Genomic DNA, 60,948 nt, shown 5'->3' with positions numbered 1-60,948 from the left:
GATTAGCACTTGAGAGTTTTATGGGACAGACTGTAACTTCCATTCACATTCTGCTAGCCAGGATTCAGTCACCTCTCCATAAGAGAGGCTGGAAACTGTGGGTACTGGTGAGAATCAATAGTTTATGACACACTAAATGGGTCATTAGTGACATTTAAGGTAGAATTTTTAGGGGAGTGATGTAGAGGCCAAATTGTAAAAAGTTAATAAATGAATAAGTGACGAGGGAATAGTAGCTACTCTTTAATACGAGTAGTTAATAACAGAAAAAAAGATAAACCTGAAGCTAGAGGGAAGTAGCCAAACACACAGTTGTTTCTGTTGTTGGTTTTTTTGTTTAGTTTTGCTTTTTAGTTGATAGAGGAGAATTGAGCATGTATTTGTGGTCTCAGTGAACAGGAAGAGAGAGAGGACGTGAGTGGAGGGCTGGCCACGGACAGAAGGAGGCCCACATCTTTAAAATGAGGGGAAATGATAGATACAAATAGAGAGAAATTAGGAGGTAAACAGGAGGGAAACTGACAGTCAAGCTGGATAGTTTGGGTTTCTATAAAGTGACAAGCAGCAAGGAAAGGTTTAGGGGTTGCAAGACACCCAGTTGAGGTGGGACAAGAATCTTACTGGAAACAGTATGTCCAGTTTTGTGATTTTTGTTCCACAGCCAAGGGGCAAGAGGGGAGGAAACCCACAATGTGGTTCATTCCAAGGTAGGGCTTAAGAAATCCAGAACTTTGGCACCAAGGGCATGGTTGGATGGCCTCTGGCATGTGTAACAATTAGTGATCCCTGGGGTGACCCCACTGCCCTTCTACTCCATAGTGTGTGTTCCAACTTCCTTCCTTACTCTATCCTATCCTAGTCTGTAGCTCTCTCTTTTCCTATACTTCTCTTTAGGTTTCCAGTGACCCCAGTGTGGTGGACAGACCCTAAGGTGAGCCTCAGTGATTCCTGCCTCCTAGTATTTACACCTTTGTGTGATCCTCTCCTCTTGTGTTCAAGTGGGACCTGTGACTTTCTTCTAAACTACAGAATATGGTGATGGTGTTACACATATAACAAGTTACCATATATAGAATGCTGGAGCTAGAGACTCTCCCTGTGGGCTTGATGAAGTAAGCAGCCATGTTGGAAAAGCCCACATGGCAAGGAACTGTGGTGACCTCAAGGAGCTGCAGATGGCCTCTGGAACCTCAGGGAGGCCTCCAGCTGACAGCCAGCAAAAATCCCAGGCCCTCAGTAAGATAGTCACAAGGAAGTAAGTTCTGCCAATAAAACCTGAGTGGGCTTGCAGGTGAATTCTTCCCCAGTTGGGTCTTCAGACAAGCATGCAGCCTTGCTAAAACCTTGATTGCAGCCTTCTGAAACTAAGCAAAGAACCCAGCTAAGCTGTGCAGCAGCTCCTGACCTGGAACCTGTGTGATATAATGTGTGTTGTTTTAAGCCACTAAATTTGTGATAATTTGTTATACAGCAATAAAAAACTAATACACCCAGAATTTCTGAAAAACACTGGGGCCCTATGGCTTCAGCCCTGAACTAGGTGATAGGAAACCTGGGTCTGGGGCCAGATCACAGAGCTGGGTGAGGGAGGACAGAGGATGTGCCACACATACCCCTTGGGCACTTAGAGCTTCAAGACAATAGTTAACAGGCCCTTGGCTGTCAAAGCAGATTGTGTTCCCATTCCTACCCCTGCCTGCCCCCCCCCCCGATGCCTGTCCATTAAGTCATCAGAGATGGGTGAAGACTGGAAATACAGATTGCCAGAAGTAGATCGCGAAGTCCGCCTCTCAAATCTCGGCGCTTGGCACGGTGCCCCGGATACAGGGGACGCCCAGCAAACGGTTTGATTGCAAAAGAACTGAAAGAGTCGTGGAGCGCGCATCTGCTGCCGCGTCATTGTGCAGAAGCGACCGGGGCTGCAGGGGACTGGTCAAGGCCCTTCAGCGGGTCAGGACCCTGCAGCGGGTCAGGACCGGGCCGTGGGGCCGGAGCGCCATCCCGGGCCCAGGCGGAGGGGGCGCTGCGGCGGGAGGCCGCGCGGCGCGGGGCGGGGCGGCGGTGGGGCCGCCCCTGCGAGCGAGCGCCGCGCGCGCGTCGCAGCCGCCGCCGCCGCCGCCACCGCCACCACCTCCTCAGCTCGGCCCTGGTCCCGGTGCGGCCCGGCCCGCCCGCGGGGCGCGGAGCCGAGGTCCGCGGCCGGCCGTATGAAGGACTGCGAGTACCAGCAGATCAGCCCCGGGGCCGCCCCGCCGCCCGCCTCCCCCGGGGCACGCCGCCTCGGCCCCGACGCGCACCCCGGCCCGGGCCCCGGGCCGCCGCAGCCCGCCGCCGAGCCGCGCTGGAGCAGCAGCGGCAGTGGCAGCGGGAGCATCCGCCGCCGCCCACGGCGCAAGTGGGAGGTGTTCCCTGGCCGCAACCGCTTCTACTGCGGCGGCCGCCTCATGCTGGCCGGCCACGGCGGCGTCTTCGCACTCACGCTGCTGCTCATCCTCACCACCACCGTCCTCTTCTTCGTCTTCGAGTGAGTTTGGCGACGCCTCCCTTCCCTGCCCACTGAGGCGCCCTATTCCCTCCGATCCCCTTTGCCCCCTGCCGCGCACCACCCCCCACCTCCTTCCCCAGCCCTTGATGGGCAGGCACTTCAGCCCCTCTAATCCCCTACTGGGCTCCCCGTCCTCTCCTATCACCCTGGACACTCCACCCTTCCTAGCACCTGCCAAGCACCCTCCCCTCCCTGCTCCTCCTTGGCGGGCATCCTCCCTGTGCCTCTCAGAATCTGCCCTCAGGCCTCTCCAGTCTCCTTGCTTGTCTCCTATCTGTCCTTCCTGGTCCCCTCCAACTCTCCCAGACTCTACATCCTCCCTTGCCAATTTGGATCACCATCTAAGCTTGTGCCCTCCACCTCTGTCAGCCAATCCATCCCTTCTGGCCCCTCCCTAGCACCCCCATCTTCCCCTGTCACCCTGCCTTTGCCAGCCTCTGCCAGGAACACCACCCTCCCATATCCCTCCAGGACTCTCATCCTCTCTGCCCTCTCAGAATCTGCCCCAGGCCTCCTCAGCTCCTTGGATAGATTCCCTCCCCTCACTATCCCCTGGACCATCTCTTGCCTAACCTCCAGGTTCTTTCTGACCCCTTGAGACATCTTTTCTTTAAATCCCTTCCAGAAACCTGAATTTATTCCTTGTCCTTTGGCTACATGCTCCCACCTCAGATTCCCTGTCCATCTTCTGGATTCCCTTCAGGGTCCCTCTAGGGTCTGGACTAGGTCCCCTAGTCATCTCTCTACGCTCAGACCCTCCCCAGGCTTTCCCCTCAGTCGTTCTCACCCTAGGTCCTCTCATGCCTTCCTTTTCCTCTCCAGCACCTTCCTTAGTTTCTCCAGAGCTTCCTGTCCTTCCCTCCATCTCCTCCTGTCCCCCCAGACATCTCCCAGGCCCCTGTCCCCATCCTCCTGACCTTCTGGCTTGCTTTCCCTTCCCAGCATTCCAGAACACCCTCTGACCTGTTCCACGGCAGGAACAGCTGCAATGCCTTGTTATTTTTCAAGAGTCCAGAGTATTTTCATGTGACAAGTCATATTTGCCCCCATGGGTTTTTGACCTCTTCATATCCCCAGTGACCCAGTATTGACCCATACAGTAGTCTCCATTTCATGGATGGAGGAGGGGATGCCTGTCACTTTACCAGGGTCACATATTTGTATCAGAAGTTTTCCACTCTACCCTTGGTCTCCAGCTTGAGCCACCTGCTTTGTGATTCCTTGCACACACACACTCATAGGTGCACACAAATGCACACCCACCCCATGCTGCATGAGCCCCACCTACCCACCCTTTGTGATCTTACTGAATTATACAGATGGTTAAGAACTCCATCTCTGTAGCCAGCAGAGCTGGTTCAGATCACAGCTCCACCAAGAAATAAGTGTGTGACTTCAGGGCAGTCACTCTACTTCTGAGAACCCCTGTCTCCTTATCTATAAAATGGAGTTTATAATACTACCTGCCTCCTCAGGTTGTCGTGAGGATGACGTGAAGTCATTCATGGAAGTTATTAACTGGTAATAAGCATTTAATGCTGGATGTTGCTGTTACTTGTTGTCCATCACCAAAAAATCCTTCCCAAGGGCCATGGTAAAGCTGCCACAAAGACACTGGCCCCCAGGTACCCTTTCTAGCTGCCAGACTATATATCTGCAACCTTGGGTTTCCCCTTGAAGCAAGGTGAGGACTTCCTACGAATTAGCTTCTCCCTTTCACCCTTCCTTTCTGACTCAGGGTGGATAAAAAGTTCCGGGGTAATTTAACAAGCAGAGCCCCCAGCCTCCAGCATGACTGTTGGGCTGAGTTTCAGATCCACCTTGCTGGGCTGACCAATGTGGGTTTTTTTAAAATGCCTTTTCCAGGATCCCTGAGCTCCCTCAGTCCTCCCAGACAGGGCTGCAGCCACGGCAGGAGGAAGTGGTGCTTGCCACAGTTGGCCCCTGTGACCCCACAGTGTGGGATTCAGTCAGTTCAGAAGCAAAACCTTCTCTGGCTGAGGGGATATCTTTACTGGTGATAGATTTGTCCCCAGAGAGGGAGGAAGTGAGGACTTCTGGGTTCTGGGAGAGCTTGTGAATCATCTCATATTTTTCTCTGCTCCTCCTCACTTGGGTTGGTAGCATTGGCAAGAGAGTTTGGGTTTGGGTTTGGGCTGAAAGCCCATCTGGGTCTGGACTGGGGTGAAACCTCAGTAGGAACCTGGCAGATGGGAGCTCTGGTGATGAGGGCCTGGAGGGTGAGAGGCTCTCGCACTCTCCCACGGCTCTGGGGAAAGGTAAACGCAGCCCTAGGCCTTTTCTGCTGTGAAGGGTCTTCTCCACTGTTTGATTAGGTACATTATTGCACAGGCCTCCCAGCAGGGCTCCCAGCTTCTGCCCTGCTTCCCATCCCCACACAGCAGCCTGAGTGCCCCTTTAATTCCAAGTCAGATCTGAATATTCCCTGGCTCTCTGGTTAAGAGCCAGACCCCTGGTGTTGGCTCCCTCTCTGTCCCCATCTCCCACTCTCTCCTGTGCATTCCCTCCCAGGCACACTGGCCTCTCTGTGCACACTCCTACCTCAGGGCCTTTGCACTGTTTGGAATACTCTTCACATAGCTTCATGGCTCACTCCCTCACTTTCTCCTGTCCTTCCCTGACCATCCCTATACGTAGCAAACCACTTCCTTTCCTCCTATCCCCTCTGTCCTGACTTGTTCTCCAAAGCACTTGCCACCATCTGACATACTATACTTACGCTTTTTGTTAGTTTCTTGCCCATCTCTCCGTGAGAACAGGCACTTATTCTCACTGTTGCATCCACAGTGTCTAGAACAGGGCCTGGAATGTATTAGGCACTCAAGACAGTATATACATTAAAGTGTCATATAGCAGATACATTTATTTGTTGAAATGTTCCAGCATTTGCTGGAAGCCTGCAGACCCCAATTCTATCATTGCCTGCCTAAGTGACCTTGGATCTGGCTGTGGGCTTTGGAGTTCCCCTTTGTAAAACCAGAGGGCTAGGACTTGGTGTTTCTGGGGGCTCTACATGTCTCAGACTTCAAGTCTCCTCCATCTCCCAAGAAGTCTGGTTGTACATGAACTGGTTGAGTTGCTAGATGGGTGACACGGAGGGCCCAGCTCTGTTTGAGGCTCAGATCTGGGGACCACTAAGATGTTTGGAGCACAGCATAGCCCACTCAGAGCCCTTGGTTTTGGCAGTCTCTGCTCCTCGAGGGAAGGGCCTCTCTGGTAGCCAGTAACTCCAACAATGGAGACTCTGGAAACAGCCTGTATTTACCCACAGGTTTGCTCCTGCTACAAGCCAGCTCCTGGAACCTTGGCTGATTCAGGCTTCCCGGCGTCTGTCATCCCCAAATAGTAGTTCCTGACCCCATCAAGTGCCACTCTGGCTCTGGGAGGGAAGGCTGCATAGGACAGTGGTTAATTATATGGGTGGACCTCGAAGTCAGACCCACGCATAGGCTGTTGGAACTCACTAGGGTCAGGAGGGTGAGGCCAGCCCTGGGGTGACAGTGGCAGTGGCTGGATCATTTTCTCCCCCAAACCCCCTTCACCTGGCTAACCCTACGCATTCTTCAGGTTTTAGCTTAGGCGTTGTCTCCTTCAGCCAGTCTTTCCTAACTCTTCTACTGCTTTTCCCTTCCCCATTCTAACATGCAAAGCCCTGTGTGGCAATTCTCTGTTTACATGTCTGTTTCCCCCGCTAGGCCATAAGCCTCATTGAGGGAAGGAGCGAGGGGACTCTTGTATAATTCACTGCCGTTATCCCTGCTGCGTGTTAAAGGTATTGCCCTTAACATGGAGAAGACCTCAGTAAATGTTTGTGGAGTGACCAAAGGAATGAGTGAACAGCTGTCATGGATGGTTCATCTCAAGTGACAGTCCAGTTCATTGGTAGTGGCCACCTGAAACTGTGTTTAGAAGGATTCTGAGACTGCGGCCACGTGCAGAAGTTGGGTGCTGGGATCTGTTGATTACATCTGCCAAGGGCTTAGGGAGAAAGCACAAGGATCAATTACTGGTGTCTGCTCTAGACACTGAAGGGTGGCAAGTGGCTGTACCTCACCTAGGGGCCGTACCTCTGCCTCTGGGAAAGGCTCTGTTCAGGACTGTGGTGATATTTGCCTGGTGCTGCAGCCCTGTGCCCCAGGGAGCCCTTGGGTGTCTGCTCATTCCTCTCTTCCTCTCTTTTTCTAGCTGTCCCTTCCTGGCCCGCCAGCTGACCCTCGCCATCCCCATCATCGCTGCCATCCTCTTCTTCTTCGTCATGAGCTGCCTGCTGCAGACAAGTTTCACCGACCCCGGGATCCTACCCCGGGCCACCGTCTGTGAGGCAGCCGCCCTGGAGAAACAGATCGGTGAGGCTCCTACTCCAGCCACAGCCATGTCTCCCAGCTCTGCAGTCCTTGATTCCAGAGGAGGCCCAATTTTTTCTTCCCACACTGTGCTGGGAACTGGGGGTACAGGAGTGAGCAGGGCAGGCTGGAGGTGACACTGGAGTGGAGAAAACAGAGGGTAAACAAGTGAGCAAATAAGCGAGAAATGCTAGCACGTGAGGGCTGGTGCTGACAGCAGGCAGTACTGAGTGCACACTGCAGGCCAGCACTGTGCTCGCCTCTCTGTGCTTGATCTTGTGTGATCCCCCAGTGATCCTGTGAGATAGGTGCTGATGGTATTCTCCTTTACTGAGTAAGTTGAGTCTCACGAGGTTAAGTAAATCGTCGAAGATCACATAGGAAGTGGAAAAGCTGAGATGAGATCCCGGGTACTCTGACCAGCACCCCTGCTTTTAAACATTCACATACACTTATTCATTCACTCATCAAACACTTACTCAGCCCCTACTGTGCACCAGGCACTTTTCTAGATGCTAGCGTGACAGCAGCAAACAAATCCGATGGTAATCCCTATCCTCTTGGAGCTGACATTCCAGTGGGAGGAGAAAGACAGTTAACAATTAAATGTCTAGGATGGCACACAGAGAAAAGCGGGGAGGCAGAGTGAGGGCTGGCGGAGGGTGTGTGATTGTAAATGGGGCGGGGCAGGGAAGGCCTGTGAAGGAGATGACCTCTGAGCAAAGAAGCAAAAACCTGCTGAGATGAGAAGTTAAGCCGCTTGGGTTATCTGGAGGAGAGCACAGTGGTGTGGAGAGTGGGCTAGATTAGGTGGTCAGGCAGGGCCCTTGGGAGGAGGTAGCATTTGAAATGAGCCCTGAATGGCCCAATGGAGCCAGTAACCGGCAACCCAGACACAGTAAAAGCAAAAGCCTGGAGTGGCAAGCAGACGGATGTGTTTGAGGAATGGCAGGAAGGCCAGTGTGGCCATTAAGGACCTGTGCTCCCAGCACCCCAGTTGGCCCTTTGTGCCTACCAGAACACTGCATGGGTGCCCCGGATGACTGGGCACCAAGGCCAGGCCCTTAATCTCAGCTTGCTCCACCCCAGCTCCTTCCTGCTGAGAAGTGACGTGGTTATTTGCACACCTTGGGGGTTTCCGGTCCTTGGTTGGCTACTTCCGCTAACAGGGTGGCTTTCAGACAGGCTTTTAAATCCCCAGTTGACTCTGAAGAGACCTGGCAGCCTGTGCATGTCAGAGCCCTGCTGCGTCCATCCTGGAAGTCATCCTGCTAATTCTCTGGAGCAGCTCAGGACGACAGGCAGGAGGGGAGAGGATGTTCTCTGACTCCTGTCTGTTCTTTGTCTCGTTCCTCTGCCCCGGCCTATTCTCAGCCACGCCCTTGGTTGCTGTCTTCCTCTGCCTGCATCCAGCTTCCTTCCTCCTCTCAGTCCCGGGCCTGGCTGCTCAGCCTCCAGGGTTTCTGCTCCTTCAAAATCCTTCAGTCTGACCTGGCAGCTGGGGAGGCTCTGTGGCAGCCCCACTTCTCCCTCCAGGTGGGGGCAGGATTATTGTCCAGCTCAGCCCCGTCTCAGGTCTGGCTGCCTGGAATCCTCTGGCCTCCTGTGAGCTGTTTGGGTCATATTGACAACAGTAATCCCCCATGTTTGGGGAGACCTTGACTATGGGCTGAGTGTCTTCCCTCCGTTATCCCCGCAAATCCTCACCACAGCCTGGCTGTGCCGATGTGGAAACTGAGGCAGGAGATCCCACGGCTGGGAGCAGAGGTGCAGAGCCTTGACTCCCAGTCCCCTTGCTTTTTCTTCAGAGATGGCAGCAGGGACATGTCCCCAGTCTCCCATAGCCACAGTCCTGTCATCCTTAGGTCCCAATTCAAGTGTCTCCGACCCTGGGAAGCTTTGTGACCCCAGTTGGGCCACACCTTCATGACACAGTCCCAGAGCACCTTGTCCTTTTGCCTTGGCTTGTGCTGCGTGCTGGCCATGACGGAATTGTCAATTGTCAGGGAGGCCCGGGAGCCTTTCCTGGATGGTGTCTTGTTCACCTTGTCTGCTGTGTGAAGGGCTTAGCGATGTCGGCCGAATGGACGAGCCTCTGTGGAGGCCCTCCTTGCTGTCCACGGGTGGCTGGTGGAGAGAGTTGAAATTTCTCCCAGTTAGGCATTATGGGTTTGATCATTTATGTGTTAATTCTATATGCTACTCCTGACTGCAGGAGGAGGGGGTATCTGATGTGAACCTTGCCCTCTGGTGGTTTCCAGGCCAGCTCAGTCCAAGGTGGAAGGCCTGACTGGCTGCCACAGGTAAGACTAGCTTTGGAATAAGAGCAAAGAAACCAGGACTATCTTCTGCCTGGAAGATACAGAGAGGCTTCATGGAGAGGTGCCTTGAGCCATACCTGTGAAGTTTGAGTGGAGTTCAAGCACAGGAAGATTTGTGAAGGGAGCCCCCACAGTGTGCAAATGGGGGAGGAAAGGACAGAGGGAAGGAGAGGGGACAAATGTACCCGAGCAGGCCATATTGGCTGGACACAAGGAGTGCTTCAGAGAATTTGGGGGATTACGTTTGGAAGATGGGATGGAGTCAGTCTTGTGGGCCCCCGAATGTTGGGGTCAGAAGCATTCCTTTGAGAACAGTTCCTAAGCCTGGAAAGTGGCATTTTTGGGGCCTTTGAATTCTAAACTTGAACTGGAGACTTCTAGTTAGGGTGAAACATATTTTCTTGAAAAGGACTAAGGTCACAACCTTTTTGAGAGGTTGGAGGTCGGCTCTGAGTTGGGTGGTGCCGGTCATATAAACGTGAGCTGATTACCAGGGCCTGAGCCCATGTAGACAGTGTGAGCTTCTCACTTTGGCCCCAGAGGCTAGCAACTCCAGCCCCACAGGATCTGGCCCAGGACTCCCACACTGCAAGGACCTTCAGAAGTGGGGTGACCAGCTCTTCCCAGTTTGCAGTTTGTCCCTGTTTTAGTGCTGAAAGTCTCCTGACTTGGGAAACCCCAAAGTTGCAGGCAAACCAGGCTGGTTGGTCACCCTGGTCTGAGATCTTGACTTGTCGGTTGGCGAGCTATGCAGCTAGATCCCCCTGAGGGGCCACGTGCTCTGGGCAGTTGGAAAAGACTCAGGAGGTGGGAACATTGTCCCCAAGAAGCACTTGGTCTGATGAGAGATGATATGAATCTGAGTGACAGACACCTGGCTGCAGGTACAGCTCACGCGACAGAAGCAGAGGTGACCTCCCCCTCTGCCACCTCACAGCAGGTCACAGACCGCGTCTTGTCTGCCTCCAGGTTGTCTCCTCAAGTCCTGAAGCCCACTGCCCTGGCGCAGACACACCTCACTTTCCACCTGGATTGCCTCAGGGCTTTACTGACCAGACTGCCCTCTCCCCTCTATCACAGTTGTCTCTCCAAGACCCAGACTTGACCCTGACCCTGCCTGGCCTAGAATTTGGGTGATTTCCTAGTACTCTCAGCAGCATTTCCTGAAGATTGGTCATGGGAGTACATACAACCTTTGTGGTTTTTACCCTTTCTGCATCTCACCTTGTACTTTCCTTTCTTTAGTATTTTCCTGTAAATGGCTCACTTTTAAATGTATTTTATAAGGAAAATTTATATCACCCCTGTTAGCAGAAGCCACTTTAAATAGAAGATAATCATAAAAACAAAACATAACAATGTTACAGAATTCCTTTTTTGTTTTTTTGTTTTGTTCTATGAGGGGGAGGTAATTGGATTTATTTATTTTTATATTTGGAGGAGGTACTGGGGATTGAACTCAGAACCTCGTGCATGCTAAGCATGTGCTCTGCCATTTGAGCTATACTCCCCCTGTTACAGAATTCTTAGTGGTTACAGTTGCCTGAGGAAATCAATCACTTTGAGGCCTGTGAAGATCACAGGTATTAAGTATTAAAAACTGAGACTTTCCCCTGGAATGAGTCAAAGCTTGAAAGAGAATTGAAGGAGAATGACTTTCTCATCATGTGACTCAGTGTTGCTTAGTGTCATGTCCAGGAAACAAACCATCTCCCACTTTCCTGGAAACAGCAGATCACTTCCCACCTTCCTGAAAGCTCGCCCTATGTGGCGCACTTGCCTACAGGATCAAGGCAGGCTCCGGCCCACCCTCCCTCCTCATCTCCTTCTACTCCCAGGGCCACAGCCATGCTGCACATTAATGCCTGTGTGCCTTGGCCCTGGCCCACGGGGTCCCCTCTACTGCCATGTGCTCTTCCCCCATGGGCCTGAGGTCTCACTCTTTCTGATCCAGCTGCATTGCTGCTTCATCTCCTGTTGCTTTCCTGAACACTGCCTCCTGTCCTGACCCCACATACTCTGCCCTGTGTTCTCGCGGTATTAAGTATAGACACCCATAACACCATTGATTGATCAGCTGTGGGTTAGACCTTTCCATCTCTATCTTTTAAATGTATTTTATAAGGAAAATTTATATCACCCCTGTTAGCAGAAACCACTTGCTCTAAATAGAAAATCTCTATCATCATCTTACAGGGTTGATATTATTACCCAGCGAGGACACTGAGGCTCAAGAGACCTTGAGCAACTTCCTCAAACACAAGCTGACAAAGGGTCAGGCCAGGTTTCACAATGAGATCATGCTTGCCCCAGAGTCATCACACTTGACTCACAGTGCCTCTTTATTTATTTTTTTTCAATTGGAGTGTAGTTGATTTACAATGTTGTGTTAGTTTCTGGTGTACAACATAGTGATTCAGTTATACATGTATGTATGGTCTTTTTCATTATAGGTTATTTCAAGATATTGAATGTAGTTCCCTGTGCTATACATTAGGACCTTGTTGTTTATCTATTTTATATATAATAGTTTGTGTCTGCAAATCCCAGACTTCTAATTTATTCCCTACCCCTCTCCTTTCCCCTTTGGTAACTATAAATTTGTTTTCCATGTCTGTGAGTCTCTTTCTATGTTTTATAAGTGAGTTTATTTGTATCATCTTTTTAAGATTCCCCATATAAATGATATGTGATATTGGTCTCTGTCTGACTTTCTTCACTTAGTATGATGATCTCTAAGTCCATCCATGTTGCTGCAAATGGCATTATTTTATTCTTTTTCATGATTGAGTAGTATTCCATTGTATATGCATCACGTCTTTATCCAATCATTTATCAATGGACTTTAGGTTGGTTCCATGTCTTGGCTGTTGTATATAGTGCTGCTATGAACACTGGGGTGCATGTATCCTTTCAAATTAGAGTTTTCTCTGGATATATGCCCAGGAGTGGGATTGCGGGATCAAATGGTAACTCTATTTTTAGTTTTTTAAGGAACTTCCATACTGTTTTCCATGGTGGCTGCACCAAATTACATTCCCATGAACAGTGTAGGCGGGTTCCCTTTTCTCCACACCCTCTCCAGCATTTATCATTTGTGGACTTTTTAATGATGGCTATTGTACAATGAGTTGATACCTCATTTTAGTTTTGATTTGCATTTCTCTGATAATGAGTGATATTGAGCATCTTTTCATGTGCTTATTGGCCATCTGTATGTCTTCTTTGGAGAAATGTCTATTTAGGTCTTCTGCTGATTTTTTGATTAAGTTGTTGGTTTTTTGTTATTGAGTTGTATGAACTATTTGTATATTCTGGAAATTAAGCCCTTGTCAGTCGCTTTGTTTACAGATATTTTCTCCCATTCCATAGCTTGTCTTTTTGTTTTGTTAATGGTTTCCTTTGCTGTGCAAAAGCTTATAAGTTTAATTGGGTCCCATTTGTTTATTTTTGCTTTTATTTCTATTGTCTTGGGAGACTGACCTAGGAGAACATTGCTACGATTTATGTCAGAGAAGTTTTTTGCCTATGTTCTCTTTTAGGAGGTTTATGGTATTCTGTCTTGTGTTTAAGTCTTTAAGCCATTTTGAGTTTATTTTTTTGTATGGAGTGAGGCAGTGTTCTAACTTCATTGATTTACATGCTGCTGTCCAGCTTTCCCAACACCACTTGCCGAAGAGACTGTCTTTTCTGTATTATATATTCTTGCCTTCTTTGTCGAAGATTAATGGACTGTAGGTGTGTGGTTTTATTTCTGGGCTCTCTAGTCTGTTGCATTAATCCATATGTCTGTTTTTGTGCCAACACCATGCTGTTTTGATTACTGTAGCTTTGTAGCATTGTCTGAAGTCTGGGAGGATTTTGCTTCCAGCTTCGTTCTTTTTCCTAAGTATTGCTTTGGCAGTTCTAGGTCTTTTGTGATTCCATGTAAATTTTAGGATTATTTGTTCTAGTTCTCACACTGCCTCTTGCACTGACTCTGTTCTCTCTCCTGCTCACTCTGCCCTCAGGGTGAACTCTTCCCGTATCCCAGGCCTGCTAGTAAGCCTGTATGTGGTAGGGGCTTCATAAAACCCTGGAATGAGGGGGAGGGTGTAGCTCAGTGGTGGAGTGCATGCCTAGCATACACAAGGTCCTGGGTTCAATCCCCAGTACCATCATTAAAAATAAGTGAATAAATAAACCTAATCACCTCCCCTCCAAATTAAAAAAAAAAAAGTAAAAAAGTAAACCCTGGAATGAGTTGAAATGATTGGGTGGGGATTACAGTGACCCAGTGCTCACAGCCTGGGCACTGTGGCTGACCTCCCGCTGGCCTGGAAGCTGGGGGACTGCAGCCATGCTGCTGTTTCCTCCGTGGGTAGGAACAGCAGAAAGGTATCAGTCAGGGCCCCGCAGGGCAGGTAGAGATCCCCTGCCTTCCCTCACTAAAGCTTTCTCAGTGGCTCATGGCCAGCCCACGGGGGCTTCCCTCCAGCCACTGGACTTCAGTCACAGCCCCAGCCAGTCAAGCTCAGACTGCAGAATGCCTGCCTGCTCCTCTCTGGGGCTGTGGTTGGGTGAAGAGACCCATAGCAGGCCCCTTGGTCAGGAGGAAGGCGTGAGAGAGTCATTGTTTCTCCCAGCCCTTCAGTGAGAAGGAGCCTCTCCTTCCTCTTTACCATGTCCAGTCCCAGGGTCTTTACTCTCCCACGTGGAGGGCAGCAGGCGGGCCTCGCTAGCAAGAGGGGAAGAGCCTGAAGCAGAAAGAGCCCTGGAGTGGATCTTAGTTTCCCTCAGGGCAGGAATAGCATCTCTTATCACTCCTTCCTTCGTTTCTTCAACAAGTATTTTCTGAACTGGGTGGACAAAGCAACCATATTCGACTCATCTCTGTGTACTTGCCCCCTACTTCCCTCACCTGCCACCTTGAGTCTTGTACAATTTCTTGACGTAGTAGGTGCTAGTGTTAGAAAGAATGGACAAACGAATGGATGACAGGGGTTCTGATTTCAGCCCCATGTTATACTATTGGAGTGAAGTTGGTAAAATGTGGGCACACGTCCCCTTGCCTAGCCCAGTGCATTTTTTGTGCAAGTGAGACAGGGAATGTCAGGGCACTTTGAAGATGGTTTTTCTCTGTTGAGATTTAAGAGGCTTGAGCCTTGTGGTCAGGAATGGCAAGTGGGCTTGCTCTGGGTGCTAACAAGCTACCACTGGTAATGGCTGCTGGGAGGAGTGTATTGAGGAGGAGTCTGAGGCCAAGTCCAGGGCAGTGATTTGTCAGTGTCGTCTGGCCTGAGAAAAAGCAGCGGGAGAGCTGCTTGTCTTCCCCACCCCGTGGCTGGGGGCTCAGCCCCCATAGTAGCATCCCCACAAAGCTTCTGTCCTGCTTCATTTAGGGCCCTGCAGTTGGTGAGTTTACTCAGCATCTTGGTAGCACCTTCTCCTCTCTTCCCCCTCCAGCTCGTGGCAGCCCGAGGAAGCTGGGTGTGCAGAGCTTCACTTCCTCTTTCTCAGAGTTCTGGAGAGGAGGAAGCCCGACCCTGGAGGCCAGAACATACTGGTTGGAGTTCCCTTCTCGCCTTGGGGAAGGGCCTGTGGGAATCCAGTGAAGATTCCAGTAACTGTTCTCTTAGTCCTGAAGCATGTGTGTGGCTGCCCTTCACTCACAGATGGGTTGTGTTCTGAAGTTTCTTCATGAATCAGTTGTTTGGAATATAGTGTTTCATAAAAACAACAATAATAATGGCTAATATTTATTAAGCTCTTGCCAGATGCTAGATACTTTGCTAAACCCAGTTGATGAATTTTCGCCCGATCCTCCTCACAGCACTAGGAAGTAGGTTTAGTTCCCATTTTCTTTTTTAGCAGGTGAGGGCACAGAGAAGTTAAGCGACTTGACACACATCACACAGCTAGTAAATGATTGAGCTGAGAGTCATACCCACATGTCTGTCTTGCTCCAAAGCCTGTGTTCAAGCCTGGGAGGCAGCAGTGGGCAGGGGCAGGTGCAGGGACCCGGGCCCATGGGGCAGGATTAGGGGTTGTGTTTGGAGTAGTCTCAACAGCTTTGGAAAGAGGGATTTCTACACCTGGGGGTTTCACAGCCCGAGTGTTTGTTGGGACTGAGGCGCCTATGAATCCAGCACTGTGCTCAGGGCTGTCCATGCAGCATCTCATTCGGCCCTCAACACAGCCCTGTGAGATTGAGACCCTCTTGTCTCCATTTTATGGTTGAGGAAACTGAGGCTCAGAGAGGTGAAGGGACTTCCTAAAGTAGCAAGTGGGTAGCAAAACTAGGATTCCAACCCAATGTTTCAGACTCCAGAGCCTGTGCCTTGCTGCCTCTCATAAAAACAGCTACTAGTAGGTACTCACCGACTTTCACTTCCTTTACGGATACTGTTCCTGATTCATCCAACCCTTCAAGGTAGTTGTTGTTATTTGGCTACTTTTTTTTAATTTTTAAAACATTTTGGGGGCAGGGTAGGTAATTAGATTTGTTTGTTTGTTTGTTTATTTCAATGGAGAGACTGGGGATTGAACCCAGGACCTCGTGCATGCTAAGCACACACTCTACCACTGAGCTGTTCCCTCCCCACCATTTATCTGCTTTTACAGATGCAACAGCAGGTTCACAGAGGTTAAGCAACTTCCTCAAGGGTACCAGCTCATAAACGGAAGGGTCAGGATTTGTACTCCAGGCCTGCCTGCATCCAGAAGATGTTTTTTCTCCTCTTTGCCTGCTGCCTCATAGTTTATAGGCCCAGGACTGCCTGTTTATTCCACTGTCCCTGCTCTCAAGGGATGTAGGGCCCAGCTGGGGAGACAGTTTACACACACAGTTGTCCTGTCACAACTCAGCATGGAGCAGTGAGTGTGTCAGGTGCCGTGTACAAGGCCTCACAGCCCCCGAGGCTGCCTTGGTCAAAGAGGCTGCTGACAGGGCCCGGGCGAGTCCTGGTGAGCAGAGAGAAGGGAGGGCCGGGGCTCGGGAACAGGGGCAGAAAGCTGGGGAAGGGTAGTGGGAGGAAGGCTGGAAATGATGCTTGGGCCTAAATGTGGAGGGCCCTAACATCAGGACGAGAAGTCTGTCCTTTATCTTGTTTTTTAGAGGTCAGTGAAGAGTTTTTGAGCTGAGACGTGACTTGAAAGGGCTTATTTAGAGGAATATGACAGTGTGTGCAAGAGGGGCTGAAAGGCAGAGGGTCTGGGAGCAGGGAGTCTTCTGGGGAAGCTGTTCGGTGACACAGACCTGGTCTGGGTTAGGGTGTTGGGACTGGAAGAGTGACAGGTTATGAGGGAAGAACCTGACCAAACCCAGCAACTAGCCAGGCAGGGATGAGGGAGAAGGGTTAGTCTGCAAAGAGACTCCAAACTGGATTCCCCTGCCTCTGCCACTCACTGGCCGTGTGACCTTGGGCAAATCCCGTTCTCTCTGGGCCTTTTTTCATTTGAAACTGAAGGAGTTACAACAGAGGCAGTCAGTGAAGGGACGTTTACCATGTATCGGCTACTTGCCAGGGGCTGTGTTACATGCTCTTTGAGGTTCTTTCCAGCCCTTGGATTATGCCATCAGCAGAAAGAAGGAACCAAGCGGGGAAAAATAACACTCATTATGACACTGTAAAATTTACGGAAAGACCTCACACTCAGGCTTTGGGAACTTGGCTTCACATCCTGATTCTGCCAGTTATTAGCTGTGTGGCCTTGGGTAAGTCACTTAACCTCCCTGAAAAGTCTCCTTAACTGTAACCTGGAGATGATGGTGATAATCTTACCTCCAGGGATGTGATCAGGGTTCAAGGGGAGAATGTATGCAGAGTGCTCAGCATATAGTAGCACTCAGTGACTGTTCTCTTTCCCTCCTTTTGCTCAGTAATTCTATGAGCTGATCCTAACAGTGCACACTTCTTAAGCACTTACTTTGTGCTGCTTCACATGTGTCAATTCATTTAATCCTCACAACAGCCCTATGAGGTGGATTCTCCTCTTATCACCATTTCAGTGGTTGAGGAAACAGAAGCACAGAGGGTTTAAATAATTTGCCTTGCCACACATCTAGCAAGTGATATCATCAGGAGAAACCCAACTAGTAAGAAGAGCCAGAATTCATGTTCCACTCTACCTGTTATTCCTATTTTACAGATGAGAAAACTGAAGATCAGAAAAGTTTATTTGACTGCAGTCTCACACACAACCAGTTAGTGGCAAAACCAGGTTTCAGAGTGTGTCCATTGGCCTCAAACCCCCTGCCTTGACCATGCTGCCATTGCCAAGGAAGAGATGCTCAGATGCTTAGTTCCAGTTTAAACACGCCCTGGTTGAGGTGGTGGTGAAACAGCCTAGCACAAGTCTCTTTGGTAGCTAGGATTGTGAGACGTGAGTCAGCCTCACTGGTATATGCCAAGTGCCCAGAAGAGGGCCTGGCACATTGTGGGCACACAGTAAGTAATCATTGAGGGCAAGAGGCCAAACTGGAGATACTATGTGGGGAGTTGATCCAGTGGAAGTGAAGACTGGGAACATAGCTAAGGGCTGGGGATCACAGGCAGCCCCATGCAACTCTCAGGATTCTGTCTAGTAAGGAGCCACTGCTCTTGGGAACATTGGTCCTCTGTGGCCTGGGATACCAAGAGGCTCAGTGGATAGAATTGTGGGCTTTGCATATGGCGGACCTGGGTTCAGATTCCTGCTCTGACAGCATACCTACCTTGTGACTTCAGATTAGTTACTTCTGTTTTGTTCTTTTTCCTTTTTTTTTCTTAGGTTTTTACTGAAATACAACAGGCTTACCAGAAGTGTACAAATCATAAATGTTCTGTTTGTTGAGGGTTCACAGTTGGAACACACACATAATCAGTACCCAGATCAAGAAACAGGGGTGTCCCAGGAATACCCCCTTTCTCATCTCTGTCACCCCTCCAAGGATAACCACAGTTCTGACTTTTAACACCATAGATTACTTCTGCCTGATTGTGAACATTTTGTGCTCTTACATCTGCAGTGGTTTTTTTTTCCCCACTTCACAAAACGTCTGTAAGATTCATTCATGTTGCTGTGTGTAGTCGAGGGTCACTAGTTCTCATTGCTGTATAAAGTGCCATTGTGTGACTATACTGTAATTTTTTATCTACTCTACTGTTGATGGGCATTTGGGTAGTTCCAGATTCTGGGTGTTTTGAGAATTGTTGCTATGAACATTCTTGCGCGTGGCTTTAGGTGCACGTCAATCCATGCACTTTCCTCCTGATAAGATACCTAGGAGTGCAGTTGCTGGGATCGGTGTGCTGAGCTTTGGTAGTTAGTGCCAAGCAGTTGTCCATAGTGGTCATATGAGGGTTCTAGTTGCTTTACATTTTTGCCAACACTTGAGATTATATCTATCTCTATCTCTATCTATGTATCTATAGATATATAGATATATCTTTTTTCCATTTTAGCCATTCTGGTGCATATGTGTTGGTAGCATATTGTGGTTTTAATTTGCATTTCCTTGATGACTAATGAATACGAGCACCTTTTCATGTGTCTGTTAGCCATTTGAACAGCTTCTTTTATGAAATGCCTGTTTGAGTCTTTTGTCCAGATACAGACACGTATGTATATAGTTCTTATTAAACCATTTTACAGTAAATTATACACATCATAGATACTTTACCCATAAATACTTCAGCATGTTTCTTCAAAATTTAAGACTAGCCTCCTACATAATGACAATTCCATTATCACATCAAGGAAAATTAGTATCTCCCAAATTTCTAATCTGTAGTCATTTTTACCCCCATTGCCCTCCAAATCGTTTTTGTTGCTGTGTTTTGTTTTTTTAATTTTTTTTTAAGGGAGGTACTGGGAATTGAACCCAGGATCTCATACATGCTAAGCACACACTCTACCACTGAGCTGTACCTTCCCCCCTTAAATCTCTTTTAATTTAGAACCATCTTCTCTCTCCTTTTGTAAGTGACATTGACTTAAAAAATTTTTTTTTAATTGAAGTATAATTGATGTACAATATTGACACTGACTTTTGTTAGAGAGCAGGCCAGTGGTCTTGCAGACTTTCCACATTCTGGATCTGATTGTCTCCTCATAGCTTTACTCTCACTGTTTACTTTGTCCCTCTGTCTCCTCAACCTTCTGGAGACTGGAACTTAAATCTCGGCTTGTTTAGATGCAGATAAACTTCACTAAGCCTTCTGGATCTCCTTCTCCAATTTAGAGCGATGTGTGAGCAGGTGTTAAGCCTTAGCACAGTGCTTGACACATAGCAGGTCTCAGTAGGTGGTGGTAGCAGCTCTTGAGATTTGTCCCCACCTTCAGCAGGCATTTTGCTGCAATGTTTCCCAGAAACAGCTTCCCTGAGGCTTCTCTTGTCCCAGCCAGGCAGCACTGGCTTCTCCTGGCTGGGGCTCCTCGCTCTGGGCTTGGCCATCCCCCATCTATCTCTCCTCCCACTCTCAGACAACACAGGCAGTTCCACGTACCGGCCACCCCCTCGGACCCGGGAGGTGATGATCAACGGACAGGTGGTGAAATTGAAGTACTGCTTCACCTGCAAGATGTTTCGGCCACCCCGGACCTCACACTGCAGTGTCTGTGACAACTGTGTGGGTAAGTAGGAGGCAGCAGGGAGGGATGGGGGGAATCCTGAGAGAGACAGAGCCCTGGAGACAGGGGAGTCACTCATGGCGGGCAGGAAGGTGTCTGAAATATCCAGGACTGACTAAGAAGTCTGGCTCACCGATTTGCTCTGACTATGGAGGGGCTGTGGGGAGGGGCTCTCAGTGTGACCAGTGGTGTCTTGGCTTCAGCCCAGGATTGGTGTATTTCCACCCCATAGCTCTAGTAGAGGGTGGACACAGAGACACCCAGAACCTTTCTCCCAGGCCTCAGCCTGGTCCTCAGTAGGGCCACATTCCCAGGAACCAGAGACTGGAACAGTGACATTCCAGATATGTTTGATTTATGATCCAGTGGCCCAAGGCCAGCTATACTGAAAGACTTTGATCTATTTCCCAGGATTTGGAGGGATGAGAATCTGGGAACAGAGGAGTTTAAGCTGGTGAGGTGGAGAGGATGTAGCCAGGATTGGAAGCTAAGCTCCTGACCCACAACTGCAGTGGTTGCTGGGGAACCAGAGGCTGTTTTGTCCCCTCTCCCTGCTCTCCAGAGACCAGGCAGCTCTGATGGGGACCGAGGGTGTGTCCCCGGGAGGGTGTCATAAGGGAAAGGCTATGGGAGAGGACTCAGGTGAGCTGAGCCACAGTGACTGTGCACAGTCCCCAAGGCGGTGAGCTCATCACGCTAGCTCAGCGCTCCCTGAGCAAGAGAACAGTGGGGAACACCCTGGGATGGCAGGCAGTGAAGTGGGTGACTCAGTGGGCGTCATTCATCCCTGAGAATCTGCCCCACCCACCCCCTGTGAAGGGCGCTGCCCTGCAGCGGGCTTATAACCCACATTCCCACAGGGGACTTTCCTCACCTGTCTGGGTGTGGCTCCACCCTCTGGGGACATAGTGCTGGTGTGAGCTCAGCCCTCTGCCCGGGCCTCTGATGTCGGTTCTCCAGAAGTTACATAGCGGCCCAGCCCCTCTCTGGCCCTCTAGTTCTAGAGCAAAAGGCAGGGGTCATTGGTTGTTGGCATGTGGCCGGAATGGTAGGCCAGGCAGCAGCAACTTTTTATGGATCTTCTTTATACCAGGCACTGCCAAACCCTGGGATTCAGCTCAGGCCTTCTCATGGAGCTTACAATTGAGCAAGGGTAACTGGCCAGCTCACTAATTGTAAAGAAGTATGTAACTTATGTGAATATGTGGGCAAAGTGCTGCAAAGGATAAGTGCCAGGGCAGCAGGGCCAATAAGAGGGGCCTCGCCTTGTCTGGAGTTGGTCTTGCAGCCGAGACATGAAGGAAGAATAACCCTGAACCAGGTCGAGAGACGGGGAAGAATGTGTGAGGCAGTGGGAACCCATGCGCAAAGGACCAGAGGCTGGGAGTGTCGAGGAACTGAGAGTTGGTGGGTGTGGAGAGGGTTGTGGGGGGCGCCCCAGCTGTGGCAAGAGGCCTCTAAACACCTGTGCTAGTTGCAGGCCAGGCCGGCCTTAACGCAACTCCCCTGACTCTTCTAGAGAGATTTGACCATCACTGCCCCTGGGTAGGCAATTGTGTGGGGAGACGGAACTACCGCTTCTTCTACGCGTTTATCCTCTCCCTCTCGTTCCTGACGGCCTTCATCTTTGCCTGCGTGGTCACCCACCTGACGCTGCGTGAGTTGGGGTGGAGTGGGGGTGGGGTCGGGGCAAGCGGGAGGAGAAGCGGGCAAGCTCAGCTGTGGGTCACCGGGGCTGTGGTCACTCTTGTTTCTTCCTCCCTAGGCTCTCAGGGAAGCAACTTCCTCTCCACTCTGAAGGAGACACCAGCGAGATATCCTTTGTCAGCTAGGGGGAGCCCTGGTGGGACCTGGTGGGACCCCCTTAGCTGAGGCGAGTCCCCACACCTGTAAACAGAAGGGATGATGTAGAGCCAATTCTGAATGGGCTGTGGTGGGGCTGGGATGGCCGAGAACCCTCAGGAGCCACAGCCCCTGTCCTCCCTTAAGGCCAGGCTCCCTGGACCACGCCATGTCCACAGCTCTTGGTACTTGGAATCCTCAGTTCCCTCTACTGTCTGTCACCCTGGGCTCATCCTGCTCTTGGGGGGCCTCCCCAACCCTCCTTGGGGCCCAGGAAGTGATCTGCTGAGAAGTGGTGACTGGGCCACAGGAAGTAACTCCACAGAAGGACAGGTGGGAAAGACTGGGCGAGGCAAGCTCCCAGGCGCAGGGGAGGCTCTGAGCCCTGGTCTCTGTGTGAGTCCTTGACTGTCCTGCTCACCGTGCTGGAGTTGGTGATCTGCTTTTTCTCCATCTGGTCCATCCTGGGCCTCTCAGGGTTTCACACTTACCTCGTCGCCTCCAACCTGACGACTAATGAAGATGTGAGTAAGGCTGGAACTGGGCTGGATCGTGGGAAGGAGGCAGGGCTGAGGGAGCTTGGAGTGGCTGCAGTGGGCCCTGACTATCACATTGCCAGGAAAACGTGGGCAGAGATGTGAGGCAGCCAGACACCTCCTTCCAGTGCTCACAGCTGGGCCCTGGGAGACCCAGTGCAGGCTCCCAAGGCCCCCACATGCCTCAACTCTCATGCAGGCTCCCAGGGTCCTGAGGTTCCTTTCTCCCTGTCCCTGTAAGAGCAGCACTCACACCATAACCAGCTTACATTTGGCTGGCTTATTACCATTTTTAGAGTTTTTTGAGTTTCCATCATCTCTTTGGGTCCTTTTGCCAACTCTGAAGCAGAAGGAACAGGGATGCTTTTTCTCCATTTGATGGCTGAGTGACTTGCCCCAAGGTTACACAGCTGGAAATAGATAGAGCAGAAATGGTCCAGAAGCCATGGTCATGCTCTCAGGGCCCCACCACCCTGCACAAGTTCTCAGGGTGTCTCACAGCAGAGATGTGACGGTTTCAGGGTGTCCTGGGGCTCTCTGAGGCATCCTTAGTGAGGGGGGCGGCCTGGATAGAAGCGTGGGACTCTATCAACCCTCTTGACCTGCCTTATAGATCACTACCAGCAAGCGTTTGAGCACCCACTGTGTGTTCAACCCTGGGCCAGATGTACCTCCCCTTCCTGTCCTCCCAAACAGTAAAGAAAAGGAAATAAGAGCATCTGTTCCAGGGCCACCATAGGATACTGCTCAGAGGCCCATCGTCCAACAAAAAATACATTTCTTGACCTCAGCCTGCCATTCAGGGGAGCAAAACTTAACATGCATGATAGGGTATCATGTGCTAGGTAATTGGCACAGAGCAGAAATGATATCAGCCAGCATGTTCCAAGGTGGTTTCCTGGTGCTGGTTCTGCAGGATATTGCTAGGAGTTAAGCAAAAAAGGGTGTCATGGCCAAGTAAGTTTGGAAAACTCTGGGTTAAAGTCATACAGGTATCCTTTTCTGCTAATCTCCTCAGTGCCTTTGATAGCTGGCTTCACTGAGCTAGAGGTGGGCAGGATTTCATCTGATTCTCCCAGAGTGTTGTCAGAGATTCCCCTATTTTTCAAATGAGGATTGAGACTCAGAGAAGTGGTGATCTGTCCAGGGTCATGCATTGAGTCTGTGGCAGAGCCAGAGTTCACAGTCAGGTCAGCCTGAGCCCTGTACTATTCTCCTTCTTAGGTGGCAGGCCATAGAAGGAAGGATGCACCCAAAAAACTTCTTTTGGAAGCTTCTGTTTGGCTCTGCTCTGTCTTCTGTTTTGGTTAGGGCCTCTTCTGGGTGCCCCTCAACACCCAACAATCCTCCACATTCACTAAGTGGCCTGGGTTAAAGCATGTTCCCTCCAGTAGTCTAGCCAGAATTGGTTTCAGAATTCACCAATTTTCCCCACCATCCAGAAAAAATGAAATGAAGGGAGATACCTGACCTAGAGACTTCCTTCCTGCTTGTAGATCAAAGGCTCGTGGTCCAACAAGAGAGGCGGTGAGGCCTCTGTCAACCCCTACAGCCATAAAAGTGTTATCACCAACTGCTGTGCTGTGCTCTGCGGCCCCCTACCTCCCAGGTAAGCCAGGAGCTGCAGGCGAGAGGTCACGGGTCCTGGCCTGGCCAGTGGAGGGTGGCCCTGTGAGTCCACTCCTCTCAAAGAGGTTCTGAAATCAACAGATCTCTCCCCGCACCACAGACACCCTCTGTCTACCATCCCCTGCTGAATGCACTCGGGATGCTTGTCACATAAAGGGATTCTGTAGAGAGCCGTAATTTGTAATCACTTGCTCATTGTAGAAGAAAATTAAGTACAAAATGTTAAAAAGAGGAGTATTAGATATCACATGTAATCTTACTCCCCAGGGATATCCACAATTAATGTTTTCGCCATGCTTGAGCGACACTGCCCTTCTGGTGGTGATGGCTGGGCTGGGTTCAGCCTCCGTCTCCCTTCTGGCAGAAGAGAGCCCTGGAGGCTCAGCCCTGCTGGGAAGTGCCCGATCTTTCCTGACACCAGGGGGTGCCAGAGTGCCAGATCAGGAGTTAAAGTGCAGTGGACACTGTGACTAAGACTTCCCCACACCATCCCACTTCCTCCCACCCAATATGCCTGTCACCCATTCTGCCCTGGGGGAAGGGACAGTAGGAATCTCACTATCTCCCATTGTCCTTTCATCCTTGCTTTTCCTCTTACCCACCGCCTGGGAGCCCGACAGAAAGCTGGACAATTTGAATTAACAGTGGATAAATTCTGTGGCCAAAAGCCAGGTGTTCAGAGTACAGAGAGGGCTTTTCCAGAAAGGAAGGGTCTTGAGCTCCCAACTGGAGAGCAGCTCTCCTTTCTTTAGCCTTTCTAGGGCTGGGTCTTTCCTGGACTCTGCCTTCCAGCACCCAGCCTGGAGCCCTGGCGTCAGGCAGGGCCCTCATGTGTCCCCTCTTGTATTTTGGAAGCCTGATTGACCGGAGGGGATTTGTGCAGTCCGACACTGTGTTGCCATCACCCATCAGAAGCAATGAGCCAGCCTGTGGAGCCAAGCCCGACGCCAGCATGGTAGGAGGCCACCCCTGAACTGGGCTCAGTACTTGCCACCCGCTGGCCTGTCTGCCCCTCTGCACTCACCTGCCGCCCTCCACACCTGCCAGGACCCTCCCCATTCCACTCGAGGGAAGCAGAGCCGCCAAAGACTTTCTGAGTCTTTTCGTATTTATTTCCTACCCCGCGTGGCTTTCCCCACACTGTGCCGTGGCTGTACCCTCTGCTCCCCAAACTGGGTTCCCATGGCCTTCGGCCCTAGATTCCCCCACCTGATCAGTGGCAGGAGTGGCAGGAGGGAGGCCAGGGCCCCTGAGGTGCCCCGGGGGCCACGCCGAGTCTCTGCCGTGCCTGGGCGAGCTCTGTGTGAGTGAGGGTGTGGACTGTGTGTGACGCCTCCCAGGTGGGGAGCTGGTGGGCTCTGCTGAGCCGAGGTCTGGGGGGTGAAGCAGGACCAGGGAGCAGTGCACTCTGGACAGCAGGCCATGGGAGAGCACGTCTCCTTGGGCTGCTTTGGTTTGTGGGCTCCTTCATTCTTTTTGTGATGACCGTTGTTCTTTCTTCCGTTTTTCTTTTTATTTTTGTATGGAGTTGGCCAATAGGCTAGAGCTGGGGCTCCAGATAGGGCAGAGTTGGGGTGGGTAGGGGGGAGCCTGTGTCAGAGGAAACCAGACCAGCCAGCCAGGCACCCAAGACCTCAGCTCCTGCATAATTCCTGGGCAGCACACTAGGAAGTGGGGGCCTTGTCCCCTCCCTGCCCATGGAGGGTTTTCCAAGGGCCCAGCCTGGCCCCCCCACCTCTCCCAAGTCAGGTCTGGGGATGGTCAGGTTATATTCATGCTGGCAATACTTGAAACGGGTTTATTAATGCTGGGTATTTTGCACAATTTTATAGACCTCTTTTCTATATAGCATTTTTTAAATGGAAGAAGAAACAAGTCAGCCACATTGCTATCTGTGTAGTACCAGATTAAGGATTATCAGAAGGCAACTTGCTTTTAATAGGTTTATTACAAGAGACCTTCTGGCTGTGAGTGAGTGAGTGTGTGTGTGTGATCACGCGTGCCCTCGTATGAATGTGGCTGGCTCCCACTCCCCCACATCCCCTGGGTTGCCCCACTCCTTGCCATCCCTCTCGGGTGTAAGCCTGCGGTGGCAGCAGCAAAAGCAGCCTGAGCCATAGGGACAGGGAATGTGTGCATTGGTAACAAGCGACCCCTGGGCTCCCTCTGCAATTCAGCCCCATCCTCCTATTTTTCCCTCCTCCGCAGACTTCAGACAAACTGTGGCTGGGACTCAGCCACCCAGCCCCCAGGTCAGGCTTCCAGCTGGGACCTGCCCAGACAGGCTGAGGCCTGGTCAGGTGGATGGGGTAGTGGCTGTGGGGAGTGTCTGCCATCCTACACGCCACACCCCTTTCTCCAGCGTCTGAGTGTGAGGCCCAGCGTTGGGGGGGGGGGTGGCTAGAGCATGGGAGCATCGGAGGCCTCCCTCCGGAGAATAGGAAGGAAGGAAGGAACAAGGTGGGCCAAGAGACAAGTGCAGGTTGGCTTAAATCTAGGCCAGAAACTTAGAGGATGTCCCTCTTCTGCTGGGAGCCATAGTTTCTTGTCAAAATAGATAGAAAATTGCCCCTCTGTCCCCTTTCTTGGCCCTTCAGGTGGGCTGAAGCCCTTGGAAAGTGACATAGGAAGTCCCCGCATCTTGTCTTTCCTTGCTCCAGAGGCTAGTGGGTCACAGGCAGAAGTGGCAGCCACAGAGGGTCCCCTCCAGGAGAATGAGCTTCATCCTAGCCTCAGGGCCCTGGGCCACGCTGCAGTGGCCTTGGGAGGTGGGGAGGAAGCTGGCTAGAGGAGGGGCTCCTACCTGCCTTTTATTTAAGCCAGTATCCTTTGTTCCTGCTTGTAATAAAATTTTTGTTTTTAAGAATTGATTTGCTTTGGTTTGGTTTTTGTTTGCTCTTCCTTTGCTGAGGCCCCAGCTGGCAGCCCTCTATTCTTTCAGCCAGACTTGTCTTTCCTGGGGAGACGGAGAGAAGGGCCGGCAGCCCAGTGATCTGGCTACCATTCTCCTCTCCTGGCTGGAGTGTGTCTGCTGGAGGCTAAGCAGAGGGGGCTGCCGCTTGGTCCCCACAGGCGTGTAAGAAAAGGCCATCCTGTCCCCTCTTCCTCCTGTCTACCTCCCCTTGCTTCAGGGGCTTGAAAACCCCTAAGTTCTTCCTTGTTGCCTTTTCACTCTGATTCCCGGTGACTACTCAGTTAAGAAAATGTTTATAAGACAGTAGATTCCAGGTTGAGAGCCAGAGACTCCCTTGCCCCCACCCCTACGAGGGCAGCAGAGCCCAGCCAGACAACGCATAACACTGGCCCACCTCTCTGGTATCTCCCCCAGGAGGACACCTGTCAGGATTTTGCCATCTCCTGCACAGCCTGAGGGGAGCTAACAGGCCTCTTTGCAGAGGGTTAGCTGGTAAGACCGTATCTCCCCCGTCAGCCAGCACTGCCCGCTCCCCTCACACACCATCTCATCCTCATCGCATGCCTCACCAACCCCATGGAGCCCATTCATCTGTCTGGTGTGTGGTGTGGTGTGTGTGCTGGCGCCGGTAGGGCCCCCAGGGTTCCCCCTAAGCAGAAGGAGCGGGGCATGGGGGCAGAGCTAAGAGCCCAGCCCCACTCTGGACTGAGGAAGCAGCTTCGTGCAAAGCAGCTGTCCAGCTGGAGCAGGAGGTGAAGGGTGAGGTCGGGGAGAGGATGGTGCACCTGCTCGGAGGTGCTGGGGCCTGTTCTGGTGGTGTCCTGGTGTGTAGGGGCCCTCGATCACTAACACTTGTGTCCTGGCTTTCTGTCCCTGCTGAGCTTTCTCTCACCTGCCCGTTTTCTCTCCTGCTTCGTTGCCTGCTGCCCAAGCCTTGGCCCTTCTGTGGGGAAGAGGCAACACCTCTCCCCACCGGCACCCCTACAGGCTTCCTCCCTCCTCCCAGTCTTGCTAACCCTCTCTCTTCTCCTTCTTTGCTGTCCTGCCCGGGATCTCCAGTATGTGCGGGGGCTTAAGGACCTCCTGAGGACCGCTGCTCTCTGCCTCTCCAGGAGCGGCCTGGGGGGAGCCAGGCACCCGGCACCTCCACCTGCCTAACCTGTGGCCCATCTGCCACCGTCTGTGCCTACAGGGTCTGCCCCACTGTGTGCTCTCTAGGGCCCCCCATAGGAGGCAGGGGCTGGCCTCTTTGCCCTGACCCCTACTCCATGCCAGCCAGAGTGTAGAAAGCCATAAAGCAGCTGTCAGCACAATGATGTAATACTATGCTGAAACTCGCCCTCCCCTCCTCCACTTTCCTTCCCCTTCCCCAGATTTGTAAGTTGTCAAGACTCTAGGAATCCTGCCTTACAGCCTGCCCACCCCCAGAATCAAGCATAGCCTTAGTCAAGCCGAGCAGGTTTCTTCAGGAGCCGTCTGGGGTGTTGATGACGCTGTTGAACAAGTTTGGTGACTGTTCTAAGCACAGCTGGTTTGACACTGTTCCCACGGCACCCTCACCCCCACCCCCCAAAGCAGGTAGGATGTAAGGAGGGTGCTTGTACCCTTTGCTCAAGGCACCGAGGGACTGACCTAGCCCTAAAAGTCCCATGTTCTTCAGAGGAACAAAAGGAAATGGGGCCAGGCCTAGGAAATCTGTTGAGCCCATGGCTGGGGGCTGCTTGTCTGCTGTCCTGTACCTTTTTTAACCAAAATAAAGATCTCCCTCTTCTTGCCATAACCTTGGCTGTCTGGTGCCACCTTTACTTTGGGGTCCAAGGGGTGGGGCCTGTGCTGAGTGTGCAGGAGAACACCTGGCTTACCCTCACCTCTAGCTTTGTCAGCTGGTCCTTGCTGTTCTGGAGGTTTTTAAAAAGTAGAGCAGTGAAACCAGAATGACACAGTCAGAGTGGCTAGTGTCATCTTTACTCTGTTCTTCCAGAACTTCTGGACTCAGTTCTACAGACCTTCAAGCCTTGGCTGACTTCTGAACTCAGAATGGCCCCAGCCCAGGCTGGGACAGAGGGTTTAACTCCACACCCCTGAACTAAGCCCAGCCCAGAGTAACAGTCTCATGGACCTTTCCCTCTCTGCAGCTGTTCCCACATTGGGATACGTGCTGTGTGCTAAGAGCTAAAAAATAATTACAGCGGCCACTTAGCACAGGTTTGCCAAATGCCAGCCTCGTTCTTTTCCTTAAACCTATGAAGAAGGCGATGTCAGCCTTTTTACAGATGAGGGCACTGAGGCTCAAGAAAGGCACAAGAGTTGCCCAGGGTCTCCCAGCTGATAAATCCAGAATTTGAGCCTGATCTCTGCCCCGACCTCTGTCCCTTCTGCACCACACAGGAATGAATGGGGAGGAGGAGCTCTCAGAGGGAGGAACCCTGAAATTAGAGAACGTTGTTCAGAGCTAGCAGGGGGCTTAGAGGTGATCTGTGCTGGCCTCTTCTTACTAATGAGGAAACTGAGGCCAAAAGGCAGGAAGGGACCTGCTCAAGGCCTTATAACAGAGCTGGGATGCAGTCCCACACGCAGACCTTATTCCATTCTCTTTCCAATAATACCATACTTTGTCCTAGACTGGACGGGTCTAGGACATATAGGATACTTGAAACAGCAGTGCCTTGAGAGAAAAAAACTCAGGATAGCTGAGTCACTTAAAAGTAATCTAGTATCTCTCCCAGAGGCAACCAACTAGTAGAGTGAGTTCTTGGCTGAATAACTGAGCTCTTGTTCACAACTAACCAGGGGGAGAAGGTGCCGTAGTTTCCTCTAGTCACCTGTTTAATTTGATCATTCTCAGACTGAAAAAATTCCTAGGAAGTTCTTTCTGGAATCTAACCAGAGTGCCTTCTGCTGCAATCAGAGCCCTGTCCTGTTAACAATGAAGGTAGGTAGCAACTGGTTGCTGCCATCTCTATGCCATAACCCTTCAAAGCCTGTTATTATCAGCTAAGAAAGATTGGTTTCCTATAGTACCAGAGGCCTTGATCCTGCTGGTAGCATGGATGCTGTACAGAAGCGGGAGAGGTAGCAGGCAGGATAAGAAAAGCCCCTTTGGGCTGCAGCCCCAGCTCCTGTCCTGCTGACTCAGGTGGCTGACGGTGGAACTCAGTGCCCTGCCAGGGCCTGCTGCCTCCTGTCTGCCTGGGCTCCCGGACTTAGGAAACGGAGGCCTGGAGGCAAAGGGAGGTACCTGAGACAGGAACTGAGTCAGGATCTACAGGCCAGAGCGGGCAGGAGGTGTTAAGCAGCCTGGCTCCCACATTCATCCCTGAGCTTCCGCAAGGGAGGTGAAAGAGTAAAGAGGCTTCCTTTCCCTTGCTCAGTGCTGTGCTGAGGGCATGGAGCTTGTGGTGTGAACCATCACCAGGTCTCTTGGCTTGAGTGGTAGGAAGGGAATGCTTCCTCTGGGACAGAGCAGCTCCAAAATTCCTAGGCCTACCAGGCCCTGCCTTCCAGGTTTCTAGTGTTCTGGGATCTCCAGCTTTCCCCCAGGACTTGGGAAAGCCTGGGCTGGATGACTAGTACAAAGGAAGGTCCTTGAGGGCCCAGGGCCTGCATATGTAAGAGGAATGTCTGAGCTAGAGAGGGAGGAGGCAGCACTGAGTGCTTCTGACCATTAATAGTCATCTTTCCAGCTGGGCAGGGTCTGGCTTTCGGCTTGAGGCCTGGTTTGGGGCCCTTCCTTATTTCATAGAAACCAGCTCCATGTTAGTGCTTGGAGTGTATATGTTTATAATTCTAAGGTTGGATGGATTTTTTCACATGATAGTAATAGTTACCATCGACTCTACTAAGTGTTTTCCATCAACTCATTGAATCCTCATGAGCCCCGTTTGATACTTAGGAAAACTGAGGCTTATGGAGGTTAAGTCACTTAGCCAAAACCACAGCAGCTTTTAAGAACTGAACCCAGGCCGTCTGATTCCAAAGATGCTGTGCCATTCTGTCTCTCATAGAAAAATAATACACATTCCCCATTGATAACCTGAAAATAATAGGAAAATCAGAAGGAAAAAAACCACTTGAAATCCTACTACCTAAAGGTATGCTCTGTAAATTTATATTTTAGTGTATTTCCTTTCCATCATTTTCTGTGTCAGTAATCTGTTTTAAGCAAAGCCTTCAGGATGTCAAGTCGAAAATCCCTTCTGCTTCCTTGGAAAACCTGTAACATCAGCCCAGACATGTCCCTACTTTTCCTTCAAAGAAGCAGATCTCATTTTTGAGCCTCAAGAGTTCTGGCCTTCCAGGAGGGGATGGTGGGTGTTCAGACACCAAGAAGAACCAGGAAGGGACAAGCCTGTGAAATGGTCCTGGTTCAAGGATTAAATTGGCTGGATGCCAGTGAGGGGAGCCCCACCTGTGAGCCCCGTCTGAGCTTTGGCTAGGCGTGGAGCAGAAAAGCAGGAACCCACCCTCATAGGTGCAGTGCCAGCAGCTTTAGGTGAAATTCTTGGCTGACACGAAGACAGCACCCCAGCAAACAGGGACAGAAGATTGGCAATAGAGAAGTCTCCATCTCTGAGGCCTCTGCCAGGGGTCAGAGGTGAGGCCATGGTCAAAGGGAAGGGGCAGGGAAACTTCTGAGAGGCAGGCTTGGGGAGGCAGCACTCAGCTGGGACTGCTGCCCTATAAAATGAAATGGTTTGTCATGGCCACCTCCTTTTTCTCGGTCCCGTCTCTCTCCCCAGTTGCTAGTGTCCTCCCCTGGGGAATCAAACTGGGCTGAGCACCCAGGTGGCCTGCTTCCCAGACTCTGACAGAGGGCGGGCTGAGTCAGGCAGGAAAGTGGGACAGCCAGTGAGCTGGGTCCCCACCCTCTGTGAGCCCTACTGATACATGACGGCAGGCGGCTTGGAGGAGGCAGGTGACCTGGCACGGAGAGGCTGAGGGTAAGTCCTCAGACAAGTGGCAACAGGCCACCAACTTGAAAGGGAAAATTGTGCTGCAATGGGGAAGGTATCCAAAAAACCTACTGAGTGACTAATTACAAAGGCTGGGCTGGAGCGTCAGAGGCCGCTCGTTAAACACCTCATTAAGTGGCACCCTGAAAGCAGCCACCTGTGCATTCTGGGAGCTCAGAGGGGACAGGACCCTGAGGAGGCGTGAGGGGCGGAGGATGGAACCATTACAGTTAGACTCAGGAGAACTCATGCCTCTCACTTCTAAATACAGCCTAGAGCTCACAAGTCAAAGCCTTGATGGAAGAGAAGCCAAACTTAGTAGCTGTGGAACCTTGAGCAAATCTCATCCCTCTCTGAGCTTTAGTATTCCCATCCCTACAGTGGGAGTAGTATTCACAGTCCTGCCCATCTCACAGAGACACAGCCGGGATTAAGTTAGATCATGGGTATGAAGGTGCTTGGGAAACTACAGCCCCACCTAAACAATGAGTTATCTCACCAGAACCAATGGAGGAAACATACCTGGCAGGATTCGGAAGGAACCCCATCCTCCTGCACCTGGCTTTATGAGCTCTGCCTAGATCCACAGTGGCCAGGTAAGCTGACGCCATTCTCAGCCCCTGGAAGGACACTGTGAAGGAGGATCTGATTTGAGAAACTGGGGCAGCTACCTAATGTGGGCACCCATTAGGTAATGGAAGCCCTGAACAAGGGGGCAGCCTGAAGCCTGGAAAGGTGTCGGTGCAGGTGGGGCCAACGCCCAAATTTCTCCTGCTGACTGTCCGGATGACTCACCCCCACATCCCAGCCCTTTTACCTTTAAGGAAGAGCCGGAAAGGGTGGCGGGTGGGGCGGAGAGGGAGGCAGGTCTTGGGCTCTAGTCCCGCCCTCTGCCCCTCCCCACCCTCCTCTGGGCCTGGCCTTCCAGCCAAAAGGCAGGCAGAGAGCAGGAGAGGCACAGAATCCTGCATTGGTTCCGAGGCAGCCAGTTACCCTGCAGCCTGTCGTCTGTCCCCAGAGCCATGGAGAGAGCCAGTCTGATCCAGAAGGCCAAGTTGGCAGAGCAGGCTGAACGCTATGAGGACATGGCAGCCTTCATGAAGAGCGCCGTGGAAAAGGGTGAGGAGCTATCCTGTGAAGAGCGCAACCTGCTCTCAGTGGCCTACAAGAATGTGGTGGGTGGCCAGCGGGCTGCGTGGAGGGTTCTGTCCAGCATTGAGCAGAAGGGCAATGAGGAGGGCTCGGAAGAGAAGGGCCCGGAGGTGCGAGAGTACCGGGAGAAGGTGGAGACGGAGCTTCAGGGCGTGTGCGACACGGTGCTGGGCTTGCTGGACTCACACCTCATCAAGGAGGCCGGTGACGCTGAAAGTCGTGTCTTCTACCTGAAAATGAAGGGCGATTACTACCGCTACCTGGCCGAGGTGGCCACCGGTGACGATAAGAAGCGCATCATCGACTCGGCCCGGTCGGCCTACCAGGAGGCCATGGACATCAGCAAGAAGGAGATGCCGCCCACCAACCCCATCCGCCTGGGCCTGGCCCTGAACTTTTCTGTCTTCCACTATGAGATCGCCAACAGCCCAGAGGAGGCCATCTCGCTGGCTAAGACCACCTTCGACGAGGCAATGGCTGACCTGCACACCCTAAGTGAGGACTCCTACAAAGATAGCACCCTCATCATGCAGCTGCTGCGGGACAACCTGACGCTGTGGACGGCCGACAACGCCGGGGAAGAGGGGGGCGAGGCTCCCGAGGAGCCCCAGAGCTGAGCCACACCTGCTACCCTCCCTACCCTGCCCTACCCGCTCCAGTCCCTGGCTCCTGGCAGAGAGGACTTGTATGGGGTGGGAGGCCCGACCCTTCTCTCCAAACACTCTGCCCCAGCCCAGAAAGGCTTCACAGAGAGGAACCAGCAGAGCTGAGGCCACCAGGAGCCAGAGGATTCCACTATTCATGAAGCTGTCAGGTGCTCCTGACCACTAGTCATCCCACCCAAGCCTGCTCTCTGCTCCCCCACAGGTCCCACCCCTGAACCTAGCCACTTCCTCCCTGCCCCAGCCCCCTCCTGCCCCTACTACTGCCTCTGGATCTTAGGAAGTGAGGAGTGTCCCACCCTTGTGGCTGAGAACTGAACTGTGTGGCAGAGGCTGGAGATAGAGTGAAAGAGAGTGTGTGTGTGTGCCTGCGCAACGCAGCGAATGACAGAGAAAGCATGTCTGCTGGGTGTGACCCTGTTTCCTCTCAATAAAGTTCCCCTGTGACACTCCTGTCTTTTTTCTAGTTATTGCGGAGGGACGGGACAGGGATTGGTGTATGATTTACAGAGACCTTGACCTCCCACCTCCCATGGGGCTGGATATCTGGCCCGCAGGCAAGAGTCTGGAGCCAGTGACTCCAGGAAAGAGGTCAGGGGTCCAGCTCTCTCAAGCAGGGTGGCCCCAAACTGGTCTGGTCCCGGGAAAGTCAAATGAGCACAAAGGCGGCTGGGAGGTTCCTCTGCCGGGGCACTGGGGCCGGACGGAGGCTGAAGAACTCAGACCTGAGGGGACGGGAAACTAGTGAAGTTTCTGGTGTGAGGTCTGAGGACAGCGACGCAGGAATACGCTGTAGTGAGCTGCACTGAGCACCCTAGATTTTAAACTGGGGAAGAGTCCCGTTAGGTGCTCGGATCCGAGCGGAGGGGAGTACGACCTGGAGCAGGGGTATGACGTCGCCATTAAAATCGGCATTAAATACCCCGCAGCGTTCGTGGATGGGGACAAAATGAAATGCGTTAGTGAGGAGGAGGCGCAACCTGAGCAGGAAGAGCCGCGGGAAGCGGGTCTGGTCTTGGCCGGCCGTGCTCCCCACCTCCGCTGCTCGGCTCCCAGCATCAACTCGCCTTGGCCTGCGGCCACTTCCCAAGACCCCGCCTTCAAGCCCGCGGCTGGAGGCGGGCCCGAGGCTGATATTATCCAATCACAGGAGGGATCTGCTCAGGAGCCTGCCCCCGTAGCCTGGCAGGCCAATAGGGAGTGAGCGGCGGAACGCGTGCGGGGCGACTTCCCGCCGCTCGCCCGGCCCCGCCGGCTCCCTGACGCGCTGCCTGACGGAGGGACCTCTGCCGCCCGCCGAGCGCCAGGGGCGGCGCTCTCCCGGTTTCACTCGGGCAAGTTGCCACCCGCCCGGCCCGAGAGCTCGGCATCCTCAGAGCAGCGGGACGGGGTGGGACCGTGCGCAAAAAGCAGTCCCCGCCCTTTGAGTCATCTGCTGAACCGGCGGTGCCTGGGCCGGCCGGATGCGAAGAGTCGGCTGGGAAAAGACCACTACGGTAAACTGGTGGCCAGGAGGCTTGGATGTGTCCCTGAGTGGCTTTGCGACCTTGGAAAAGCCATCATACCTCCCTGGGACTCAGTTTCCCCTTCTGTATCATAAGGGGCTTAGACTAAAGACTTTCTAACGAAAAATGAGGAGTTAAAACTGCCTGGGTTTGACTTCCAGCCTGCCTTGGTCAAAGCTCTTAACCATGCTTACCTTCTGTCCTCATTTGTAAAGTGGAGATTAAAAAATAGTACCTTCCTCTTAAGAGCTGCTATGAAGTTTGAGAAAATAAATGCATGTAAAGTAGACCATGGTACATATTCAGTACGTTAGCTATTATTAATCCTTCCGGCATCAGTAGTCTAAGATTTATCCAGCATATCTGTGCAAAAGCAGAATAATCAGGCCCAGTCCTGAGGAACAGCTTTACTCCCAAAGCTGACCAGTATGCCCACTGGGTCACCTGAGAATATGGCCCAAGTCAGGTGGTCACGCCTTTACCTGGCAAAACTGGGAAAACTCAGTCCAGCCTCACCAAGTTCTCCAGAGTCCAGTTTGGTCACACCCATGGGACCCAAAATTGAAGGGCTCTTATCAGAGCTACTAATTCTACAGGGGAAGCTGGCAGGACCACTCTGATGCTTTCTGGGTTCCCTGTTTTCTCCTCTCCTTTCCCAGAAGGGTGTTGAGTTTCAAAGTTCCAAACCAGGCAGAGACTCAGTGAGAGGGCAAGTGACACCCCCTCAGCTCTGGAAGTGACCTGGTTTCTCTTACCAGACAGGTCTGGTGACTTTCTCTTAATGGGGTAGGTCCTGGGAAAGGAAATTCTTTCTTCTTTTCTCTCAGCATTTGACTTCTGCCTCCTCCCTCTGTACCACTCTTGGTTGCCCTCTATGGGGAAAGAAATGAGCTACCCTAAGGTAGCGTGTTGGTGTCGACAGATTTCAAAAGCAGATGCTATGGATTGGAATATTACCAAATCAGACAGCTAGCTGTGAGCTGGCTTAGGCACCAGCTTCTGAACTGGGTCCCAGACCTTTTTATCTAAAGCTTTCTTTCTTACTGTTACCCCAGGGTGGGGTCTCAGTGAGCATTTCTTGCCATCTTTTCCTGGCCTAAATTTGACATTTAATATTTTTTAGCCTTACTGTTAATGGATGTGGAAATTCTTTTGGGGTGATGAAGTGTTTTGGATTTAAATAGTGGTGATAGTCGCACAACTTTGTGAATCTATGAAAACACACTGAACCGTACACTTTAGAAAAATGAATTTTATGATAGGTGATTTATATCTCAATAAAAAAAAATCAGTCCTTTCTTCCTATAGTGTCTCTAGCAAGGTTTTCCTTCTAAATGCCTAGAAGCCAGGTTTAGTGCCAGGTGCTCTTGAAAGTCTCTGAAGAGTTGTATGGGGAATATTTGCAACTTAAAATTTTCTAGGGAAAGTATGTACTCTTCTTTCTCTTATATGTAGTTACTTCAGAGAGCAAAGTCCAAGTTGGCTCTGTGGATCCACAGGAGCTGGTGCTGGAAGGCAAGGCATTGAGGACACACACACACACACACACCCCAACTGCCTTTTTAGGAAAACCTGATTTCAAATGCTTCCTCCAAGATTGCTCTTCTAAAAGTGCCTCACTCACGCTTCTTCCTAGAGAACAGAGTACAGTAATAAGGGCACCTGGCCTCACCGCTATGTGCCAGGCAGTTTCATACTTTTATCCTCACAGCAATACTATTATCATCTTTGTTTTGCACATGAAGAGACTGAGGCTCAGAGCAGCTAAATAACCTAATAACCAAGGTTATACAATGACTTGTGTGCCTGGGGAGTGGAAGGAGTCTGACTCCAAGGCCCACGATTTTTATACTACAACAGCTGTTTTCAGAGGGTTCCCCCAGAAGCTGCCATAGGGCAGGAGACCAGTGGTCAGGGTTTCCCCGGTTTCCACACGCATTGGCTAAAAGAGCCACACATATGTCTGTTTTGTATATTGGAGTTTCACGAGATAAAAATAAATTTGAAAAGAACCACCTTATGCTATGCTGCCCTGCTCCTTTCTCAGACTTTCTAAGAACCAGGAAAGACTTCTTACTCTACTTTATCTAAAGCCACTCCAGGGCCTGGCAGAAAGGGATTGTCTTAAATGAGAAAAACCTGTGTGGTAGACCAATTTCCTGGCTCATTCACCAAGATTTCCTTAACCTGGTTACATCCTTTTTTCCTTTTCAATTCTTCAGCCTGTTAACAGGGTCTCAGCTGTTCTCCACATCCCTGCTGTGCGTGGGAGGGGGGATGGGAAAGGCAGGTTTCTGCAGGGATGGTCTGCCTCCTCTCACAACCCCCCAGCCCTACCTACCCACTGAGTCAGGAATCAGGAATGTCTTTGGGGGCAGCAGACAGGTATGTCACCCTGGGGGTGTCAGAGGGCTGACTCATCTCTCATCTCCACCCAATCTTCTCCTTACTGCTCTCTGAGAAATTTAACTCTGTCTAGTTTAACTCCCTCCAGAAGTCAGATAAAGGGGAGAAATCCAAGACTCTGAAAAGCAAAGGGTCTTTAATCTATGGCTATGTACAGTATTTAATACACCAGATTATTGAATTCAATAAATATTTGTTAAAAGAGAAGGAAAGACTTTCCTTCTCTTTAGTCTTTCTTCCTCCAGACCAAAGTTAACCTGAAGTTTCCTTGTCTGACTGTGGAGAGGATTGGTTTTTAGCTCAGAGTAGATTACGTGACCACTGGTATGACTTATGAGTTTGCCCAATATCCCTTCTTTGCTGTTTCTATGACTCCACAAAGTGATGTGGAGGCTCCAGGATTAATATATAGGAAAAGGCAACAATCCAGTGTGAAGGGGAGCACCAGGCAACATTTCTTGAAGCTGTTTTTCACAGTAAGCTCACTGCTTTAAATTTTGTTTATTTGAGATGACTTTGAAGGGGCCTCTCATCTCTCTCCTCCATGACTGCTTCCGGGTTTTGGGTGGGGAGGAAAAAAAGGTAAACTTCTCTATGTATGTATTCTAATCCAGAGCATTTTACCAGTACTCACATTTTTCACCTCAGCTGAGCTCAGAATCCCCAGCCCATCTCATAGTCCCTCAGTCTTAGGCCACCTGGACACCTGGGCTTCTGGGGCTGCCTGGAGTTGGCTCCCTGGCTGGAAATGGAGGACACAGTGGGTTGGAAATGAGGCATCTGGTTTTCCCCTATTCTCAGCAAGCCTGATGCCATTGAGGTATGTGCTAACCTGGGACTCTACCTTCTAAAGGGGAGATGGGGAGATGAGCAGCCCGGACCAGGCTGGGTAAAGGCTCAACAGCCAGGGACAAGAGAGAAGAGGGAGAGGAGGGGAGCTACTCAGCTTGATAGAGAATTTCCCTCCAGGATTCTGAGATAGTTTGGCCTCCCGGCTGCTTTCAAAAACAGGTTGGGCCTTAGTAATGCTGGGAAGTCACAGCCTTGTCCCTCTCAGGAGCCTTGAGAAATGACAGAGAATCTCTCAGATCGACCTTCCCACAGACCCTAATGGGATCAGGCTTCCTATTCTCAGCCACTGTGTCTGAGCATTTTGCTAATTCAGAAACAGCTGAGAGCAGACTGGCTGTGCTACAGCTCTGTGGGCTTTAGGGTGTCACCCTCACTCCTAAGCCTCTTTGCCTGGGCTGGAGGCCTTTCCAATTAGATGTGGTCTCTAAGTTCCAAATGCTATCTCCCAATTGTTGGGGGTCCCCAGTTCAGAGCCAGGAAACGCATATTGGGATGGTTTCCTCCCTCCAGAAGTTATTCAGGATTGCCAAGTGAAGGTGTGTGTGTGTGTGTGTGTGTGTGTGTGTGTGTGTGTGTGTGTAGCAGCACAAAGATGTTAATAACACCACTATTTACAACAGTAAAAAAGATTGATAACGACTTACAGGCTAACTATGGGAATCTGGATAAGCAATGTTATGGCTGTACTGCAGAATATTATCATGTAGACATTTAAAAGGTCTTTATATTTTTAATTACATGAAATAATGTTAACTGAAAAAAGCAGGCTACAAAGCAGTAACATACCCCATGTATATAAATGCTGTAGCTATCCCTCCAAATGTGTAGAAAAATAAGACTAAAAGATAAAACAAACTGTATTTATACATTTGAATAGGAAATTTATTATAAATTATAAATATTATTTGTGTGGTGGGATTATGGGTGACATTTTCATTTTCCAAGTTTTTTACTTCTCTATTTTTATCAGGAAAAAAAGAAATCTTAAGGAGGGAAGGGTATAGCTCAGTGGTGGAGTGCATGCTCAGCATGCACGAGGTCCTGGGTTCAATCCCCAGGACTTCCATTAACAAATAAAACCTACCTACCTCACTCCAGAAAAAAAAATTCAAAAATAAATAAAAATCTTAAGGATGGTTGTCATATGCCAGCCAAATTGAGGATGGTTTTTCTCTTACCCTACAAATTTCACACTGAACAGACCTCACTTGGAACCCAGATGCCTCTGCTTTTCTGCATTGTGCTGTCCCCTCCCCATGACAGAGGGAAGAGAAAATCATGTTGCTATCAGTGGGAGGTAGACAGAAATTCATTTACCAGAGAAGACAGCCTTGCTGTCACACCAAGGCTGGAAAATAAAGTCCTGAATATTTCCATCCTCCACTCCATAACTGCAGAGAATAAATGCTGAGGGCGCTTGGACGTGAGGCCATAAAGTTCTAAATGATGCCTTCCTTCCAACTGGTGTGCTTTGGTGAGAGCTGGGGCCTCCGTGATGGGGTAAGCATCAAAACCCATGACCACAACTATCGGTACTAGTTTCAAAAAGGGCAGCATCCACCCTCATGCTCTAACTGGTGAAGGATTTGTCCAGCCGCCTGGGCGTCAGGATTCCTGGGCTCCAGTCCCCATAGGTGACTCACAGGCAGCCCCAGGCGGTACCTCCTGGCCTCAGTTTCCCTGGCTTGCACTGGTGATCGTCCCCACCTGTATTAACAACTGTGTGTGGTGTTAATAGGGTTAAGGTCCTTTGAACTCCTCAGATGAAAGAGGCAGGGGAAACAGCACCCAGTTATTATCCCCCATGCGGCCAGGCGTGGGAGCGGAGGTTGGCTGCTTTCATACTGTTCCAGCCCGGGGAGCCTCCTCATAGCCCCCCACTCTTCTGCTTCCTGCTCTGGAGGCCAAAACTGGGAAGTAAAGCTGAGTCACCCAATCTCAATGCCACTTCAGAACAGTTTTCCAAGTTGAATTCTCCAACTGCCCAAACCACCAGTCATCTGTCTCCCCCTTGATTTATGATAAAATAATACTCGACACGTGTTTAAATTCTTTGCCCTGATTGGCTACAAATCCTGTGGGAGAAGGGCCATGACTTTTCACCATTAAGTGTTCACCAGTTAAGAAGTCAGCAAAGTGAACTGAGAGCCAGGCTAACCGGAGTTCAAACTCCTCATCTTTCTGTTTCCTTACTGTAAAAGTGCAGCTTAGTTAATACTCCCTCTTGTCTACATCTCTGGGAGTTGCTATAAAAGGAGTTGCTATGAGGACTGTGTGTGGAAGCCCTTTGTAAAAAGCTAAGCCTTTCCCATGTGTTAACTGGACGGAGTGTCTGCAAATAAGACTTCTGGCACAACTGCCATCTGTTTCCTTCTGCTTCTAGACTACAACTGAAAAAACAAAATTAAAATTAAAAAAGTAAGCCTGGAATGCCACCTGCTGGTTGAAAATAGGAATTGCACCCAACCAGTTGCAAGAAGACCAAAGGAAGCAAACACCAGCATTTCCAACTTAAAGCCGTCTTAATTTTTGCTACAGCCCTCATGGTATCATATTAGACACTAATATTTTTCTGTAAACAACTCATTTTGTATAAGTGATTTCATTTTAAAGTAAACTTTTAATCACAACTATAAATGGAAAACTAACACTTGCCCTGCAAAAAATAAAACTGTGAAATAAATACAATGAAAAAACATTGTAAGATCTGCTAGGAAGTCTTGCCTGTGAAAGCTCAGGCATGAGGCTCACTGTTCAAACTGAAGATTAAGAAAAGTGCACAACTGGAGACTCTGAATCAATCCTCTGGTATAACCCTGGAAGCAATGTCCTGTGAAGAAACAGGGCTCTTCTGAGGAAAGGTGACATTCCCAAGTTCCCAACCCCCCACCCCCAACTCTCTTGGCCTGGGTGGTTGAAGAAAGTTTGGAAGCCACAAAAAGTAGAAAATAAACTCTTGTATTGTAGCACACTCCATCATAGCCCGAGCGGGGCCAGAGCTGAATTCCTGGTGGCAGCGTCCAGAGCTCATGAACACTGAGAGCGTAATGGGTGTTCTGCTTGGTGACATGTCTGGCTTTTGGCCAGAAGTCCTCTGCAGGGCTGAGTGTCCCCTCGCCAGTCTCCCATCTCTGGGTGGGAGGACTGCTCTTAGATCTGCAGAGCTGCTGAGCTGTCCGCTGCTCTCTGGGAGCCACCACTTTCCCCACTGCTGGGTCATGCGTCTTGCTCTCCAGAGCCCAGCTTGTTGCTATAGCTGCATGGCCTCCTGCTCCACTGACTGCTCAGAGGGTGCCAGGTACTTCTCCTGGAGGCCCAGGGTGCTGATGGAGGGTTCGTCAAGGCTGACAGCACAGGCAAGGATGGGGAACTGGTCTGGGCGGGACCTGACCTCTCCTGATGCCCACCTTCCAATCACATCTGGCAGGTTCCTCCCATCCTGCTCTCTTCCTCATAATTATAGTTTCAGGCAACCAGGACCAACTGGGTTTGAGAAGCTCCTCAAAGCCTCCAGACCCCAGTGCTCCTCTGTTTGCCTCTCCCCACACTGCTGAGAAGCAAAGGACCAGAGAGGCTAACCCTCCAGCTCCGTGTCATGGCACATGCTCTGGAGCCAGGCCACTGGGGTCAAATCCTGATTTTGCCACTTCCTCTCATCTGTAAAACAGGGTGAAGACCAAATGAAACAACAAATACAATGTGCCTGCATGGCAACCAGCACACAGTAGGTGCTCAATAAATGTCTGTGACTTCTCTCGTTCTGTTAAAGGAGGGAACTCAAGGGAGCTCCAAGAAAACAACAGATTTCTGCTTGGGCTGTAGGTTGCCTTCTAGCTCCCTCTGGGATTGCAGGAAAGTGGGGCAGGAAGGACACCAGTCAGGTTCACACAGGAAAAGACCATGACATTGCTGATGGAGCCCTGTGAGGCTGGCCAGCCTGAGGTCTGGGTCTGGGGTCTGGCTAGGAGACGGGTAGACTACGGCTAGACCATGGCTGCTCGACTAGATGACTCAGTGTCAGAACCTGAGATTCTACAATCAGACAGACCGAGGTTCCAACATATCCAATGGTCCCCTCAAACACGGCACAGCTGCCAGCCCCCACCTCTCTCACCCACATGACAAACCTGCTATCTCCTCTGCCTTTTCTGACCTCAGGGATAACCACCCCTACCACTGTTTAAACCAGAAAACTGGGAGTCTAAGTTCTGTGCTACCTCCTTCTATCCCATAACCTCCTGGTCACCAGCTCTGGCTGTCTATCTCTTGAATTTTTCCAATCCACACTCTTCTTTCTAGTCTCACTGTTTCGTCTGTTCTCACCTGGAGACTGTAAAGATTTTCCTAGCCCCAATCACGTTCCTTAAAGGCATTTTCTACACTTGAAGGTGCTTTTCAAACATGTATATCTGATCACGCCACGCTCTGCCCCTCGACAGTATGCTGGTTCCCACCGCCCACCCACAGGCTGAGGTCCACACAACTTAAGTAGGGCACTCAGGTCCTCCATCACCAGTCCCACCTGCCTCCCTCCCCTGTACCACTGCGTCTCCCTTTCCCCTTCACACTCAAGACACCAGGCAAACCAAACCCCTTGGATCTCTCCCAGATGACCAATGCCCTTTCATTTCTGGGCCTCTGTATTTGTTGCTCCTTCTGATCAGTATCCTCCCTTGTCCCCAGGTACAGCCAACCCCGAAGTTTTCTAAGGGACCAGTCACCAGGGAGCCCAACTGGTGAACGTGAGTTCAATCATCTGCAAAGACAGATATGGCCATTCCTGAGCCCAGCGTCTCCCCCTCTTGGCTGTGGTGGAGGCTATAGAGTAAGGATACGAGGAGAAATGGAAGTCAGCTCCCATTGCAGCAGACATCATGGCCTCCAGGCTCCGTTGCTCCTGGACCCCAAAGCAGTAGCCATTGGCTTTATCCACAGCCTGCAGGACCCGCTGGATACTCTCCTTGTCCTGGGTACAGAAGAGAGAAACAGCTCTGAGTGGGACAGAGGTATGTGCAATTGAGGTTGTTCCAAACTACCTGCTGTCTCCAAACACCCGCCTCGATCTTGCCTCAGAAATTCTCTGTACATGCATTCCTTGGCCTGGAGTAGTTCCACCTGTCCCCAGAGGCCTGGCTACACCCCAGCTTTCCTGACTACCCACCCACCCAAATTAGAACAGATAAGCTCCTCTATGCACACCTATAGTCCCCCAGGTGTAGCTCTACAGTAGCTGTGATCCGACCATCTTACTAAGTTATTAACAAGTTATTAACTCCCCTGCCTCTCCTACTTGACTGTGCACCCCTTGAGATCAGGGACTCATCCCCAGTGCTGGGCACAGTACTTAGCTAACAGGAGGCATCCAATAAATATGTATATAAACTATTTTTTTATCCACATAAAAGTGATAAAATGGTCGCTGTATCACAGGCTGGGAAAGAGATCAAAATAATGCATGTACAGCCCTTAGTATAATGCCTAGCATGGAAAGCCTTCAATGAATGGTAATTGTTACAATTAATATCATATGGTTCACTTCCTCATTTTAGAGGAGAAAAGTGTAGCATTAAACAGGAAAGAGACAAGTCTGCTTAAGTCTACCCACTGCAGAAAGGAATCTAACGTGCACCATTGACTCCCAGGCTACCTTTGTAGGGTGCAAGGTGAGAGGCACAGGGTTGGGTACTACTCTGCAAAGACAACAGGCAGTTGCCCATCTTGAAGAAGCCTCAAAGACCTGTCCCTGGCCTTGGCCAAGTCCCTTGCTGGTGACTTTCTGAACTTAACCATTTTCACACTAAGGAGGGAACGTGTGTAGAGAGAACCCAGCAATACAGAACAGACAGGGCCAAAGCTTGGCCCACCCACTTTACTGAAATCCTGCCCACCGTGGTCTGGAAACCAAGGGGACCGAATGAGAGTCGGACCGTGGACAAAGACCATTGCTTGAGTCATCAAAGCCTCCTATACCCGTGGCATGGTGAGGTCCCAGGCACTTCAGAGTCAATATCCAAGGGGGTAAGGCCTCTTAGTGCCCAGTAGAGGCACACAGGCACACCTCAGAGATGTTGTGGATTGGATTCCAGACCATCAGAATAAAGCAACTATCGCAATAAAGTGAATCACACAAATTTTTTGGTTTCCCAGTGCATATTTCATGTTTATATTTTACTATATAGTCTATTAAGTGTATAATAGCACTGTGTTCAAAAAATATAAATGTACTTATCTTAATTAAAAAATACTTTATTGCTAAAAAAATGCTAACCATCATCTGAGCCTTCAGCAAGTTGTAGTCTTTTTGCTAGTAGTTCTTGCCTTGGTGTTGATGACTGATGACTGATCAGGGTGGTAGCTGCTGAAGGCTGGGGTGGCTGTGGCAATTTCTTAAAGTAAGACAGCAATGAAATTTGCCACATCGATTGATTCTTCCTTTCATGAACGATTTCTCTGTAGCATGTAATGCTGTTTGATAGCATTTTACCCACAGTAGAACTTCTTTAAAAACTGGAGTCAATCTTCTGAAACACTGCTGCTACTTTAGCAATTAAGCGTATGTAATATTCTAACTCCTTTATTGTCATTTCAACAAGGTTTCTTTTTTTGTTTGTTTGTTTGGGGTTTTTTTTTGGGGGGGGTAATTAGGTTTCATATTTTTATTTATTTTTTAACAGAGGTACTGGGGATTGAACCCAGGATGCTAAGCATGCACTCTACCACTCAGCTATACCCTCCTCCTCATTTCAACAATCTTCACAACATCTTCACCAGGAGTAGATTCCATCTCAAGAAACCAATTTCTTTGCTTATCCATAAGAAGCAACTCCTCATCCACTCACATTTTATGAGATTGCAGCAATTGAGGTACATCTTCAGGCTCCACTTCTAATTCTAGTTCTCCTGCTGTTTCTACCACCTCTGCAGTGACTCCTCCACTGAGGTCCTGAACCCCTCAAAGTCATCCATGAGGGAATTAACTTCTTTCAAACTCCTGTTAATGCTGATACTTTGACCTCTTCCCACGAGTCATGAATATTCTTAATGGCATCAAGAATGCCAACCCCTTTCCAGCTTTTCAGTTCACTTTGCCCAGATTCGTGAGAGGAATCACTACATACAGCAGCTAGAGCCTTATGAACTGTATTTATTAAATACTAAGACTTGAAACTTAAAATTACTCCTTGATCCATGGGCTGCAGAATGGATGTTGTGTTAGCAGGCATGAAAACTATCCCCATCAGAACTCTTGAGTGACCAGGTGCATTGTCAATGAACAGAAATATTTTAGAAAGAATCCTTTTTTCTGAGTAGTAGGTCTCAATATTGGGCTTAAAATATTTAGTAAACCACGTTTAAATAGATGTGCTGTCATCCAGGATCTGTCGTTCTACTTACAGAGCACAGGCAGAGTAGATTTAGCATAATTCTCAAGGGCCCTAGGATTTCTGGAATGGTAAATAAGCACTGGCTTCAACTTAAAGTCACCAGCTGCCATTAGTGCCTCATAAAAGACTCAGCTTGTCCCTGGAAGCTTTGAAGCCAGGCACTGACTTCTCCTTAGCTATGAAAGTCCTAGATGGCATCTTCTCCCAACAGAAGGCTGTCCTGTCTACACTGAAAATCTGTGTAGTGTAGCCACCTTCATGAATGATCCCAGCTAGATGCTCTGGGTAACCTGCTGTAGCTTCTACATCAGCACTTGCTGTTTCACCTTACGCTTTGATGTTATGGAGATGCTTCTTTCCTTAAGCCTCTGCTAGCTTCAAACTTTTCTTTGGCAGCTTCCTCATCTCTCTCAGCCTTCAGAGAACTGAAGAAAATTAGGGTCTTGCTTTGGCTTAAGGAAATGTTGTGGCTGGTTTGATCTATCCAGACCACTAAAACCTTCTCCTTATCAGCAACAAGGCTGTTTTGCTTTCTTATCATTCCTGTGTCCACTTGGAGTAGCACTTTTCACTTCCTTCAGGAACTTTTCCTTTGCATTTACAACTTGGCTAACTGTTTGGTGCAAGAGGCCTTGCTTTCAGCCTGTCTTGGCTTTCAACATGCCTTCCTCACTAAGCTTTATCATGTCTAGCTGTTAGAGTGAGAGATGTGACGCTCTTCCTTTCACTTGAACACTTAGGGGCCATTGTAGGGTTATTAACTGACCTAATCCTCACACTGGCGTGTCTCAGGGAATAAGGAGGCCGGAGGAGAGGGAGAGAGATGGGGGAACAGCCAGTCAGTAGAGCAGTCAAAACACACATAACATTTATAGGTTAAGTTCACCATCTTATATGGGTGCAGTTGATGGTGCCCCAAAACAATTACAACAGTAACATCACTTACGGTGAAAAAGAATATGAAAACGAATATATGCATATTCATGTATGACTGAAGCATTGTGCTGTACACCGGAAGTTGACACATTGTAAACTGACTATACTTCAATAAAAAAAAAAAAAAGAATAAAACCCCCAGAAACATCAAAGATCACTGATCACAGATCACTATAACAGATGTAATAATAATGAAAAAGTTTGAAATATTGTGAGAATTACCAAAATGTGACACAGACACATAAAGTGGGCAAATACAGTGGGAAAAATGGTGCCCATAGACTTGTTCAATGCAGGATTGCAATAAACCTTCCATTTATGAAGAAAGGAAAGAAAGGAAAGAAAGGAAAGGAAAGGAAGGAAGGAAGGAAGGAAGGAAGGAAGGAAGGAAGGAAGGAAGGAAGGAAAAGAAAGAAAGAAAGAATTAGTATCTGAGAAGCACAATAAAGTGAAGTGTGCTTGTACCTGGATGTTGAGAGGGATGAAGGAGACCAGGCTGTAGTCTTCGATGAGCTGCACCAGTTTCTCATTGAGCTGACGGTAGTGGCGGAAAAAAGGATCAGAAGCCAGGTGGTCAAGCAGGTAGGAGAGGTCCAGGACCTCTGTGTAGTAGTCCAGGTTGAAAGCTAAGAAGAGAAACTGGTGTTCAGGAGCAGCTGGCATCAGGCTAAAGACTTGAGGACAGGGAAGATGTACCAAGAACAGTGCTTGGGCCCTCCTCACGAGGCTCACAGTCAGGCAGCACCCTTGGGACCCGGCACACACTGCAAGGCCTCTATCTAGCAGGGTAGTCTCTTGGGAAAATCACTTTCCCTTTCTGGACCAGTTCCTTCCTAATGTAAAACGAGAAGACCAGACTAGAGGACTCAGAGGTCCCTGACTCAGTATTGTGAATACAAACTTCCCACTAAGAGGAGGAAAGTGGGCCTCCTTGCACTATTTTTGCCTGGAAAACCCAAGCAGTTAGGCTACTCAGCAGGACCATCCCAGAGTGAGCTGAGGGGACTGACCAACTCACTCCCTGCGCTCTACTTCCTGTGTTCTAATCAGCTCTAATTAGAAACAGACATCCCTATGTCTGTGCGGAAAAAAGTCCTGGGCATCCCAGCAAACTTCTTAGATTGCCTGACAGGTATGCTTGTCATTGAGAATTAAGAAACTGGAGCCAGGTACACCCGGGTTGAGATTTCATCTCAGCTAATATACTAGCTGAGTGATTGGCTTTGGGCTATTCATATAATGTCTCTGGGTCTCAGTTGCCTGATCTGGTTTGCACTTGTTTCTTGTGAGGATGACTGGCAGGAGTTAGAGCTAGAAATGTAGAGGACCAGCATGAAGCCATCTGGGCTGGAGGCTGTGAAGTGGGAGAGGGGCCTGGGAAGACTGCAAACCTGGGCGGAGAGAAAATGGGGCTTCTGGGCTTGCCACGAGATAGACCAGGACTTGGGCTGAGGTGGCCCCTCAAAGGTGCCTCCATGTCCTGACTAGCCAGTCACCCTCCCTGGACAAGGCCCTGACACTTCATTCTCCCAACAACCTCCCTTCCTGCTCACTGCTGGTCATTTCAGCTGGTTCTCTAGGTTCCTTTGTGGTAGGAGATGCTATTTAAGGAACTGATGCCCCCAGCTCAGCAGAGCACTAATTCTGCAGGAAAAAAAATGCCGGCCATTAGACCCCCAGGCAACACCCTGGCCAAGTACCAGCCTGCTTCTCCCTCAGGCTTTCCCACCTTGACAAATGGCACCTTTATTCATCCAGTGGCTTAGTCAGACACCAGAGAGTCATCTTAATTCCTCTGTCTCCACATCCAATCTACCAGCAAATCCAATTTCTTGGGTAAGTTTTGAATCTATCTACTTCTCTCCATTCCCACTACCATGGCCTGGGCTGCTGCAGAAACCTCCTGCAGGATCTGTTTTCATTCTTGCCCCTTTCCATTCATTCTCCACAGAACAGCCAGAAGGACCTTTTCAGTTCATGCTGTTCTCTTGTTTCTTATTCATCAATGGCTGTTCTGTGTTTCAACAATACAGGTTCCAGCCCCTGCCTAGCTCTCTGATCTCACTTCCTACCACCCTTCCCCCAGCCACTATCTCAGCTACCCTGGGCTCCCCCCACTCCCCACCCTCTTTTCCTTGAGCACAAAAAGCTCTTTCCCTAAGGGCCTTTGCTCCTACTGGTCTCTGCCTTCTTGTCACCATTTGGGTCTCAGTTCACGTGATACTGTTCACTCCCTTACTCCCACTCACTGTCCCATCACCTTCTTCTAATTCCTTCATAATACATAGCACCATCTGTAGCTCTCTTGTCCCCAAAACCCAGAACAGTATCTGACACAGAGTGGCACAAAACAAATGGGCAGGGGTCAGAGCCTGCCTGTGGCTACTATTATCAGACCATGCATGGTCCCTGGAGGCAACTTCCTTCAGTTGAGATCTCTGCTTCACTCCAGTCCAGATGCTGCCCTACTTTTTGCCTGCCAGAACAGGAGCTCTTACCCAGCTTCCCATAATGCTCAATGATGTCCATCTTGGAGAGGAGGTTGACATGGGGCAGCTCCACATGCAGCATAGTGGCCAGGGAGGTACACAGTACAGAAATGAACTTGGCAGGGTCTGTGCAGTAGTGAGAGTCCACCAGATGGACAGCAGTCAGCTGGGAGGGAAGGAAGAAATAGGGTGAGGGGTCTGGGGAGGCAGAGAACATTAGGGCCTATGTCTCCCCTATCAGATTGGGACTTCTGAGGACAAAGGGCAAGCCTTCCCACTAGTCTCCTCCTCCTCGTTTTTCATTCTAATAGCCAGTCACTTTCTTATCCCAAAAGATACGGGGCACTTTTTCCTACAAGATGCCTTGCACTGAGCCTCCCAGTGGGCAACTGGTTCAATTCCCACTGCATCTGACTCTGTTCTTTCACTTTCTTTTGCCTACTAAGTCACAACAATCACCATGCCACTTTCCACATAACCCCTTCCATATTTCCAATAATCTCAAGTTGGGTATAACACATCCATTTTACAGATGAGAAAACTGAGGTTCAGAGAGATAAACTGACTTGTCCAGGATTACACAGCGAGTCAGTGGCGGAGCCAGAATTCGAACTCACACCTGTTTTATTCCAAAGCGACTCTGCCCTACCTTGCTGTGGGACATGGGCGCATGGCATCTGCCCTCCCTGTCTCAGTTCCTCCATCTGCAAAATTAGCCTGCCGAACCCCAGACGCACCCTAAGGTCCCACTGCGCCATTTGGGAGAAGATGCTGCGCAGGGCTCCGTGGTGCGTGCAGAGCTCCACTTGGCCAGGGCAGTCGAAGAGGAAGTAGTGACCGCGGAGGGGGTCGAGCTTGGCACGCAGCCAGTCCAGGTTGGCCTCCAGGTATTCCATGCAGTAGAGCAAGCCGCCGTTGGGCCCCAGCTGCAGCGCGTCCATCACGTCGCCCAGCCCCACCAGCTCGCCCACGTCCACGGCGCACTCGTACGGCAGCCCCTCGTTGGCCGGGTCCAGGTTCACCACCGCCACCCGCCGGCCTAGCGCGCGCAGGAACTCACTCATGCCCAGGCAGTACGTGGTCTTCCCCGAGCCCGGCGGGCCAATCACCGCCTGCCCAAAGGCTGTGGCCGGAGCGGCCCCCGCCATGGGCGGCACACAGCCCCCTACAGGGCAGATAAACTCCGCGGGGAAGCAGGGTGGGAGTCACGCCGGAGACGAGCCGAGGGCGACGGAATCCCCGACGTGCACTATGTCGGGGGCCGGCGGCGATGCCCGAGGGTCGCCTAAGGAGGAAGAGCAGGAACCCGCACGCGGCAAGACCAGACGTCCAGGTACTAATGGGACCAGTACCCGACTTCCGGACGACGTCGGAAACAGCACGGCCCAGAGAGGAAGTTCCGCCCTCGCGGTGACGTAGCAACTCGGCGCCGAGGGGCGTGGTGACGGCGGGGCGTGGGACGGACGTGCGGTCCTGGGACAACCTTTCAGGGCATTTTCCCACCTTCCTCCTCCCCCAATTAGAAGAGAAAGAGAAATTCGGTAGTAAACTTCTTTATTCTCCCGTTAAGTCGCAGACCCGGGACACCTGCCGCGGACTCTCCGCTGTCCGGTCCCAGGCAGTTGAGGGTAGAGGCATTGGAGGGCCCGCCCCAAGACCATCTCTTCGGAACACAAATCCTCTCCTCTTCCATATCCCTTTCCCCCTCTTTCTGGGCTTCATGATGACCCCCATCCTCCTACCCCCCGGGAGGGTTGTGCTGATAACCTCAGTCAATCCAGCTTTTCGAGGTACTGGAGGAGGCAACAGGAGCAAGCTCAAACAGAGACTAGGGTTAGGAGACACCGTGGAGAGGTCATTAAGCCCTATCATCAAATAGAAGAATAGGGGGCTGTCTGTAAAAACACCCCTGAGGTAGAGAACCAGAAGGCAAGTTCTGAATAAAGCATCTTGAACAAGCCGCACAGACTGTTGCTCCCAGAATTCTTTCTCCTTTGGTGGGAGATAAGGCTGGGCACAGGGTGGCCACTGTGCAGTTGTAAGTAATCCTGACAAAGGAAGCCCTTGACCCTGTCACTCAGGTTCTGAGGGGCTGTCCAAGGCACAGCTGGAACCCCTCACAAAGGCCATGTCTGCTCGAAACTTCATGCTGGTGGGTGGCTGGCGGCGGAGCAGTGACTCCCCCTGGTCCTGGGGTAGGGGTTCATCGTAGATGGTGGAGATGAGCCCCAGGCCAGTTCCACAGGGCCTCTTCAGTTGCCCAAATGGCTGTAGCTTCTCTCCATGGTATCTGGATGAAAAAGTGCTCTCAGTGAGAGGGCTGCTCTCTCACCCCAGTAAGGGGTTGGGAAAGGACAGGGAAATAGCTACTACATATCTGGTTTGTCCCAAAGACAGCATTTAAATCTGGATCTTTGCTCTCCAGCTCCCTTATCCATCCATTAATAGTGCCAGAAACCAAAGGCCTCACATACTGCTTTCATTTCAAACAGTATTAGCAATTTAGAACAACTGTCACCACTTTGTGACTTACAGTCACTCCCTAACAACAATCATCAAGTCCAAACTCTTCAGATCCGGGGGAATAACTCCCCCAGGAGATCAATGATCCTGTCAAGCCTGAGGGCTCAGTCTTGGAAAAATAGTGCCAGACCTACTTTTTCCTTCTAATTCTGCTTTGAAGTTCATTCCCTAGGGGTCTCTAGCACCCAACCCAAAACCAGAGGGAAAGGGGACCTGGGGTACAGCTGAAAGGCTTGCTTGGGCTCCCAGGGAAGTCCCTCAGCCATACTCACCCCAATCCACGCTTGCATCTGGGGTGTTGGCCGTCACTATCCAGGGCCTCAGGTACCCCTGAGCACTGGCTGCCCAGGCCCTGGCCCTCAGCCCAGCCCTGTCGTTCCATCACCTTTCGTCCAATGCCCTGCAGAGGGAAGGTAGAAGACTCAAGAAATGGCTCCTGCTAGGGTCGGAGAGGAAATGGGGGTAAGAAGGAAATGAAAGGGATCAGGGGGCTGGGCACAGTGCTCACCTTGGTGTGGCGCTCAAAGGTGCCCACCTGGCATCCAATCACGGAGCCGGCCTCCTGGCCATCACGGAGTCTCCGTTCCAGACGCATCTGGACAGAGTCTCGGGCATCCTTGTCTCCACCATCTGAGGAAGCAGCCCAGTTTGAGGAAGGGTCTCTCTCAGCAGAAAAGGGGAATATCAGGTTTCTAGACCCTCCTCACAAGATTTATGTATTCATCTTTATGGTGTTTTATTACTTTATTATTATTTCTCTCATTAGGCTGGAAGCTCACCAAGAGATAAGAACCGTGGCTGTCTCATCTTACAGATGAGGAAAATGCGGTGGAGAAAAGTCACAGAGCCATAAACTGAGAGATGGAACTAGAACCCCTCCCACCCCGCAACCACCATAGGTCATTTTTGACTCCAAAGTCTAAATTCTTAACCAGAGCCTGAACTCCTGCCCCTCCCACTGTACTAGGGCCTGCCCATCAGAACGAGAGCTCCCTGAAGGCTGTTCCTACATGTCCTTCCTCCACAAAGAAAGGAAAAATGCTCTGCCCACAACCAGCACTTAATGCACTCAACCAGAGACGTTTTAAGAGAGGCACACTCTCAGTGGGCTACCCCAAGGGAACTGGTGCCCCGTCTCAGCCACTGCTAAGCAGGACTGGGAAAGTGTCGCTGCAAGGCCAGGGCACCATTCCATCTTGCAGTATTGCAACCCCTGGTTCAGTACCTGTATCGTAGTACACAGTCATGTCCACATCCCAGTCATCAGCTGTCTGTTCATCAAAGTCTGCAGATATAAAAACATTAAGCAGAGTAAGCTAGGGACTTTCAGTTCTGTTGAGAGTTAAATCTAGACGTAAGACACACGTTCTAGAACTGGGGGCTTTTGATTGTATTTTCAAATCTTTCCTCTGGGAGGGTCATTCAGAATTTGCAGGAGGGCATCTTCACTCCACTCCACTGATCCCCCACCCCTATAAAGGATGACTGGTCTCTCATATACAACCAAGGAAAGCCTCTTCCCTAGCCCTTTCTTTGGGCTCACTGCCAGGGAACCCACCGTGTGGAGCAGAGCACCCTGAGTGAATGCAGCAGGGGTCATCCCTGCCCCTGCCCAGGTGCCAGCATTACCTCCTTCTTCCTCCTGCCAGAACTGGGCGTCAGTGTAGAACACCAGGCCAGAGCCACCCTTCTCCCACTTGAGCTCAATCTCCTCCTCAAAGAGCCGCTCAGTGGTCCGCTCCTGCCCAGTCACGTCCTCGTGCAGTGCTTCATGCCGCTCCCACTCCTCACCCCGGTCATCATCCTGGGAGAAGGTGGGGAGAAGTGACCTGCCTGTCCAGCTTCCTGACCTCATGCACGCAAGGAGGGCAGCTCAGGGCACAGTTCCATTCCTCCAAATCTCTCTGAGAAACAGCACATTTTTAACCCTCAAGGTCTGACCAACACACCTCTCCATGCCCTGACTCTTTCTCAACATACTTGGCCCCTTCCCCCACAAGCCTGACTCATTAGTATCCTTGTGCTTTTGGCCATCTTGTTCTCCCAGAAGTATCTGCCCTCCTCTTCCACCACCACCTCTTCTTCACTTGGTTAAATCCTCCTCATCCCTCAAGTTCTGCAGCCTATGTGAAGCTCACACACCGAGACCCACAGCACTCTCACTGGTCTCTGAACTTCTGAGTGCCAATCCATACACACTGTTACACCTTTATACATTATGTCACAAAGAAAGAAGGGCAAGAACTAATATCTATTATTTACTATGTATCAGGCCCTTCACATATCTTAGCTTCTTTAATCACCCCAACAACCCTGTGAGGTAAGGACTATTATTCCCATTCTACAGATGAGGAAACCTCAATCCAGAGGAGTAAAGTGATTTGCCCGAGAGTACACCAAGAGAGAGGCAGAGCCAGCATTCAAACCAATACCATATCATAGCCTTTCCAGATGCTGCTTCTCTCTCTTCAAGGAGATGTAAGGCTCTTTGAGAGAAGGAAATGGGTCTTAGAATGTCTTTGGAGTCCCGCACTAGCCCCTGTGTTTACAACTGCTCAACTGGACTTGTGGAATGACAGGATGACTCCTGGCTTGAAATTCTGGGGGCCCCTGCCCCAGTGAAACTCCAGGAGGCTTCAGCAATCACTGCTGCAGATCAAGTGCTAGAGAAAAGTCAGGACAGTACCACACTAAAGGATGTGGTCCAGATGTGTCAGCAACACTGAGATGGGAGCTTTGAAGACATCAATTACTTCTTACACAGAGTATGCAGTAAAAAAAAAAAAAAAGGTCCCCAACAAATCACACCTCTCCTGATTTTATGGATGAACAATCAAGTTTGGAGAAAGAGGCAGAAGAAATGCCTATTTCACTGATAATGTTAAGAGTGGAGGCTGGTGTTTAATCCACCAACTCAAGGTCAGAAAATAGATGCAACTTCTCAGCCACAAAATGAAAGCACACAGAGGTAAGACAAGCAGCAAAGAGGACTGAGTTCACACCCTAGCTCTGCCTCTACTTCCTTAGATGATCTATCTCTCAGTCAGTAGATTTCATCAATGAAAAGGGCTCTCCTTACATTTCTTCTGAAGAAATGAAAAGAAGATCCTTTTGTGAATCTTTTGATAAAAGCTCTGGCCCCTCTCCCCAAAGAAACACATACTTGCAAATGCAGTTTTGCATTCAATGTCGGGGAGTTCAAAGTCTTTGGAACCCTCCCGAGGATCCCAGGCCTAGAACTCTCGTAATATACAATTGAAGAGTGGTAGTATTAATGTCTTGGCCTCTCTAAGCTGCCAGCAAGGACAGGATGGCTCACTGTACTCACGTCATCTGAGTGTGACTCTTCTTCCTCTTCTTCTTCTGGCTCTCCACAGGGGTTGGCTGGTATGTCTGCCAGGCAGGTTCCCTGGGGTATTTCCTCTCCCTCGGCCGTGTACACAAACTCTTCCTGCTCCACAGTCTCTGAGTCCTCATACTTGAAGGGCACATTGCCATAGCGCCGGGAGGAACCTGTCTTGGGGAACTGGAGCTGCAGCTGGGTGATGATCCGAGGGGGTAGGCGGCAGGCCCGGATCAACTCCAAAAAGACCTGCAAGGGAGTCCCCACGTTCCCATTGGGCATCAGCACTGGTGGGTTCAGCTCTGGCAGTTGCCTCAGATCGGCCAGTGTGAAAGCTTCACTCTTAGCCTTCCGACTCTGCAGTTCCTTCCGAGTCTTGAAGGGAAAGGATCCCAAACCTTGGGAAGCAGGGAGAAGAAGGCTCTTGAAACCTGGAAGTCTCCAGCAATACTTGAGCCAGAAATTGATCAAGGTTTAAACCCCTTAGCCTAATGCTATTTCTCCCTTTCAGACTTTCCCAGAGTTCCTTCCTCTGTTTCCTGACCAGAACCACCTAGTAATTTCATGCCATTTCTCATCACCTTGGCTGAGCTCACAGGTTTCTTCCAGCTCTGGTTCCTACTGACCTTTTGATTCTCAACTGCCATCGATCCCCACCCCTGCACACCTTCATACCATTTGTTCCAATCAGAGCGAACAATTTAACATGCCGGGAAAGTTTCATGGGCTTTCACCTCTCTGTCCGTGTCATTGCAAATGCCATTTATTTTGAACACCATTCTCTCCCAAAAACCCATTTATCTTTCAAGATCTAGATGAAAAGCCACATTTCCTGATCCCCGTAGGCAATCAGTTCCTCCCTCCTCTGACATCTCATGGCAGTTGGTGTTAAGGAGCACAGGCTCTGAGCAAAACACCTGGTTAGTACTGTGACTGTAACCTTGAGCAAGTAACAACTTCTGTATCCTTTAGTTTCCTCACTACCCCTCAAATGGGTAACAACAGCTATTACCTTATAGAATTATGAGGAGTCAATAAGAAAATGAAAGGCTTAAAAGCGCACAGAAGTGCTCAATAAACATTAACAATTAGAATGGCATCTCTGTGACAATTACCTTTTTACAAATCTGTCTTCCTCTCTGGATTCTGAGCACAGGCTGTATCCAACTGTTCTCTGCATACCAGCTAGAGTCACACTAGGTTTAGCAATATAGGCTACAGTTGTTGAATGAATGAATTAGAGGACTCTGCACTGTGTTTCTTGTTTCCCTATCAAAGTGATTTCCCATGAAAATAGGAGCTGTCCAGAGAAAAGAGTTTGTCTCTGCATTTGCATCTTGCCAAGAGAGGACTGGGTGGGGGGCAACAAAGAGAGTGTAAGAAAGACAATACCTGATTTCCTTTTTCCTCTTATGCGTCAGTGCAAAATTAAAAGGGTCTCAGAACAGAATAGGCCTCTTCCCCCGCGCCCCAAGTTTTACTACCGTCCAAGTTGAGCCTGAAGTTTTGTCCATAAATGATCTAAACTTCTAAAGAGCCCTAACGAGATACCTGAGTTAGCCTCATCACTCCTCAGGCAAGGTGCCTCTGTTCCAGTGCCTGTAAGTCCAGTCTATTATCTTTCCCATCCGTACCTGATGCCTCAGTAGGTAGCCGAAGTCTGCGGATGAAACAACGACCAGGTAACCAAGTCCCTTGAGAATCCAGCCACCGGCGGCCCGAGTACATGCGGAGAAACCTCTGGGCTTGCGCTGCCCCCCGTACCGAGATGACGCAGCAGCAGGTGCGAGTCTGGGCGGAAGCAGAATCCTGAGTGGAGAGAGCGCGGGCATCGTTCTGATTGAGACCCTGGCTAATAGGAGTTAGGGTAGAGTCGGGAGTAACCTGGGAGGGGGCCCGCTCAGGCCGATGCCGGTAGTGGAAACAGAGGAAGCCACAGCCGCGCTGTTCCCGGAACTGGCTAAAGTAGCTCCGTAGCTGGGCTGAGCGCAACTCCGAGGGGATACCGCTCACTATTAAGTAAACTGCCGCCTCCTCCTCCGCCTCACTGGACACCGCCATTTCAGATGTCACATGATCGGCTGCAACCAACTCTCGCGATAACAGCACGAGCGGCGCTAAGGTGTTGCAATACTGTGAAACCCGTGATCTACAGTTCGCACGGGTTGCGGATGTGGCACCGAGAGCTGCGAAAAAACGGAAGGAAGTCGTTTGGTCCCTCTCCCAGAGTCAGAAGCCGGTAATGTTGGATAAAGCTCACCTGAGAAATGGGGCTTTAGCACTTTTCATAAAGCTCTAACGAGGATTAAATTAGAAGCCTTAGGGGCAGTTTTTTAAAAAATATTTTTAGCTATATATTTATTTATTATTAGCTATATATTTATATATTTTAAAATATATTTAACAAATATATATTTGTTGGGTAATCTCCCAAACCTAATCTCAATTCTTTATCAGTTGAGAGGTTTTTCAGTCGTTCATCCTTTTATTCTTCCAAAACATATTGGTGAACTCCCACAAATCACTAATAAAATGATAATCCAGTTGAAAAATGGGCCGGAGGACCCTTCACAGAAGAGAAACACTTCCAATTAACAATGAAAGCTGTTCAGTCTCAGTCATTAAGGACATGTAATGAGTTCCACCTTCATAGCCAGACTGGCAAACATTTTTAAATCCTCAAATCCTCTTTAGATTCTGACGATGTAGAGCAACTGGATTTCCTACACGCTGTTGAAGTGTAACCTGTTAACCACCACTTTGGAAAACAATTTGGCATTACCCTGTAAAAGTGAAATTGTGTACACATACCTTTTGATCCAGCAATTCCACTTTCAGTTAGATACGTTAAAGAGATTCTTGTTTATGTTTATCAGGAGATACCGAACCTTGCTCAGCCCTGTGATCCTGGAAAACAACGAAAATTTAACAAACTCCTTCCACCATTTTGTGTTCTGGAACACAACTTAACTGTAAAGAAACACCCTTCCTTATATGACTTAGGTAAAGCTCATGAGTGCTCCCTTTTTAACCTACGGCAAGGCACAGACTGCAAATTTCAGTTCTTTTGCCTCATAAATGCTTAGATGAACTGCTGTCCCGACTGATCAATGAGGACAAAATGCTTGTTAACTAAACTTTGGTTAAGCTCTCTTTCCTCTAGGTCCATGAACTTTGCACCATCTCCCCTAGCAAACCCCTAGCTTGAGCTGTACACAGCCTCTCCTTAACAGCCCCTCCTGAGAATAGGCTGGCTTCAGGGTAAAACATTCTTTGATATACCGTCCCATCGTGCCACTCCTGGTTATCTCAATTCCTCACACCCAGTTCTTTCTGGCTTTGTTTACTCCTCCCTATGAAAGAAAAATTCTGCTTAACCCTTGAGACATGTGTAGATCTTATGGTCAGAGCTTCACTCTTTACAATAGCTTCCCTCTCCCCATTGCAATAATTCCTTTTCTCCCTTGCAGTAATCATTTCAAATAATGTCTCTCTTCCTTAAGTACAGATTTTTGAAAAATTTGACAGTGTATATGAATATTCATAGTTACAGTGTTTGTAAGGGCAAAAAGTGGCATTTAGTGCTAATAATCTCAGATATATGATGTTGAGTGAAAATAAGCAAGTCAGGAAACAGAATATTCAGCTTATATAAAGTTCAAAAAATACAAATAAAAAAATTTTTTAAGGATACATAAATATGTATGCTTTAAAGTCATAAAGGAAAGTAAAGAAATGGTTAACCCCAAATTCAGGGTAGGCATTACCTTTGGGTGGAGGTAACAGATTAGGAAAGATACTTCAGAAGTTGATGGTAATATGATCTATGGAATAATGATGAGGATTCATTGTACTGTTACTCTTTATATTTTACATATATTTTATAAATATTTTGTTTTACTCAATATTTAATTTAAAAAACTTAGAAGGGAAAATAACGTTTCAAAAAGCAGGAAAGTAAGTAATTACATTGAGGTGATCACAAATATACACCTATTCTAGAAATAAAAATGAAAACAGTCCTAATGAGCGTCTGGGTAATTGTAAAATAGTGACAGTGTTATATCTGGATTTTGCAGTCTGCTGATGGGCATGTGGATTGGTATACCACTTTGGAAAACAAGCAAGATCCACTCTAGTTGAGCATAACTTGAATCTATAATTCTGATTCTTGTTATACAGCAACAGTTCTGCAAATATCTGTGCACCCAAAAAAATGTGAGTAAGAATCATCCTAGCAATATTATTTGATGAACCAAATGTTCTTCAGCAGTATAATGGATAAATAAATTGTGGTGTACTTTACCACAATGAAAATGAATGGGTTACTGCTACCCAGAGCATAGTATGAATCTCATATAATATTGAATAAAAGAAGACAAACACAAAAGAGTACATGCTATATGGCTCCATTTATATGAAGTTTAAGACAAGCAGTCTCATTTATGATTTTGGAAATCACGGGTAGTGATACTCTTTGGGGAGGAGGGAGAGGTGGTGATGGGAATGGTTTCCAGGGTCTTGCTAATGCTCTCTTTCTTGAGCTGGCTGGTGGTTACAGGGTTGTATTCATTTTGTGATAATTCATGAAGCTGTTCATGTATGATTCATGTACTTGTATGTTATACAGAAAAAGTTTAGTTAAAATTGTATTTTTTAAAAATCTGAAAATCGAAAAATAAGTTTTTTGCAGCAAACAGCATGCACCAAAATAAAGACAGTGTACTCTAGATAAGCTGTTAGCTGACCCAAGAAGTTACACACTTATGATTACACACAATGGCCATTTGTGGGACTAAATTTCCAGAACGTTGCATGATGCTCCGCATATAGCAGATTGTCAGTAAATCATCATTGATGGAATGAATATTCATAGCATTAACGTGGAGATATGTTGCTGGGTGTGGCTGAGGACTCTTCAGGGAAAGTGGGCCACTTCCCTGGGGGAGCAAAGAGTCCAGATTTCTCATCAAAAACAACCCTGAAGGTAACCAAGACTACATTTTCACTCTCATTCTGCCTTTTAGTGAGATGGGGAGAGGAGGGAGTCTAGGTGCTATTTATTCTACACTTGATCATCTCTGACTTTTAAAGACTCAAGATAGCACTGTATTTAATAGGGCCCTAAATCCAGACCACCTGAATTCAAATTCTGACTCTACTATTATTAACTGTGTAACCTTGAGCAAGTTACCTAACTTCTTGGTGGCACCATTTATTCATCTATGAAATGGAGGTAATAATACTCCTAGCATAGAGTTGTTGTGAGAATCCATGTAACACGTTTAGAACATAGCTCTCAATGACTGTTAGCTGGTTATTGTTTCTAGTAGAGACCCAGAATGACCTGCCAGGAATGGGTGGTCCCCTTTGTTAACACTGATTCCCCGAGACTTTAGCCTTGTTGCCTCTATCCGTTTCACCGGGATTGCCTCTCTCTGCTGCTTTGTTCTGTGACATAGTCTCTGTTCACCTCTCCAGGCTTCTCTCTTGCTGCCCCTGACCCCAGATGCCCCAGACCACTTGCACTCTCACACCTCTGTGCCTTTGTGCCTGTCATTCCCTCTGTCTGGAATGCCCACCCCCTTGGTTTGCCTGGCAACCCCCTCCCTATTCAATCTCTTTAGATCAAAGCAGTCACCACTTGGCTGAAGCATTTTCCCCACTTCCAGGCAGATTTAATCACTACCTCTTCTGAGCTCCTGCTGCCTGTTGGCTGTCCTATCACAGTTCAGATCACTGTGTGTTATAATTACTTATGTGTGTCTCTCTGCCATAGACAGGATGTTCAGTGAAGGCAGGGACTGATTTATTCTGTGCTCCTCAGCGTCTAGCACAGGGCCTGGTACTAGTAGATGTCAAGAAAGATATTGAAAATAGCATGAATGGATGGCTGGATAGTGGGTGTTGGCTTTTTGCCAGCATCATAGGTTCTGGGATACGTGACTGCACCAAGGGCAGGGTGTGTCAGCATAGGGCACTGTACACGTCATCAGCCT

At 49.7% G+C, this 60,948-nt stretch overlaps 4 protein-coding genes across 6 annotated transcripts; 2 read left to right on the top strand and 2 right to left on the bottom strand.

Annotated features, from left to right (window-relative positions):
- The first annotated feature begins 1,913 nt into the window (after positions 1-1,913).
- Positions 1,914-28,401, top strand: ZDHHC18 (zDHHC palmitoyltransferase 18). Of its 3 annotated transcripts, none has more exons than XM_072975027.1 (9): positions 1,914-2,524; positions 6,752-6,912; positions 19,677-19,826; positions 21,343-21,480; positions 21,589-21,637; positions 22,087-22,189; positions 23,698-23,810; positions 24,686-24,785; positions 27,804-28,401. In XM_072975027.1, the coding sequence occupies exons 1-9, from the start codon at positions 2,208-2,210 to the stop codon at positions 27,900-27,902; spliced, it is 1,230 nt and encodes a 409-aa protein (XP_072831128.1). In that variant the 5' UTR covers positions 1,914-2,207; the 3' UTR covers positions 27,903-28,401. The 3 variants fall into 3 exon arrangements, with proteins under 3 accessions (XP_072831128.1, XP_072831129.1, XP_006196891.2); XM_072975028.1 differs by lacking the exon at positions 27,804-28,401 and adding an exon at positions 27,159-27,700 and having other exon boundaries at positions 1,915-2,524; XM_006196829.4 differs by lacking the exon at positions 27,804-28,401 and having other exon boundaries at positions 1,918-2,524; positions 24,686-26,700.
- Positions 28,402-32,669: 4,268 nt separating this feature from the next.
- Positions 32,670-33,959, top strand: SFN (stratifin). Its single transcript, XM_006196830.4, has one exon. The coding sequence runs from the start codon at positions 32,719-32,721 to the stop codon at positions 33,463-33,465; it is 747 nt and encodes a 248-aa protein (XP_006196892.1). The 5' UTR covers positions 32,670-32,718; the 3' UTR covers positions 33,466-33,959.
- Positions 33,960-41,215: 7,256 nt separating this feature from the next.
- GPN2 (GPN-loop GTPase 2) lies at positions 41,216-50,465 on the bottom strand. The gene is made up of 5 exons (XM_006196831.4): positions 49,821-50,465; positions 49,093-49,249; positions 47,060-47,220; positions 43,109-43,239; positions 41,216-41,596 (listed from the first exon to the last, which is right to left on the bottom strand). Exons 1-5 carry the CDS (start codon positions 50,229-50,231, stop codon positions 41,524-41,526), a joined length of 933 nt encoding a protein of 310 aa, XP_006196893.1. The 5' UTR covers positions 50,232-50,465; the 3' UTR covers positions 41,216-41,523.
- A 155-nt stretch (positions 50,466-50,620) lies between these two features.
- Positions 50,621-57,010, bottom strand: GPATCH3 (G-patch domain containing 3). The gene is made up of 7 exons (XM_006196832.4): positions 56,584-57,010; positions 54,935-55,347; positions 53,236-53,410; positions 52,832-52,891; positions 52,115-52,236; positions 51,879-52,006; positions 50,621-51,373 (listed from the first exon to the last, which is right to left on the bottom strand). Exons 1-7 carry the CDS (start codon positions 57,008-57,010, stop codon positions 51,157-51,159), a joined length of 1,542 nt encoding a protein of 513 aa, XP_006196894.1. The 3' UTR covers positions 50,621-51,156.
- Between the last annotated feature and the right edge of the window lie 3,938 nt (positions 57,011-60,948).

Source organism: Vicugna pacos, chromosome 13 (assembly GCF_048564905.1).
Source record: "Vicugna pacos chromosome 13, VicPac4, whole genome shotgun sequence".
Lineage (NCBI taxonomy): Eukaryota > Metazoa > Chordata > Mammalia > Artiodactyla > Camelidae > Vicugna > Vicugna pacos.
Note: the sequence above shows the minus strand (reverse complement) of the source record. Positions and strands in the feature narration are given on the sequence as shown.

What these genes read in the sequence shown, in the direction of transcription:
- SFN (XM_006196830.4), top strand. Translation starts at nt 32,719, where the DNA reads ATGGAGAGAGCCAGTCTGATCCAGAAGGCCAAGTTGGCAGAGCAGGCT.
- ZDHHC18 (XM_072975027.1), top strand. Translation starts at nt 2,208, where the DNA reads ATGAAGGACTGCGAGTACCAGCAGATCAGCCCCGGGGCCGCCCCGCCG. An exon ending in CGCCCTGGAGAAACAGATCG is followed by an intron (nt 6,913 to 19,676) that starts GTGAGGCTCCTA and finishes TCCCACTCTCAG; the next exon opens with ACAACACAGGCAGTTCCACG. An exon ending in CTGAAGGAGACACCAGCGAG is followed by an intron (nt 21,638 to 22,086) that starts ATATCCTTTGTC and finishes TGTCCTGCTCAC; the next exon opens with CGTGCTGGAGTTGGTGATCT.
- GPN2 (XM_006196831.4), bottom strand. Translation starts at nt 50,231, where the DNA reads ATGGCGGGGGCCGCTCCGGCCACAGCCTTTGGGCAGGCGGTGATTGGC. An exon ending in TGGCGCAGTGGGACCTTAGG is followed by an intron (nt 49,250 to 49,820) that starts GTGCGTCTGGGG and finishes CTTCCCTCCCAG; the next exon opens with CTGACTGCTGTCCATCTGGT. An exon ending in TCATCCCTCTCAACATCCAG is followed by an intron (nt 43,240 to 47,059) that starts GTACAAGCACAC and finishes TTCTGTACCCAG; the next exon opens with GACAAGGAGAGTATCCAGCG.
- GPATCH3 (XM_006196832.4), bottom strand. Translation starts at nt 57,010, where the DNA reads ATGGCGGTGTCCAGTGAGGCGGAGGAGGAGGCGGCAGTTTACTTAATA. An exon ending in GCTACCTACTGAGGCATCAG is followed by an intron (nt 55,348 to 56,583) that starts GTACGGATGGGA and finishes CTGCTTCCCAAG; the next exon opens with GTTTGGGATCCTTTCCCTTC. An exon ending in AGATGCAAGCGTGGATTGGG is followed by an intron (nt 51,374 to 51,878) that starts GTGAGTATGGCT and finishes TTTTTCATCCAG; the next exon opens with ATACCATGGAGAGAAGCTAC.